Genomic DNA, 60,948 nt, shown 5'->3' with positions numbered 1-60,948 from the left:
CCGTCCAACTGGATTTATTCAACAAATAGCTGTGAAGTTCCTGCTCTGGGTCACACAACTTGCCTGAAGAGCTAGAAACAGAACAGAGTCCTCTGGAGGTTTTTGAGCAGACAGAAGACAGAATCAAAGGAGAAATTTTAGAAAATTAATCCAGTGCCTGTCAACCTAAAATAATCAAAAGGCTCAGGATCTGGTTAAAAGAGTTTTTTCAAGCATGGCATGTGAGAGCCGTCTTCTAGGGATGCATGAACACCGAAGAATGGCAATCAGTACTCCCAGTGCAGGGGGAAAATGAAGATCATTTATATAGACAAAAATAGAGGTGCTGAACAGAATTACGACGTTTTCCATACAAAGGCTAATGTACAGATGTAAGATCTGATTGACTGCTATTGATTACACTCTCATGGAGTTGCTTAACATTCTATTGTAAAAAGGTAGCAGTCACAAGGGCCTCCTTCTCCAATGTCATTTACTCTAGGTTTGAATATAGACAAGGGAGTCTTGGTTACCATGCAACATGTCAACACCCAAGTCAGGAAGCAACAGTCTTTGCAGGAGAGAAGAAAAACAGCTATATGGCATGACCCAGTTTCCAAGGCTTGATTTTTCACTTTGGCGTAATAAATTTAGAAAGCCCTGACATTTCATTTTCTCTTTTTGTTTGTTTTGTTGTTGTTGTTGTTTTAGATGGAGTCTCACTCTGTCGCCCAGGCTGGAGTGCAGTGGTGTGATCTCGGCTCACTACAACCTCCGCCTCCCGGGTTCAAGCGATTCTCCTGCCTCAGCCTCCGGCATAGTTGGGATTACAGGCACATGCCACCATGCTCGGCTAATTTTGTATTTTTAGTAGAGACGAGGTGTCACCATGTTGGTCAGGCTGGTCTCGAACTCCTGGCCTCAGGTGATCCACCCGCCTCGGCCTCCCAAAGTGCTAGGATTACACGCGCCCGGCCCCATTTTCTTTTTACATGCCCAGTGTGCACCCTGGAGTGGGAACACTCCATCTCCATTTTGTATGCTCTCTAGCATGTAATACAGTGCCTTGTACATAATATTTACTCAATAAATAGAACACAAAAGAGCGAAGGGCTGGTGGTGTGTTCAGAACAAACCTGGCACAGAAGAGGGCAGGAGGAGGCTCTTACAAGAATCCAGGCAGGATGTGATGGAACCCAAAACCAGCCACCAGCAGTGCTGATGTAAAGGAAGGCACAGAGGACATAAATGCTGCAAAAGGACTCTACAAGACAGGGCGAATTACTGTATATGGGATCAAAGGAGAAAGTGAAACCAAAAGTGGCCCCAAGGTCATCCCCAAGTTCCTAGGACAATTGTGTGCTTCAAGGGAGCTGAGAAGTCAAAGGAAAGAGCTGGCTAGAGCGGGAGAAGCTGCATTCAAGTTTGGAGAGGATGAGTGTGAAATATAGCTACCTGGGACTGGCCACTATCGGGGTCAGAGGCAAAGGCCTGGGGCCAGGGCAGAGCAGCCTGGGACACTGAGAAACCCTCCTCCTCAGATGCTAAAACGCATTACACCTGGCAGGCAGGTAAAACAGGTAAGCTTAGCCCAGGGGCTCATACTTGAATAGGAACAGTGATTCTAACTGGGAGAGTCTGTGTATCACCCCCAAGCCCCAGCGGAGAGGTGATGTTTGGAATCTCTAAAACAGATGGCAGGGAAGCTATTTTAGTTAGAGGAAGTGTCATTTGAAAACAAGCATAACCTGTATTCGAAATGAGCTGTCTTTTAGTCATGATACGAGTTTGGTATTTACATTTTTGAAAGTTAAAACATTACGTGAGAAGGCAAGGTATCTTTATATTCATTAAGTGGGAAGTCATGGTTATGAAACACTGAATTAGGTAGACAAAAGATAAATTAAAAATGGTTCACCAAGCTGAGCTCATGAAGATTATAAGTGGCCGTGAGAACAGATGAAATTGATTTGGTTCTTGGTCAGGAAGACAAAGAGAAGATGCTGGGGGGAAGGAGGGGAGAGTGGGGCACACACCATCAGCCTTAGGTATCACATATCATCATCTACAAAACAACTATCCAAATAAAAAATGCTCCTGTTCAGGAAAGTCCAGAAATTCACTTCAATCTTCTTGGCTTCCCAGTGTAGACAGTGGTGGGAGCAGCAGTGGGCCCTTCCCCAGAGCTCTCTCGGTGACTGCAGTGTCCACCCCAGCAGCCTGTAGCTGTTTACCCTTTCTCCTTTCCACTTCGATGGAATTTGTGAGAAACGGCATTTGGTGTCAAACAATACATAAGTGCATGGGCCTCATGAGCTGCAACTGGTGTTACCACGCGAAGGCTGGGAAGAAATATCACACATCAGCCCACAGGCAGTGCAGAATTGGCGAACTGAAGAGGGACCGGCTAAGCACTAGGTGCCTCAGAACCAGATGTGGCCCCCAGCCAAAGGAGCAGAAGCCTCGGGAGAAGGAAAATAAGAGACACCTGGTTGCAATTATTGTGGCCAAAGCAAAGCCTATTGTGCCACATTCAGGACTATATCGATCCACTCGGTGAGAGTATGTGAGGCAGAGAGGCCAGGGACAGGCACAGAATGTCCAGGCGGGGAATCACTTGCAAGAAAAGATGTCTGGGGTTTGGTACCAGAGGGAGCCCTAAGCTCTCAGGCTAGGATAACGAATGTGAGTAAAACCCCGGGGTCCAGATGTCCTGACCGTGCTGGTTACCCACCTGCCAGCCTCTAGCCTTCATTTTCTATGTACCTGAGTGGCACCTCCTGCCACACCTAGCCATGGGACCTCATAGGTAGAGCTTGTTAAGGGTGCGACCTGGCCCAGAAAGGTGGGGACAGGTCGGATCTCCACAACCCCATCACACTGAGGGTCAGGGAGGTCACGGCCACTTCTTAAAACATGACTCTTGTAGGTTCCTCACTAGAAGAGCCCACAGGAGCCCACCAAACAGTCTCGTCCTCTGACGGCCCAATGAATGCTTTTTTTGGATTCAGTTAGGCTACTTGGAGTGAGAAACAGGCCTAATGACAACAGAAGATGGCTTTTATTACTGCGTGTACATGAACAAGGAGTATGGCCAAACTTCCCAGCCACCAATGTAGAAATCTAGGGCCCCGATGCTCAGAATGGGTTCTGCTACTACCTCTTCAGCTCCTTTTTCTCTCTGAGAGGAAGAGACTGTACCTACTGGTTCCTAGGGAGCCCCAATAAACCAACATCCACTGAACACCTTCTAGATGCCAGGAACATTAGATGCATTACCCCTCAACCACAGTGAGAGGGAAGTACAACTATCCTACTTCCACAAACAAGGAATAGGTCTCAAGAGAATGCAGTGACCTGGCCAACTTCACTCAGCAAGGTGGGTTCAAATCCCACTTCAGAGTCGCCAAGGTGGGATTTGAACCCAAGTTTCCCTGACCCTAGAGAAGATCCACCTCCCCCACACTATGCCACCATGAAGAAGGACCAGTTGTTCATTGCTCTTTGCACCAGGGCACATGGACAAGCTGAGACCCAAGAGTTTCATTCTTCTGGACACACTTGGTGCTTGCCATAAACTGACTAGCATGGCGTGGGAGGCAGCAGCCTCTCCAGGCTACTCCTCCACCTGCTTATAACCGCGTCTGGCTGTGAACCACCTTGGCCAGTGCCAGAGCCACATCCAAGAGGAAGGCAGGGACTTGGAGTGCTCTGATGGCAGCAGCAGCCCTCACTGCCAGCACCTCCAAGACAGCAGCAGAATAGACAGCAGAAACATCAGTGGCAGCATCTCTCTAGAGAAAACTAAAGCCTAGAAGTGACCCAGGACCAAGATCCCAGTCTCCAGTGCCCAATCTGGGCCTCTGCATTTGGGAGAGTGGGAGAGAATTCCATGGCTCTGTGAAAGGGGCCAACTGGAGTGAGCGGAAAAACTTGGCAACTTGGCTCAGGCAATTCTCAACATGACCTTCCTTTGACGAGATTAGAATGCTAAATGATGTGATTTTGCTCTTGGACAAAATACCAAGAGGCTGAAGATGCCAAAAGCATGGTAGGGACATGTTAGCTCTGAGCTGTTCTGAAAGAATTCAAACTTGGCAACTGGCATCACTTCCTTCCACCAGTCTATAGGGATCCCTGGGAAAGGTGAATACACATCCAATGTCAGGAGAGGACCTTCATCCAGAGGCCCCAGACCACCCCAGGGAGCTCCTGGAAGCAAGATGTCAGAGCCAGTGAGGACACAGGACCTGACGACAAGTACTCTCCAACATCTCACATACAACTAACACCGGGGGGACAGCATTTGGTGCAGGAAGGAGGTTTATTGACCATTTAATGCAGGGAACCCAGTTACATTTTAGGAGATTCTGAAACACTGGAATAGAATCAAAAGAACTAAGAAGAGACACCGGGAAAAATAATCGCTTTCATGGAAGATAATTACAACAATTTAGCAACAACAAAAAATACAGCTTAGAGGCATAGGCAGGGAGCCACTCCTTGGAAGTGTCTGCTACCGGTTGATTTAGGGAAAATGCCTCAGTGAGTCTGGTCTTGAAGGAAGACTGAGCAAGGTGAGGGCACTCCTGACCCCAGTGCAACCAGCCTCAATCTCCTAACTTGGGCCTTCAGAATCATCTCCCCATGCTAGCTCCATGGCCAGAGGGAGACCCACCGGTGACAGGGCCACAGCTTGGACAAGAAGTACAGGAGGCAGGCGTGGAGCAGGGATTGCAGGGGAGTCTGCAGGGAGAGAAAGAAGAGTTACATTAAAAAGACATCTCAGTGATTGATGGACAAGGGTAAGATGAGGGCGAAGGCCGGGCCTGCCACCAACACAGACCAGAGAATCTATACCAACAGTTCTCTCATCTGTGTCTTTCCACATCCAGGAGTCCTTGGGGAAGACTTGGCTTAGGGACTTGGCTATCATTTAGAGAACATTTTCTCAATAATCCAGTCTGCACAGACCAGAAGTTAATGAGTCACTGAGCAAGAGAGCACAGGAAGGCTTGTTTGTTAAGATGATATCTTCTGCAAGCACTTCCATTACCTCTGAGGAATTGCCTGACAGTCATGTGTGTGGCTTAGGAATTGCCCAGATCACACGTACTTGCAGTCTTCGCTCTCCAGAAGGTTCCGGTACGTGGCAATCTCATTCTCCAACCGGGCCTTCACGTCCAGCAGCACCTGGTACTCCTGGTTCTGCCGCTCCAGGTCGGCCCTGATCTCGGACAACTGCTCCTCCACATTGCTGATGAGGCTCTGCATCTGGGCCAGCTCCGTGCCAAAGCGGTCCTCAGCTTCACACAGGGAGTTCTGCAGACAGTCCTTCTGTAGTGGGAAATAATGGGGTAAGAGATCCAGGTGCCCCAAAACTCAGCAGTGAAAATCATGACCAAACTCATCACACATAGGGCAAAATCCAAAATGTCATAGGACATTCTCAGAGCTCTGGAGAAATCACTGTCAACATGACCAAGACTTCTCTCTCATACACACGAATCTAACTTAAGGAACTGTCGTGTTCATCCCTGTATCCCCAGTGCTTGACAAAAAGCAGGCACCTCGTAAAATCTTGTGGCATGAGTGCCTGAACTTCCGCACTGTGTTGTAAAGGAAGTGGACTTGATTTTCTGAAGAAACCATTTCCCTGGGTCACACTGAACTTGGCAGCAAGACGTCTCCATCGGGTATAGAGGACCCCAGATCTTGACTTAATGTTGAAGGAACTGATCTGTGAGACTTTAAGAGATGCTACTACTAGGACATGGCACGGGGCACTTGCAGTGCAGTGAGGGTGAAGAACACATACCAAGGTGTGCTGGGCTTGGCGCTCCACCTCCAGGGCATTCACTGTGCATCTCAGCTCCAGGATCTCCGACTGGCAGCACTGCAGCTCCTCAGAGCAGGACATGGCCTGCAGGCTGATGCCTTCAGACTGGAGCACAGAGAAACACGGTCACCTCCCTGCCCAGATAGAGGCCAGATACTCCCTGGCTCTGTACCCCCCTGCTCACCTGGGCTTGGAACCACTGTTCCACGTCCTGGCGGTTGGTCTCCAACATGGCCTCGTACTGAGCCCGCATCTCCCCCAGCACCCTGTTCAGGTCAATGGTGGGCTCAATGTCCAGCTCGATCCGAAGCTTCTCCCCCAGCTGACTCCTCAGAATCTTTACTTCCTGCAGAAATGAGGAAGGGACAGACAGCCTGCATGAGGAAACGGCCTTTGATGGAGCAGACAGCACCAGGACCCCATCCCTGGCAAGCAGTAGGAGGGGAGTCCCACACACAAGCAAATGGGAAAGTCTTGCCCAGAGTGCATTCGGGAGAGCCCACCTGGACACCTTCCTCATGCCCAAGGCAAGTCTGCACTTTCCACAGAGGCCCTCTGGACCCTCAGACCCACCTCAGTCCTGCATCCTGATGCCAGCTGAACCCAGGCAATGCTCCGAGAGCCCTGGGGCCAAGGAGCTCCCCTGTCTGCCCAGCACCCTCCCCAGGAGTCTGAGCAGCCAGGGCCACACCTGCTCGTGGTTGCTCTTGAGGGAGAGCTGCTCCTCCTTCAGGGACTCCTGCTGGGCCTCCAGGTCGGCCTTGGCCAGGGTCGCGTCATCCAGGAGCTTCTGCGTCCCACACTTGTCCGCCTCCACCAGCTGGCGCAGGGAGTGCTCACTCTCCAGCCTTCCGTCACAGGAGGTACAAGGTCAAAAAGAATGCTCCCAATAGCCCCTCTCGGCTGCCCTGGCTTCCTACCTCCCACACCACCTTGGATCCTCATTTGTTCACGTGGGCAATATACACTATGCTCAACCCTGCAGCTACACAGTTTGTAGTCAGGATATTATGCCCATTGACCAGATGGAAGACTGAGGCTCAGAAACAAAACATGAGTTGTTCAGAATTCCATGCCCAGTTAATAGTAAATGCATGGACTCATCCTAAGTGTTCTGACTTCAAATGCATCATTTATTCTGCCATAATAGAAGTCATTTGGCCAGGGAAAAGAATGGCTAAAAATAAGCCTCTGGACCTTCAGTTTGCTGCTTTTCCTCTTGGGTTCATTATTTCTCATTGTTTTCCTGCTTTTCTCCTTCATTCAAGCACAACTCTAGCTACCAAGGAGCTTCAATGACAATTCCTCCAGCTGATGGATTTGGCCAAGAGTCAGTGAGTCTGGCAACAACCTATGCATTGACAGTTTATTTTTGTGATGACTCAATTTTACTTCTGATTGAAAAGCAAAATCCTCTTATCTTCTAGATATGGGAGAAAATGACATAGGTTCTAACCAATCTAGACTATAGCCCTTCTTTTTCTTTTAGTGCTTATATTCTCTTTCCTCCTATATAATGACCATTTCTAGCAATAGGCTAATTTAAGGTGTGGAGAGAAATATTCTTCTAGTCAAAAACCGTTTTTGAACACCTACAATATAGGCTGAGTAATGGGGCGGACCCTTGGAAATACAGCAGGAGAGAAGTCACACTGAGCCTCCTCAGCCTGACTTACTTGATCCTAAAGTCATCAGCAGCCAGCTTGGCATTGTCAATTTGTACAATCAGCCTGGCATTCTCGGCCTTGCTGCACAGGATCTGAGGAAAACGGAAAGATGGTTCACACACAAAGCACCACACTCTAAGCTCCCACTCCACGCGTGGTATTTACGCTCATGTCCAAGAAAAACCAAGAACCCAAAGCTCTCTGGACCTTATGCAGATTCCTCCTGCGAAGGCTTCTGCCTTCTCAGACCCAGCATGCCCAGGTGATCCCGCACCTCACCTTCTGTTGGAGCTCCTCAATGGTACGGAAGTAGGACTGGTAGTCGGGGCACACGGTGGACTCATGGCACTTGCTCCTCTCGAGGAGTGTGGCCTCCAGCTCCGCGTTCTCCTGCTCCAGCTGGCGCACCTTCTCCAGGTAGTTGGCCAGGCGGTCATTCAGGAACTGCATGGTCTCCTTCTCATGGCCATTCAGGGTGTTTTTGCCATAGGCCCCACAGATTCCGATGTTGCCAGGAATGTGACAGGTCCCTGGCAAGGGACAAGCCGTGTGACAGGTCGGCGGCAGACAGAGGCTGGGGCGGCCCAGGGGAGTTGACCCCACACGGACTCTGTTGGCATGTGCCACGTTGGCCAAGAGGCACATGGAGGCAGCATTGGCCTCTGCCCCGGGCTGGCACCCAACATCGATAGGAGAGACAGAGGCATTTCTTGCTCCAGGAGCCATGGTGCAACCCAGAGGGCATGAGGAGCTGCTGTAGAAGGAGGTCATGGTGTAGGGCTGAGGCTGCACAGGAGCTTCAGATCAGCTGGGAAGGCTAAGCCACTGAGACTGAAGCTTCCTCTCCTCCCAACCCTTTTATACCCCATCCTGAGTGGGTGTTGGCTCCAGTGCTTTGACCTCCTGCCTTGATTATCTACCTGCTGTGGTGCCATCATCCTGTTACTCAGCTGCTGAGTTTACCATGAAAAGTTCCTCAGCTCATTAAAGCAATGTTGACAAATCTGAGATGCCTCTTGGCTCTTTGATATCAGGTTGGCTGTTGGTGGGAAGTCAAAGATTCATTGTTTCTGCTCAACAAACACCAGCAGTTGAATCAGGCCCCAGATGCTCTCTCTGGACTATGGTCTCTGTGGATGTGGTCACAATGAAGGCTCAAATCTTTCCATCAGTAATTTGTGTAGCAGGAGACACAGAGGATCAATGGGACCCAGTGGCTCTTTCACTTGGGCAAGACTCAATCAGCCCTTCCTTTGTTTTTTTTTTTATTTTATTTTATTTTATTTTATTTATTTTTTTTTATTATACTTTAGGTTTTAGGGAACAAACCTGCACATTGTGCAGCCCTTCCTTTGAAGAGAAAATATCAGTTAATAAAACCAATGCATCTACTGATATTTGACGATTGAGAGGCACCTTTTTATCTTTCTTCTTTCACATTGCATACTCCCTTGAGAAGCAATAAAACATCCAGAAGCACTGGCGCTAATTAAGTTTTGGTTGACTAGTCAGAATCATCTATTCATTCATTTGTTCATTCATTCATTGGTTCAGCGTGTTTCCTGAATATCCCCCGTAACTCAGGCAGTGTGCTGGTTCCCGGACAGGCAATGTTTCCTGTTCATCAGGAGTAAACAATGCCTCTGAAATCTCTGGGTGTTCTACACAAACTTGAATGAGAACCATAGATCAACAAGAGTTAGTGAAAGACAGGGGATCTATAGTTCTGGCCAAGGAAGTATCTAGAAAGAAACTACTAACAAAGAAAAATCTTATTTGATCCGGGAAAGGGAGATTGGGCACAGAGCTCAAGCAGTATTCAAACGAAAGTTCCAGAACTAACATTGATTGAGTACTTAGGTGTGCTAGGCATTCTACTGTGTTCTTTCCTATCTAACCCTTACCACCTATGAGGTGGTTACTCATTGCCTCAATGTACAGATGAGAAAACTAGAGTGAAGTACATTTGTACATTTTCGATTGACAGTTAGTGAACCGGCAAAGGCTCGATTCAGCCTCATGTCTGCTAGGCCCCTTCTCTTTTCACTTCACCATGGCGCCCTGTGAGAACAACTCTGTCATTGCCCCGCCAGTGCTGGGCCTAAGGGGAGGGCAAGAAGGGGCTTAGTTACTGGACAAGAAAGTGTGGTGAAAAGAAAATTACTGAAGGTCTTTGTGTTCCAGCAAAGGAAAAGATTTAAGTACTACGGCAGTGAGGACAAGAAAATGCACATTAAAAAGTTAAACTAGGCCAGGCGCGGTGGCTCACGCCTGTAATCCCTAGACTTTGGGAGGCCAAGGCGGGCAGATCACCTGAGGTCAGGAGTTTGAGATCAGCATGACCAACATGGAGAAACCCGGTCTCTACTAAAAATACAAAATTAGCCGGGCATGGTGGTACATGCCTGTAATCCCAGCTACTCGGGAGGCTGAGGCAGGAGAATTGCTTGAACCCGGGAGGCAGAGGTTTCTGTGAGCCAAGATTGTGCCATTCATTGCACTCCAGCCTGAGCAACAATAGTGAAACTTTGTCTCAAAAAAGAAAAAAAAAAGTTACACTAGTTTGTAACATATGCATCATTTAAGACAGGGTGCGTTCTGAGAAATGGATCGTTAGGAGATTTCTTCATTGTGGAAACATTATAGGGTGAACTCACACAAACCTAGATGGTAGAGCCTACTACACACCTAGACTGTATAGTACAGCCTATAGCGCCTGGCTACAAACCAGTACAGAATGTTGCTGTACTGAGTATCATAGGCAACTATTATTAACACGATAGTATTTGTGTATCTAAACATAGAAAAGGTAATACACTGCACTACAGCATTATAACCACTTCCACATCACTAGAGAATAGGAATTTTCAGCATCATTATAATGTTGTGGGACCACCACCCGTATATGTGGTCTGTCGTTGACAGAAACATTCTGGCTGTATATCCCAAATCCCAGAGATTTCCAGTAGAGCTGGAGAACAAGTCAACCAATGGGGGTGTGGCCAGGAGTCATCCCTCCCAAGTGGTAGAGGGAAACCAGAAGGACCATGGGACAAGCTCTAAAAGAGTATAAATAACCTCTTTAAAAAAAAAAAAAAAAAAAAAAACCCAGTTAGTGGGAAAGTAAATGGCTGATACTAGTAGCAAAACCTTAAGTCTTTGAAATTGACATACTGGAAATGAGCCATCATTAAGATTTTAAATGAAAAAAATAGGATTTAGACATAAAATGGGAAGCAAAATACAGTAAACAGAAATAGTGTAGCCAAATATGCATCAAATATGCATTCCCTTCAGCTACACTTTTTTCCCCTGAAATACAAGTTTTAGAAAATCTTAGAAGACGAATGGGCGCAGGTCTTAATGCTGGGAAGCAAAAACTTTGGGGTTGAATTTATTTGAATGGATTACAAATTGCATTGTTACACAGCTAAAAAAAACTTTATCTATGAAAAATGATAATAGCCTTACACTGAGTACAAATAATACTTAAAAGCATGTGAAGATGTGAGCATCTGTGATGTTACTTATTAAAAAAAAGTTTAGGTTTTTTTTCCGTAAGTTCTTGGGGTACAGGTGGTATTTTTTCCATAAGTGGTGGGGTTTTTTTCCATAAGTATTGGGGTGCAGGTGGGTTACATGAGTAAGTTCTTTGGAGGTGATTTGTGAGATTTTGGTGTGCCCATCAGCCAAGCAGTATACACTGCATCCTATTTGTAGTCTATTAACCCTCACCCGCTCCCTTCCCCCCAAGTCCCCAAAGTCCATTGTATCATTCTTATGCCTTTGCATCCTCATAGCTTAGCTCCCACATATCACTGAGAATATATGATGTTTGGTTTTCCATTCTTGAGTTACTTCACTTAGAATAATAGTTTCCAATCTCATCCAGGTCACTGCAAATGCCACTAATTCATCCTTTTTATGGCTGAGTAGTATTTCATCATATATGTGTACCACAGTTTCTTTCTTTTTTTTTTTTTTTTTTTTTTTTGAGGTAGAGCTTCACTCTTGTAACCCAGGCTGGAGTGCAGTGGCACCATCTCGGCTCACTGCAACCTCCACCTCTGAGGTTCAAGAGATTCTCCTGCTTCAGCTTCCCGAGTAGCTGGGATTACAGGTGCCGCCACCATGCCCGGCTAATTTTTGTATTTTTAGTACAGAAGGGGTTTCACCATGTTGGCCAGGCTGGTCTTGAACTCCTGACCTCAGGTGATCCACCCGCCTTGGCCTCCCAAAGTGCTGGGATTACAGGTGTGAGCCACTGTGTCCGGCCCACAGTTTCTTTATCCACTCACTGATGGATGGGCATTTGGGTTGGTTCTGCGGTTTTGCAATTGTGAATTGTGCTGCTACAAATGCGTGTGTGCAAGTAACTTTTTCGCATAATGACTTCTTTTCCTCTGAGTAGGTACCCAGTAGTGGGATTGCTGGATCAAATGATAGTTCTACCCTTAGTTCTTTAAGGAATCTCCACACTGCTTTCCATAGTGGCTGTACTAGTTTACATTCCCACCAGCAGTGTAGAAGTGTCCCCTGATCACCACATCCATGCCAACATCTATTGTTTTCTGATTTTTTGATTATGGCCATTCTTGCAGGAGTAAGGTCGTATCGCATTGTGATCTTGATTTGCATTTCCCTGATCATTAGTGATGTTGAGCATTTTTTTTAAAGTTTATATACGTATCTCTTGAAATATTGAAAGGAAACTAGTACTTTATATTCTTTATCATACCATGTGTTGTAATTGTTGAATATGTTCCTGTTTATTTCTCTGTGCTGTTGTGTATCCTTAAGAAGTGTTTCAAAAAAAAAAACATATCTGAATGTATAAAATAAGAGTAAATGCCCTACAGGGTGTGATGCCGCATTACGTATAAAACTGTGTGCATATATTTTTAAAGAGCATAAATACATCTTTGCTCTGAGAAAAAGTTGAACAAGCATCCCCATGAAAACCACAAGGGAGTCAGGGGATGATGGTGTTGATGAAACCTGGGCTCTTGGAATTCTCTCAAGGAGAAATAAGGGGTCTGGAATTCTTCCCAAGAGGAAAACCCACTCTGGGTCAGCAGTGGCTCCAGCGGCCCTGAGGTCAGCCATGACTCATTCTTTACTAGGGCAATCGTTAGAGGGCCTCTCCCTGCCAGGCCATCCCTCAGAGGCCTCTGGGTGCAATCTGCATTTTCCATCTTCAAAGACCCCTTTGTTCCTATCTTCCGCCTCAACACATAGCATCACTATAATCCAGAGAATTGAAGCATTAAAATTGCTCCCTTTAATTTGCTAAATAGGAACCCTCTCTTGACCCTATCCTCTGACAGCATTTTATCCCATTGGCTAAAATCATGGTTCCTTCTGTCTCAGAACATATGACACTTCTTAATTCTTAAGCATCACATCTGAAGCTTTGCATCCTTTGCATCCTGACATGCCTCTCCAAAGCTTGATTTGTGTCTCTGGCTTGGGCTCTGCATGGTCCATTTTGCATAATGACATAGACACTGCCTAGTCCTTTGTAAAGCAGAGGGCTCTTCTGATTTTCTTTGGTCTCAAAGGAACGGGCAGTAGGTGGAAGGCATGAGGCAGGAGTCTGGGATGTACTCAGCTGTGTAGGTGGGAAGGAGCCCATCCTTGACATCACAGATGATCAGATGAGCCTCCTCTTGCTCTTTTTTTTTTTTTTGAGACAGAGTCTCGCCCTATCACCCAGGCTGCAGTGCAATGCAATGGCACGATCTCGGCTCACTACAACATCCACCTCCTGGGTTCAAACGATTCTGCTGCCTCAGCCTTCTTAGTAGCTGGGATTACAGGCACCCACCACCACACCCAGCTAATTTTTGTATTTTTAGTAGAGAGGGGGTTTCACCATGTTGGCCAGGCTAGTCTCGAACTCCTGACCTCGTGATCCACCCACCTCAGCCTCCCAAAGTGCTGGGATTACAAGCGTGAGCCACCGTGCCCGGCCCTCTTGCTCCTTTTTAAAAAGAGTTCCCGGCCCCTGAAAACAAGCATGTATGCCACGTTGCGTGAAGGGAAGTATCAGAGATGAAGAGAGAAGAGAGGTAGTCCTGCAGCCTGCCTTCCTTCACAGGGGCCTCCTCTTCTTTCTTCAGGAGTGAAAGATTTTGAACTGTAATCTGTCTTCAGGCAGAGGGGAAACACTGGGTTCAGAAGAGCATCACTTGGTGCCACGGTGCAGACGCATCTCTGAGTTTGACCGTTCTGACGCATCTCTGAGTGAGAGAGAAGCAGAGGCACTGGGTGGCCCACAGGGTGTGAGTCTAATCTGCAACTACCTGCTCCAGCTGCAGAGGAAAAATTCTGAAGACACCTAAGGAAACAGGGGCTGCCCACATACCACATCCTGATGTGAATTATGCCGGGAAAACATCTGCAAACCACGACCAGCGGTATGTCCTGATACCACTGTGCCTGCAAGGCTCTCAGACTTGCTGGGTGAAAACAGAGTCTGAGGAAGGATACCCCGAAACACCTTTATCATTTCAAAAGTCCACCTCAGTAGGCTTTGAAAAAAAAAAAAGTCACCATTTTCTTTTCTATTAAATAGGATTTTAAAATCTAGTTACTTGGGAAACTTTGGTTTAATTTTAAGTATTTTTTTAAATTATTATTCTGCTTTATTCTTTTTTTTTTTTTTTTTTTTAGATGGAGTTTTGCTCTTGTTGCCCTGCTGGAGAGCAGTGGTCTGATCTTAGCTCACTGCAACCTCCGCCTCCTGGATTCAAGAGATTCTCCTGCCTCCGCCTCCTGAATAGCTGGGATTACAGGCATATGCCACCACACCCGGCTAATTTTTTGTATTTTTAGCAGAGATGGAGTTTCACTATGTTAGCCAGGCTGGTCTCCAACTCCTGACCTCAGTTAATCCACCCACCTTGGCCTCCCAAAGTGCTGGGATTACAGGAGTGAGCCACAGCGCCCTGCCTAGTTTGCTTTATTCTTATCCCAGGTCTTAAGGTCATCAGAGACTAAATACTGAAAAAGTGATCTTCATTTCCCCTCCCCTTTGTTCCCTGATCCTAGAGTTTCTTTATATACATGCTAAGGCAGGACATTTCCCCTTATTTACCTCATACCAAGACCTATTACAAAATCCTTTAATGCAGCATAGCAGAGGTTTAAGACAATGAATTTTGGATCCAGCCTGCCTGGGTTCAGATTCTGGTTCTATCATTTATTAGCTGTGTGAACTTGGGCTGGTGACTTGATCTCTCTGTGCCTCAAATTCTGCTTATGCACAATGGAGTGACAGTAGCACCTAGCTAATGGATTTAAGTTTTAAAAAAATCATACCTGTAAATCACATAAAATAGTGTCTAGCACAGAGTACATGGTAAGCACTAAATAAGTGTTGTGTTTTTTAATGGATTTTACTGGTGTGTTTACATGCTTACACCATTCATAATTCAAAAATGCTTATTAAATTACTTATTTTTTACTTATTTAAGTTAGCAAAGATTAGAAGTTGAGTCTTACTAAAAAGCTTTTGCACAGCAAAAGAAACAACAGAGTAAAAATACAACCTACTGAGTGGGAGAAAGAGTTGTAAATCATATATCTGATAAAGGGTTAGCCTCCAAAATATATAAAGAAGTCCTACAACTCAACTGTAAAAAATAAAAAAAAAATTTTTTAATTTAAAAACGGGCTAAGGACTTCCATAGACATTTCTCTAAAGTAGACATACAAATGGCCATCAGGTATATGAAAAAATGCTCAAAGTCACTAGCCATAAGGGAAATGCAAATCAAAGCCATGAGACATCACTTCACACCACTCAGGATGGCTACTATCAAAAAAAAAAAAAGGCAACAAGTATTGGTGAGGATATAGAGGAGTTGGAACCATTGCACACTGTTGGGAAAATGCAAAATGACGCAGCCGCTATGGAAAACAGTATGAAGATTCCTCAAAGAATTAAAACTAGAATTACCATATGATCCAACAATCCCACTTCTGGGTATTTATCCAAAAGAATTGAAATCGGGATCTCAAAGAGATGTTAACACTCCTGTGGTCATTGCAGCAGGAGTCACAACAGCCAGAATGTGGAAACAACCTAAATGTCCGTTGACAGATAAATAGAAAAAGAAATTGGTATGTGCAAACACTGGAATTCCATTCAGCCTTTAAAAAGGAGGAAATTCTGCAATATGCAATGTGAATAAACCTCGAAGATGTTATGCTAAATGAAATAAGCCAATCACAGAAAGACAAATACTGCATGATTCTGCTTATATGAGGTATCTAAAATAGTCAGATTCAACCCTGAAGACAGTATGCTAAATGAAATAAGCCCATCACAGAAAGACAAATACTGCATAATTCTGCTTATACAAGGTATTTAAAATAGGCAAATTCATAGAATCAAAGAGTGGAATGGTGGTTTCCAGAGGCTGTGGGAAAAGGGGAAATGGAAAGTTACTAATCAATGAACATAAAGTTCCAGTCAAGCAAGATGAGTAAGGCCTGGAGATCCACCGTACTGCATTATACCCAGAGTCCACAGTAATTTATTGTACACCTAAAGTTTTATTAAGAGGGTAGCTCTCATGTTAGGTGTTCTTTCTATGATAAAGTAAAATAAAACAAAATAGATTAATGTCATGATTGTAGCAAAATATAGAAAACATGCACTTTCATACACTGTTGAGGGGGAGAATAAGTTGTGCAACCTCCTTACAAAATAGTTCAGCAGTATCTGTTAAAATTACAAATGCTTTTTTTTCTTTTTGAGACGGAATCTCACTCTATTGTCAGGCTAGGGTGCAGTGGTATGATCTCGGCTCACTGCAACCTCCACCTCCCGGGTTCAAGCAATTCTCCTGTCTCAGCCTCCTGAGTAGCTAGGACTGCAGGCACATGCTACCACGCTCAGCTAATTTTTGTGTTTTTTGTAGAGACGGGGTTTCACCATGTTGGCCTGGATGGTCTCGATCTCCTGACCTCATGATCCACCCGCCTTGGCCTCCCAAAGTGCTGGGATAACAGGCGTGAACCACCGTGCCCACTCATACACTATTGACCAATAATTTCCGCCTATAGGAATTTATCCTATAGACATACTTACCTAGACAGAAGTATAAGGATAAAAAGTATAAGAGTACCCTATAGAAATCCTTGGGGTGTTAGGCCAGGAACCATCTCTACTGTTTTGTGCCTCCTTCAGCCTATGGATTTCCCCTCAATGTCCCCTCAGTCCATTCCTCTGTGTCCTTCAGGGGACCATTTCCTATGGGTGTTAAGCTGTGGATGATCATGGGGCAAAGGTGCAGTTAATAGAAAGGAGAAAAGCACAATCCTGGAACTTGAAGAGTGAATGATTTAGGAATTAGGGAGAATATTAAATTCTGAATAAGCCATTGTAGAACTATTTATTTGGCCCACTTCATGAATTATGCGCAGTAAAATAGGGAAATACTGACAACCCTGTTTCATTTTCTTCATTAAAAATACAATAGTATTGTGGCTGGGCCTGATGGCTCACACTTGTAATGCCAGCAGTTTGGGAGGCTGAGGCAGGCAGATCACCTGTCAGGTGTTCAAGACCAGCCTGGCCAACATGTAGCAGTAGTAGTAGTAGTAGTAGCAAAACCCCATCTCTACTAAAATACAGAAGTTAGCTCAGCATGGTGGCACATGCCTGTAGTCCCAGCTACTCCGAAGGTTGATGCAGGAGAATTGCTGGAACTCGGGAGGTGGAGGTTACAGTGAGCCAAGGTAGCGTTGCTGCACTCCAACCTGGGCAACAGAGAAATACTCCATCTCAAAAAAAAAAAAATACAGTAGTATTGAATACTCTGATTTTGAAAGGTTCTGAAGGTCAAGTCTACCCGAGAGTTTATATTTCTCAGCTCAAGAGATGCCTTCAAGGGGAAGCTTTCTCCAGCTTCACTGAGCATTCAATCAATTCCTCTTCTCTCTACTCACATTGACCTTTAGTTTACCTTGATGTAACCTTCTTCATTCTGTTGTTAGTGTTCTTGGAAGTCCCTTGGAAGCAGGAATTTTGTCTTACTGCTTGTCTTGTTCATCTCTGTAATTCCCAGTACATCACCTGACATAACAAAGCACTCAATCAATAAAAACAGAAGTGGCTAAATGAGCTCAGCGCTAGAGGAAATCATACTCAGTATTATCCTTCACAGTAGCCGGTACATGGTGATACTCAGTAACTGTGTGCTGAGGGAATGCCTGCATGCGTACATGAATAGACATAGTATAAAGCCAAACCATAGCATGTTGCACCAATGATACAAAGTCCCTGACTTCTAAACTCCGTGGTGCTAAATCAAGTCAGAATTAAGGCAAGACTTGTTTTCATTTAAAAATTTATTTATATGAAAAGTCCTACAGAACATTCAAAGGCAGATCACATTTAACTTTGCATTTAACCTATGTCCTTTTATGAAAAGAAGAGAATTATATAAATTGGCTGTCTGGCCGCCTTAAAGCCCACAACTGCTTCATCCCACCACTCGCGCTGGCAATCCCTGGAAAGAGAAGGGCCAGCTCATTTGGTTTTACATCACTGGGAAGAGCTCTTCTCTGCTAATGACACACTGTGCCTTTGATAGCCGGTGTTTAACCCTTCTCAGACACTGATATTGACCCTTGAAATGCTCAACACAGACAAAGCCCTTAGCAACAGTTGGGTAGCAATGAGCTCAGGGTAGGGTAGCTGGTTCAGGAAACTGACTTTTATAACTGTCCTTCTATAAGTCTTGTGCTAAACAAACCCACATCTGTCTCCTTTCCAAATCACACTGTGTCGGTGACCCTGAGAAACACGGGCATCCAAGGCTCACATTGCAGGATCTCCCTTTAAAAGGCAGCTCAGAGCCACTTGAAGGAACACAGGTGAGATACTCAGGTGATGTGATACAGTAAGAGTTGATTTGCAGCCAGAGCAATCTAGGTCCAAGTCCTGGCTCAAACACTTGCTAAATGCATATCTTCGGTCAAGTTATTTAACCTCTGTGAACTTCATCTCTTAGAAGCGGTTATGATGTCTGCCCTACAAGAGTGCTGTAGTGCGGCACTCTGTTTTCAGAGGGAGGAGATGGCCTTTAACACCAGGCGGGAGGAAACCACTGCTCTATAAAACTCCATTTGAAAACTATGCAGTTACTTTCAAATGTTTATTTTAACAATCAAAGAGAGAGACCGCAAAAGCAGTCTCCAGGTGATGTAGATGCTGCTTTTCGTAGTAAGGCAAGAAACCTTTATACTAGAATTGCGGTCAAATTCCTCACTAAAGTGTGAGAGGAGCAAAAAAAAATAAAATAAAAATAAATCTACCAAGGTACAGTCAGGAGGCTGAGGCTGGCCTGAAGCAGGAGACTCTTCCCTAAAAAGCAGCGTCTCCAAGGGGCACATCAACACAACAGGTCCCACGTTCATTTGCTTCTCTTCTCAGAAAAAGTCACCCCTGTAGAAGGAGCTTTTTAGCTCAGATCATGAAGGAGAGAAAAAAAAAAGCCAGTTTCCTGAAAGATTCCTGTTATTGCTTCGTAACATAGGCTAGTCAATTAGCTTCAGACAAAATGGCATGGTAGCACGACAGGGTCTTCCAGAAAGACACGCCTTACCACCAGGCCCACATTTAGTATGGCAAGCTGAAGCCCCCAAATGCAACCAGACAGTTCCTTCCCTAGGAAAGGAGGGTGGCTTGAACCATGCCTTTACTCTGACATCAGCGGTCCATATCACTCCTCCATTTCCCCGGTTGCTTTTTCTCCGATGAAGCTACAAGATGTGATGAGGAGTGAGGCTAAACTTTGAGCTGTTTTTCCAATGAAAAATAGCTGGTAATCACATTCAGAAATCAGGACCACAAATGGGCCTAATCTGCATTCCCCTCAAGTCTCCAAATTGAAGTTCTGCAGGGATCATAATGGCCCTTGGAATTACTGAGTGCCTCACAAGACTGAGGTGTGTTCTCCCATCACTTTAACCCTGGTGAACCCAAAGGGGAAAAATGGAAACAAGACCACCCACGAAAGTGGGTCCTCTCTCCTTAGATGGACTCAATAGAAAGGAGTTGCTTAGAAGGTTCTGCCCCTCAAAGCAAAGTTTTCTCATTCTTTGGCCTAATGCAAATACTCAAATACAGTTTGCTCTGGGAAGCAAGTTGTTATGTGCACCATTTTGTTTCTGATTAAATTTAGATGCTAGAGGAAATTTATTTACCTGCCCATAAGAAGAAGCCTGAGGTCATGGGTGGCCCTTAAACCTGGCCATGTGGGTCAGTCCCTGCACTCCTTAAACATTATACAATCAATACTGGCTCTGGGTGAGGTTTCTTTGTGTGCTTTCTCTTTTTCAGGGTATTTTTATTTCTGTTATCTTAGAATCCATGACAGATCTGGGATATAAGTATGAACAATAACATTATCCCTATTTTAGCTCAGGAAAAAAAATGCTGAGGCTTAGGCATGTGAAGTGATGATTCGAAAACCCCACAACGAGTGAGAGATAAAGTCAGGACGAGACGTGTTCATTCTTTCAACAGATATTTATTAAGCATCTATTATGTACCAAGCAGTGGGCTAGGCTCTGGGGATGCAGCAATGAACAATTGCTAATCTTGGGTAAGCATTTTGATTGGGAAAACAATAGATACAGAGGCAAGTTCAGCTGTTGGAGGTGCTAATGAGCAGGACAGAGTGCCAGGGTTGTGAGTCCTTTAGGCTGGTGGCCAAGCAGGAGCTCTCAGAGGAAGGAACATTTCCGCTGACCTGAACATTTATAAGGAGGGGGAAGAGCACCCCAGAGAGAAGGAAGAGCAGGGACAGGTCTCCAGGCATGTCCAAGGAACAGAAAGGCCAGTGTGGCTGAATCGTGGTAAGGAAGGTAGAGAGTATGAAGAGAAGAGGTGGAAGCACATCATACTTAGCAAATCTCTACCCATTAAATCAATAGGTTTCAATACTTCAGGAGAAAGTACTAGAAAAAAATGAAGTCATTGTTCAGATTTTAGACTGGGAGAATTAGACAGGGACAGGGGTTATAGCCAGACAAGTCTTGAGAGTCAGAATTTATAGAGAAAAAAAGAGAAATTTCTTAATCTGAAAGTTCCTTTCACATAGCAAGAAGCTATGGAAGCCATACGTAAGAGGCTGTGTTGCCACAGAAAAGGCAAGCCTGGTCCTTTGTCAAAGCTAGAAACCCTGAAGTAGAGAAAACTCAGAATTTGATACAAGGAAAGTTTCCACTTAATCAGCTTCCAAGGTAGGGAGGCAGGAGCATAGGAGAAGGGAATTAGAAAAGACAGGGTCAGGTACAATTCTGGTTCTATTTCCCTCTCCCTGGGGCCATAATCCAGGCTGCCAGTGTTAGAAACAACCCAAGAAATGTGGGAAATCTCAGACAGTGAAGTCTGTTCTTCACTTCCTTTGTCATAAACTACAAAAACTTCAAGTTAGAGTTGGTCTTCTTGAAGTGCAAGTGCAATTTTAAATCATGCTGTGTTCCTACTCCAAAATGCTTTTCAACCTTATGCCTCTCCAATCCAGATATTCTGAGCCGCCATGGGTGGCTGCAGTCCAGCCACTGAGGGCATAGAGCTCACCTGGGAAAACCAAGAGCAGGAAAGGAAGGATTTCCATCAAGATTCCACTGTCCCTGGTATCTCACAGCCTTTGGACAGGCCTATACATACAGAAAGTTAGAAGCCAGATTTTCTAAAGGTATAACAAGCATCTCTCTTTGGGTATCCCTCGCCTTAGCCAGCCCCCGCGGGTCCACCGGAATTCAGAATCGGCTTCCGGTGGTGCTGACTCCACAGGTGGGCCCACAGGTGGTGCAGAGGCCACAGCTTGGGCGAGGAGCACAGGGGGCAGTCGCACAGGAGGGAGGCGTGGAGCACGGATTGCAGGGGAGTCTGCAGAGAGACAACAAGGTGAGGGAAGTGAGAGGCAAGAAATGAATGGGGTCTCAGTGCCATGTGGGGACATGAGGAAGGGGTCCCCACTGCAAAACAACAGAACATGGACCCAGCTGGACCCTGTGACCATTAGCACCTAGTGAGCACCTCCAGGGTTAGACTAGACAAGTGGTTTCTAAAATGCCTTCCATGATTAAAGTTATCCTATAGAATAAAAATTCCTAGGAAGAATTTAAGAAAAGAAAAGCAAGTCCAAAAATCTGCTGGATCTATAGACATATCTCCTGTTTGAGCAGCGACCCTGTGTCTACTCTCATCAGTCCATGGCTACCCCAAGCAGCCCCCGTGGAGACCTGGTAAATGTCCTCTAAGTGAATGGTCATTCCCTTCACTCTGTCAACCACATGGAGTGTACAGGACAGGGCAATGACTCACTGAAAAGGAGCGCACAGAGAGCCTCATTCTACGTAGAGACAGCCCTTCTGCTGCCCTGAGGACCTCATCAGAATTGAGTAAATAATTTGGCCAGGAATTGCCCAGATCACACGTACTTGCAATCCTCGCTCTCCAGAAGGTTCCGGTACGTGGCAATCTCATTCTCCAGCCGGGTCTTCACATCCAGCAGCACCTGGTATTCCTGGTTCTGCCGTTCCAGGTCGGCCCGGATCTCGGACAGCTGCTCCTCCACGTTGCTGATGAGGCTCTGCATCTGGGCCAGCTCCGTGCCAAAGCGGTCCTCGGCTTCACACAGGGAGTTCTGCAGACAGTCCTTCTGTAGTGGGAAATAAGGGGATAAAATATGCAAGGCCGCCAGGGAAACTGCTACATGCCCCAAATTTTGATGGTGATAACAGGTGGGAGAAACCTGGGTAGTGAGACCTCCAAAATAAAATGCTACTTGGCCATGGCACGGGGCATTTGCAGTGCAGTGAGGGTGAAGGACACGTACCAAGGTGTGCTGGGCTTGGCGCTCCACCTCCAGGGCATTCACTGTGCATCTCAGCTCCAGGATCTCCGACTGGCAGCACTGCAGCTCCTCAGAGCAGGACATGTCCTGCAGGCTGATGCCTTCAGACTGGAGCACAGAGAGACACGGTCACCTCCCTGCCCAGATAGAGGCCAAGTACCCCCTTATTCTGTAACCCCCTGCTCACCTGGGCTTGGAACCACTGTTCCACGTCCTGGCGGTTGGTCTCCAACATGGCCTCGTACTGAGCCCGCATCTCCCCCAGCACCCTGTTCAGGTCAATGGTGGGCTCAATGTCCAGCTCGATCCGGAGCTTCTCCCCCAGCTGACTCCTCAGGATCTTTACTTCCTGCAGAAGGGAGGAAGGGACAGACAGCCTGCGTGAGGAGAAAGCCTTTGATGGAGCAGACAGCACCAGGACCCCATCCCTGGCAAGCAGTAGGAGGGGAGTCCCACACACAAGCAAATGGGAAAGTCTTGCCCAGAGTGCATTCGGGAGAGCCCACCTGGACACCTTTCTCATGCCCAAGGCATGTCTGCACTTTCCACAGAGGCCCTGTGGACCCTCAGACCCACCTCAGCCTTGCATCCTGATGCCAGCTGAACCCAGGCAATGCTCTGAGAGCCCTGGGGCCAGGGAGCTCCCCTGTCTGCCCAGCGCCCTCCCCAGGAGTTTGAGCCAGGGCCACACCTGCTCGTGGTTGCTCTTGAGGGAGAGCTGCTCCTCCTTCAGGGACTCCTGCTGGGCCTCCAGGTCGGCCTTGGCCAGGGTCGCGTCATCCAGGAGCTTCTGCGTCCCACACTTGTCCGCCTCCACCAGCTGGCGCAGGGAGCGCTCACTCTCCAGCCTTCCGTCACAGGAGGTACAAGGTCAAAAAGAATGCTCCCAAGAGCTCCTCTTGGCTGCCCTGGCTTCCTACCTCCCACACCACCTTGGATCCTCATTTATTCACTCTGTTTAGCCCTCTGGCCTCGAAGGTGAATTAGACACAGCCCCTCTTCTCAAAGAGCTCGTGGTCTAATGAAGCAATCACAACACTACATTGTACAATATACATTTTTGCCATTGTATTCTGTGGCAACTGTAGTTCAGGAAGATCAACTGACTTGCCTAAGATCATGCATCTTGGGATCCAGTCCAACCGCTCATGCCATTGCAGGGGCTGTCAGTTACCAAAGATAAGCAATAGCCAGGTGCCTGATCGTGATCTGCGGCTCCTTATCCCTTGCTTTCAGTTGTCTTCCCCTCTCTCATTTTTGCATAGGTACCTTATACCTGGTACCTTAGGGCTCCATAATTAAATCTGGACAAAGACTCATCTGTAAGTAACTCCTCTGACTTACATATGAAACCCAATGGCTGTCTTGCTCAGTTCATCCTTGAAATCACCTCATTTTGCTCCTGGTTAATGAACTCAGGCTGCCTTATCCTCCATTTTAGGGAAATAAATGAAGGAGGACAAACATATATGCTTGGATTAATGAGGAGTTTTCCCTTCCATCTTCCATCAGCTTTGATTGTAATGAAAATTTTACTGTGGAGAATCTAGCAAGGAAGAAAGGACAATGATTCCCTCACTCAACAAGTATTTGGGCATCGGGATGGAGGATGGGGAAGGAGTCACCCTGGCCCTCCTCCACCTGACTTACTTGATCCTAAAGTCATCGGCAGCCAGCTTGGCATTGTCAATTTGTACAATCAGCCTGGCATTCTCGGCCTTGCTGCACAGGATCTGAGGAGAACAGGAAGACGGTTCACACACAAAGCATCATGCCCTAGGCTTCCTCTCCACGTGTGGTGTCTATGCTCATGTCCAAGAGAAACCAAGAACCCAAAGCTCTCGGAGCCTTACATGGATTCCTCCTGTCATGCCTTCTGCCATCTCAGACCCAGCACACCCAAGTGATCCCACACATCACCTTCTGTTGGAGCTCCTCAATGGTGCGGAAGTAGGACTGGTAGTCGGGGCACACGGTGGACTCATGGCACTTGCTCCTCTCGAGGAGTGTGGCCTCCAGCTCCGCGTTCTCCTGCTCCAGCTGGCGCACCTTCTCCAGGTAGTTGGCCAGGCGGTCATTCAGGAACTGCATGGTCTCCTTCTCGTGGCCATTCAGGGTGTTTTCGCCATAGGCCCCACAGATTCCTATGTTGCCAGGAATGTGGCAGGTCCCTGGCAAGGGACAAGCAGTGTGGCAGGTAGGGGGCAGACAGAGGCTAGGGCGGCCCAGGGGAGTGGACCCCACACGGACTCGGTTGGCGTGTGCCACATTGGCCAAAAGGCACATGGGGGCAATGTTGGCCTCTGCCCTAGGCTGGCACCCAACGTCAATGGGAGAGACAGAGACATTTCTTGCTCCAGGAGCCATGGTGTATCCCAGAGGGCATGAGGAACTGCTGTAGGAAGAGGTCATGGTGTTGTGCTGAGGCTGCACAGGAGCTTCAGATCAGCTGGGAAGGCTAAGCCACTGAGACTGAAGCCTCCTCTCCTCCCAGCTCTTTTATACCACATCCTGGGTGGGTGTTGGCTCCAATGCTTTGACCTCCTGCCTTGATTATCTACCTGTTGTGGTGCCATCATCCTGTTACTCAGCTGCTGAGTTTACCATGAAAAGTTTCTCAGCTCATTAAAGGAATGTTGACGAATCTGAGATGCCTCTTGGCTCTTTGAAATCAGGTTGGCTGTTGGTGGGAGGTCAGAAGCTTTTTATTATTTTTCAAAGAAGCAAAGTTATAGCCATCACATGCTTAGACCTTGACTGGGTTTGGCCTCTTTATGGATATGTCCACTCTGGAGACACAAACTTTCCTGTTGGTCAGTGGTGTAGCAGGAGGACTAACCCCTGTGATGACAATGGTTCTCACTTGGGTTAAGACTCAACCAGCCTTCCCTATCCAGGGAAGAAACTGAGTCTTCGTACTGGTGGATGTTATGGCCTTGGGTTATCAAGAAGTCCTACATTTCTTCTTTCTTTAGTTGGTTGCCTTTCAGACTCACTTTGAGGAGCAACAAGACTTAGACGAATCCATTCACTCAAAACACATCCCCTGGCTCCGTCCCATATGCCAGGCACCTTGCTGACACTTGACACATAGTTGGTTAAGCACAGAACAGTTCCCGCCATTGGGGAACAACTGTAACTTGGGTAGAGGTGATGTTTCAAACAAGGTATCCGAGAAGCTCATGAAAATGAGGATGACTCCAAAAACCATGGCTTATCTTTGCCAAGAAAGGCAAGCTCAAGAAGCCAGAAACAAACAAAAAGAAATGAGCAATAATCTTACTGAACCTCAAATAAGAACTTCGTCATGAAAGTCAAAGGACATTGAGTGATCAGAGCTTCTGTGGGCTCTCTTCATGCCTTGCTTCCTTTATTCTAAAGTCAGTCATGAGCCTTCATCCTATGAACTAGGGGATTGAGCAATGATACCTTTTAATCTTTACTTCCAACCTGGGAGGTGGGTACTCTTAATTTTACAAAATAAATAAATAAGCCATTGAGGACATTTTTCTAAGATCAACCTCACTATAAAGTATAAAGCCTATTCTCAACATCAGTTTCTTTCAACTCCAGAAACTGTTTCTTCACCTTGACCACCACCAAATCCTCCACCCCAAGGATAACTACTGTGTCATTTCTAGAACTAAGAAGGATTCAAAGGCCTAGAAACCAGGCAAGAAGTTGAAATTAAGATGTAAAACAAAAATCTGACGTTGTGTATTTTTCCCTTTGTATCTCAGAAAATACAGATGTGGAGGTTTTAATACAATAAAACAGTTTCTCCAAGGGCTAAATCAGAAGATGCCAGGGGAAAGCCCTCTCCCTAAAATGGTTACATTACACATTCCACATTCAGATAGTTCTTGGTGCTAGGGATCCAAGACACATGAATGCTGAGATCCCAAAAGTTTTCTCCCAAAATTTGTGACAGTAGATACATAGACCCCTGAGACTAAAAAAGACCTAATGTGGAACAATCCAAAGTGATTATAACTAGAAGTTTGGGAAAATGAGTTTTTGCCAGTCCCCTGAGCATTGAACAAAAGCTAAACATACAACTCTATAGGGATCAGACTTGCACATGTGAAACACAGGCTATTGGAGCTCTATCAAGAAGAAATACAGAATCTGAGAATTCAGTCCAGATTGGGTTTCTCAGGAAAGTCAGTAGTGGTGAGCACTGACCTAAGGGTTATTCAGAGCTCACCAATCAATAACCCTTTACAGACAACATCACTGGGAGACATCACCAGGGCAGGCTGTCCCATCCTCCAGAGGCCACTGGGTGCAATCTGCATATGTTACATCTTCAAACACCCTTTTGTTACTCTCCTCCACCTCATCACATAGCAACAAGCTTCTCTATAAATCAGAGAGCCAGGCTTTTAAAGTCATTTCCTTTGATTTGCTAAGTAGCACCCATCTTTTAGCTTTATCCTCTGTCCAGATTCATTCCATGGGCTAAAAGCCATGATTTCGTCCATTCACAATACATGACTCATCACTGCTGAAGCCTTGTGTGTCCAGATGACACCCCTCTCTGCTAACTGGCTTGGGTCCTGGCTTGGGCTTCTACCTTGTACTGTTTTGCATAATGACACTGATGTTGCATGGCCCTTTGTAAAATCTCTTTGTTCCCCTGATTTGTATTTTCTCAAAGGAGGTGAAGGAGCGGGTGGGGATCCTAAGACTCTCTTCCTTCCCAACCCTTTAAAAAGAGTCCCTGTGGCCCCTGGTGACTGAATACGAGGCCAGGTTCAGTAACAAGAAGTGATGAATACAGAGTGTGAGGGATGGGAGCCTGCCGCTCTCCTTCATTCACCTGTGCGCACAACATTGTCTGTGTGGATTCTGACTTTAGACATGCCGATCTCTGAAGGCATGAAGTCTACTGCAAATGGAGGTGAGGAGCTGTGGTCTTGGAATGCCATTTTCACTAATTTTGATACATAGGGGCATATCTCAACCAGTGGGAGAGAAAGGTGTGGAGCTGTAGGCTAGCACCTGGAGATTGTGCCTAACTCAAAGCTTATCTTTTCTGTGTCATGGCTCCTACTGCTGGAAGATGCAGGGAAGCATCTAGGGAGTTGTGCCCTGTGTGGCAACGTCACCCATCACACCTTGCAGTGAATGCAAAGATTTATGACAAGTACTATATGCAGAGCTAGTGCTGCCACATCTCCAGAGTGTCAGAAAATGGTGTCCCAAACAAACCCAGATCAGGAAACCATGAAGACTCTTGAGAGAAGAGGCTGAGCATATAAATGTGTTATTCTAGGTATCCAACTCTGAGGCTTTGATGAATGGAAAAGGTACCCTTCTGTTCAAATTAAATATGATTTTATCTATATATGAATGTATGCTCATTTGTGATTAAGAAATACAAACTAAAGAGATATTGTTTTCTTATCAGGTTTTGCTAAGTTGGATAATAGCACACAGTGTTGGCATGAGTGTGGGAAACAAGTGCTATCCTCTCCTGTGGATGACAATCACGAGCTTCCACCTCTGCACATAGGCACAGAAACCGGGGCCCATGCATTGGGACCTGTGAGCCTCACACTTGCCTCTGATGGCATCATTTGCTGCTCCAGGCTTCACTGCAATCGACCCACTTGGAGAGTAGCTCAGGAGGCTCACCCTGCCCTGGTAAGCAATAGTGAGGGAAGATACTCCAGAAGATGAATTAGAAAGAGTTGGAAAATCTTTGAGAAGCAAGACCCTAAGAAGGGAAGAAAATATAGAATTCTGTTTCAACCAGAGTAAAAACAGATCTTTGGCATAGGTCAAAGATCCTCGTGGTGGAAAATATTGAAAACACTGCTTTCTGTTGCTCATTACAAACCTGTGATTATGAAACATCCTGAGTCTGAAACAGCTCAGTGGCCGTTCTCTGTCACAGATAGATTGAGCTGTGTGGGCTCACTCATGCTCTCTGCAAAGTCTTCTCTGGCTTCCCAGGTAGGCCGCTCTCCCTCTGCTGACACACTCTTCTCACCCTGGGAAACTGTGGCTGTATCAGAGGTGGTAGCTCCCCACCATGGACGTGGGATCTCCAGGACGTCAGGGAGTTTGTCTCATTGCTTTTTCCTCTTTCATCTCCACATCCCCAGACCCCGGCATAGAGCCCGGCTACAGAGTAGGTTCTGAGTCCACGTGTGTTTAATTATGTAATCAGGCAATGAGAAACATAGTAGGACCAAGCACAGATATTTGTATGCTGAACCAATGAAATAAAATCATAGATTCTTCAGCAATGTGGATAAATACACAACCAGAGATATGCCAGCAAATTAGCTCTCTGGGGGGAAAACCCCTCCAGTTTGTAGTGTAGGCCAATTTCTGTGGTGTAAATACTCCCACAATAGCCAACTTCAAGCAAACAATATGATGTCACTGAATGTGGAGTTGGAAAGAGATGTGAAAAATCAGCTCTTGTGAGTTAGTAAGAGTTAGCTCCAGCATACCACTTGATCCCACTTTCTAAAACAAAAATCATGACAGTACATTTCTTACACAGTAATTTTTTATATAAATCCAACAGAGAAACCAAAAGTAGATCACATTTGATGACACAGGCAAGAGACCTGCCCCTGGAAAAGAGGAAGGCAGTATGGCCATGGTGCCACCCACAACCGCTTCACCATCTCACCAGTCACTGAGATGCTGTGGTTTCCCCCCAGAGACCCACGGTCCCAGCTGCAAACTCAGGCAGCCTCTGGAAAGGGCAGAACCAGCTAGCTTGATTGCACATCACTGGGAACAACCCTTCTCTGCAATGCAGGATGCTTCTCTCAAGTCACCCTTGAGAGAAATGGGTAACTATGTGAGATGATGAATATGTTAATTTGTTTCACTATAATAACCATTTTGCTATATATATGTATCCCATAACATCATGCTGTATAGTTTATTTTTTATTTTTATCTTTACTTTTTTTTTTAGAGACAGAGTCTCACTCTAGACTCCAAGCTGGAGTGCAGTGGCGTGATCTCGGCTCACTGCAACCTCCACCTCCCAAGTTCAAGCAATTCTTCTGCCTCAGCCTCCCGAGTAACTGGGATTACAGCCATGCACTACCACGCCCAGCTAATTTTTGTATTTTTAGTAGAGATGGGGTTTCACCATGTTGACTAGGCTGGTCTTGAACTCCTGACCTCAGATGATCCACCCACCTCAGCCTCCCAAAGTGCTGGGATTATAGGCGTGAGCCACCACACCCAGCCTCTTGCTGTCTACTCTAAATATACACGATAAAATTTTTTTCTAAAGCATCACACGGGATATTCACCATTGAAATAACCTGAAAAAGTAGTCACACTCTCAATAAGCAACTTCATTTAATTCATTGCCCAGGAACCAGAAGATGCAGTTTCCTAAACATTAAAGAAAGAAAGTGGCCCCACTGAGCAAACTCCTTGAAAATCAAAACACAAGTCAAAGTTGTGAGAAGCTGCAGAGCCACAAGGTCCCCGCCTCTTCTCGAAGGTAAGCCATTTACAAGGTGGGCCTCAGCCGCAGGTGAGTCTCTTTCCCTTGCCTCCCTCTCATCTGCAATGACAGGAGGGTTCCAACCCACCCTGTGCACAGAATCTGCTGCTGCCCTGGCAGCCTCTGGTGGGTATGTAGGGTGAGCTCAAGAAAGTGTTGCTATGTGGGGCTTGGGGGTGCAGGTCATGTGAGCACTCTTGCACTTGACCTCCGGGTGTGGTATATGGATTACATGGCCTCTTGCAGCAGATGCACGTGGAGACAGTTCATCCACAGACCCAGCTATGGTTTATGTCCCTCTCCCCTTACTAACTCTCTGACTGGGGGCAAACTAATTATTCTCTGAGCCCCATATCCTTGTCTGCAATAACAGCATCAGCAATGCCAACCTCACATAGTAAGGACAGTTGTGAAACATACATCAGTCCCTCATCGGTCTACCTGGAGATACTGCAACACTGATAGTCTTCAATGAAGACCCTACTTGACATCACACCTACTTGCAACCTTTGTTCCCCAGAAGGTTCCTGTACGTGGTGATCTTGCCCTCCAGTTGGGCCCTGATATCCAGCTGCTCCTGGTACTCATGGCTCTGCCACTCTAGGTCAGCCTAACTTTTGGACAGCTGCTCTTCTACGATGCTGATGAGGCTCTGCAGCTGGGCCAGCTCCGTGCCGTAGTGGTCCTCAGCTTCACACAGGGAGTGCTACAGACAGTCCTTCTATAATACCAAGGAAAGGGAGAAGCAAGCTAAAATTCATGGATCTCTGCCCTCAGCCTCTTAAGATCATGACATCCCAAGACAGTGCCAGGACCAGAGAGCAATCTAACTCCCTTTAGCTGTCTTTAGCCAGAAGAACCAATGCTGTGTTACTCCTCTTCACAGTAGACCTTTAAGATCAGAGCCCCCTCACCTGAGTTAATGTTGATTCACTCACCATCCACATCTACAAGAAAGTGCCTCCAAAGGAGATGAAACCAAGGTTTAAGCTGAGTCCCTGGTTGGTATCTAAGTGAGGCCTGTACTGACCCAAAGGAACTGCTCCTGGGCAGTGGGAACCAAGCTGGGGCTCCCACACATGCAGAGGGACTCACTAGCGTGTACTGAGCCTGAAGCTCCACCTCCAGGGTGTTCACCGAGCATCTCAGCTCCAGGATCTCCAAATGACAGCACTGCAGTTCCTAAAGCAGGACATGGCCTGCAGGCTGATGCCTTCAGACTGGAGCACAAAGAGACACAATTACCTCCCTGCCCAGGTGGACGCCGGGTCCTCCCTACTCTGCAGCCTCCCTTCGTCTGGGCTTGGAACCACTGCTCCACATCCTGGCAGCTGGTCTCCACCATGGCCTCATACTGGCCCCACATTTCCTCTGACTGCTCAGGTCCGCAGTGGACTCAGTCTCCAACTCAATCCGGAGCTTGTCCCCTGCACTCCTCAGAGTGCAGGCTTCCTATGGACACAAAAAGAGCAGACTCTGCATTCATTCAGCCCTCCACCAAATGTCCTGCCCACCTGAAGCACAGCATGGTGACTGCTCAGGCACAGCACCCCAGGGGAGCAGCAGAGCCACCCCAGCAGCCCTCTTGTCAGCATCTCTCCATGTCTGAAATGATCTAATAATTATCTCTAGTTTTACTTTACCACAAAGAGTGACACCCGTACAGAGTTGCCTCTGTTTCAATCATTATCTGGGGGAAAAAAAAAAAAAACTTTTTTGAGATATGGCAGCACAAAAGAAAGAAAAGAACATCAGCCAGGCACAGTGGCTGACCCCTGTAATCCCAGAACTTTGGAAGGCCGAGGCAGGTGGATCACCTGAGGTCAGGAGTTCAAGACCAGCCTGGCCAACATAAGTGAAGCCCTGTCTCTACTAAAAATACAAAAAAAATTAGCTGGGCATGGTGGCAGGTGCCTGTAATCCCAGCTAGTTCAGAAGGCTGAGGGAGGAGAATTGTTTGAACCTGGGAGGCGAAGGTTGCAGTGAGCCGAGATGGCACCATTGCACTGCAGCCTGGGTGACAAGAGTGAAACTCTGTCAAAAAAAAAAGAGAGAGAGAGAGAGATAAAAGAAAGAAAGAAAGAAAGAAAGAAAGAAAGAAAGAAAGAAAGAAAGAAAGAAAGAAAGAAAGAAAGAAGAGAAAGAAAGAAAGAAGAAAGAAAGACGGGAGGGAGGGAGGGAGGCAGGAAGGAAGGAAGAAAAGAAAAGAAAAAAAGGAAAGGAAAGGAAAAGAAAAGAAAAGAAAGAGAAAGAAAAGCACATCAAAGAGACATGAGTTCTAATCCTGGCTCTGCCAATTGGCAGTGTGACTTGGGGCAGTCACTTCCTTTCTCTGAACTTCCACGTCCTCATCTGTAAAATGGCCCCTTCGTGAGTCCAAAAGCCCCTGATGTCTAATCCCTCTCTGAGTCCTTGAATCTATCATCTGAATCATTTCCCACAGATAGCAAGAGACAGGGCTCTAGAATATTTTGTCCACATCTTTTCTGTATCTATTGCAGTTTCTTCTCTCTGAGCCTCAGTTTCTTCATCCCTAAAATGAGAGAGTTGGACTGCAGATCCCTGTGTGGTCTTTGCCAGCCCTGCTTTTCCAAGATTTTGGGACCGTGGGTCTTTAATCCAGGGCAGGGGAAAGGTCAGCCAAAGGGGAGAAGACTCTGCCTGGTGGGGAGCAGTGCCCAGGTGCAAACCCAAGGAATGGATCTGTTGCTCTTCCTGGTCAACCCCCTGAAATTTGCCTCAGCCATTTCTTAGTTGCTTCACCTGCTCACGGTTCTTTTTCAAACACAGAAACTCCTCCCTTAGGGACTCTTACTGCACCTCCAGCTCTCCCTGGCGCAGACCCACATCACCCAGGAGCCTGTGCAGGCTGTTTATGTTGGTCTCCACTCATTGGCCAGGACCAGTCGACTCTGACACCTGTCTAAACAGTGGCAGATAAGCATCCAAGCCAGTGGCCTGTCTCTCAGCATGCCTCTCCATTTGTTCTTCTCAGGTCAGAGGCACTTGTACATCAGCTTTGATTGGGGGGGATTTTTCTATACCAAATAAAATATGAAAATACTTATTGATCTTTCACTATCCACCAGATACTTTAGTGCACAATGAAAGACAGCAATCTGACAGAGCAGGAGCATCGCCATCTTGGACAAACACCACCATTTTAAGTTTCCCTTGATTTAAAAAAAAAAAATAGCCTAAATCCAGCCCCAAAATATCAGTCTAATGGCTAATGTCAGCATAACCAGAAATATTCCAACCCTAAGATAACCCCCTCCAACCAGAAACATGCCAACCCCAAGATAGCCTCCCCTCTAACCAAAGACATTCCAACCCCACAATAAATTTTCCCTCACATAGAAACATTCCAAACCTACGATAAGCTCCCCGCTTCCTAAACCCTTAAATATCCTTAGTCTGTAAGAGAGAATGCTCCTAACTGAAATTGGCCAGAAGCCCCTCTCAGGTTTATTCTCCAAAATAAACCTGTCTTTGACTGTTGAGCCACTTTTCATGTTTCTTTCCTCTTTCTTTAACTCTTACACAATTAATACCACATGTTTAGGTGGCATGTGGTTTGGGTCTCAATGCCATGCTATGCCAGGTGTACCTTTGAGCAAGTTTCTTTCTCTGAGCCTCAACATCCTCATCTGTAAAATGGGGGTAACAATTCTTAGCTCACGAGGTTGTTGTGAAGATGGAATAAACTACATTCAGCACTTTGGTGCAGTCTGAAACATCGTGAACACTCACGAATGCCACTGTGACTGTTGAGACCCAACCCTGTCCTGCAGGAGCTGACTTAATTCTTGATTAGGGCTTGATCTTAATCAAACACATCTTAAATTACCCCTAAAACTCTTTGGGACTGTATCTTTTTATTAATACTTCTTAGGTCAGTGGAAACATTTCCTTGGAGGGATTCTTTTCAAAGGCTGCCCCTCCTTTGCTTCCTCCACAGAGACCAGTACCTGACACCAAAGAGATAGACAGACAGAGTGCCAGGGAACAGCAGTTCCCAGCTCCTGTCAGACTCTCTCAGTCCTCAAGTCGTCACAGCTATTTTCACATTGTCCACCTGGACAGCCAACCAAGCATTCCCTGCCCTCCTGGGTAAGATCTGAGAATGAGAAACACCACGCTTCACAAGGATGCTCTCCATGGAATTCTCCCCAGGCCCTAAAACGAATGAAAAAAAAAATGTGATCTGAGCCACATGGGGACGTTTCCATCTTTCCTTATGGTGGATTTTTAAGCATGAAGTATCCAAGGGTTTGCTCCCATCTGTAACGAAACTGGCTGAGCTCTGGGATACAGATGGTGTTTCACTTCTCACTCCACTGTGGGCTCCATTGGTCAGGTCTGGGCAGCAGTGAGGGGATTGAAGGGAGAGCCCCTTGGACTGAAACCCAGCTCTGCACAGCCAAGACATGCTTCTGGTTCACTCACCCTCCCTTTTTCTCCTCATCCACTTCCTCAAAGGCACCGACACAGTGGTTAAGTGGACCTGTGTCACAGCTTGGCAGTTTACCAGCTCTGAGACTTTAGGCATAGTTTCTAACCCCTTGAAGCTTAAAATCTTCCCATCTGTAAAATGGAAAACGCGATTCTATCTGCTTCATCAAATCCTTATAAGGATTAAATGCAACCAAGCATATATGTTTAGCAAAGCTTCTGACATCTAGTGAGCTCTTAATAAAGGTGCGCTATTCTTTTTAGATAAAATAGAAATAATAATACCCACCTTAGAGGATTGTTGAAATGGTTCAAAGAAAAAAGGTATGTGAAAATTCCCAGTTCAGGTTTGACATTTAGTAGAATCAAGGATGATTTCAGAAATATTATAACCACTGTTGGCAGCAATCTAAAAGCAGATGTGGAAATGGCCACAGAGACAGACTGCTACATCCCAGCTGAATATCAGCACTTAATGGAAAATACTAAATAAATGTGATTAATTTTTTAAAAATGAAGTTAGGTTGTTCATCCTTTCCACCATCTTGTACAGAACAGGAACCCCAAAACAAATAGAAAGATGAAAATGCCACAAGAGATGTTCAGATATGGGGCTGTGGGTTATTCCATGGAAGCCAAAACCCATCCCAGGGGGACTAGCTTCTAGAGAGGATTCCAGGAGGTGGGGAATATCACCTGGGTTTTGAAGCCCAGCTAGAATTTGGCCATGCAAAGATGAGAAAGAAAGCATTACACATGTGAACAAACATTTTGTGAGTGACAATGCAGTTTGACAGAAGCATAGGGCAAGTGACAAAGCAGTTTGATAGAAACACAGGATGTTTGCAGAAGATTAGAGAGAGGTAAGCTACAAAGAAAAAGTGAGGCTGAGAACATGGCAGCCTTGAATGCCAGGCTAAAGAGCTGAGGCTTCATCTTGTAGGCAGTGTCTGCTCCCCGGCACCCAGCACAGCAATCACTCATTGCTGGTGCTCAATAGCTAGTGAGTGAATGGTGGCATGTCCTTAAATAAGGCAGGATCTGGATTGTGAAGAAATAAATCCATATCCCACTCACAGGCCTCTCATTGCAGTCATCAGCAATGATGCTTGTTGAATGGAACTGGTTGTGGAACCAAGTGGTTGGGCCCTTGGCATCACAGTTTATTTCTGGCACCTTCAATCCATCTTTATGAACATTCATGGAATGTCATCCCCCCAGGCAACCCCTACAATTCTCCCATTACCAATCCTCAGCCCTCTCTTTCCATGCCACTGATGCCAGAGCTCAAGGTCTCATCTTACTTTTTGTTGAAGCTCCTTAATGGTCTCAAAGTGTGAGCAGTAATTGGAGCGTATGTCAGGGCACTGCCGTTTGCTCCGCTGATGGCTCTCAGCAGCACCCCTACTTCTCATTCTCCTGCTCCAGCTGCTGCAACTTCTGCAAGCAGTTGGCCAGGCACTCACTTAAGAACGGCATGATCCCCTTCCCACTGCTGCTGAGGATGTCTTCACTGAACCAGCCACAGGTGCCCATGCTGGCAGGGATGTTCCTGGTCCCTGGCAGAGGACAGGCAGAGTGACTGCTGGCAGGGCCAGGCTGGACTGACTATGAGCCACGGGTTCTAAGGAGATGGCTACTAGGTTGGTGACTCTCTTACAGGTGGGCCCCAGTCTTAGTGCTGGGATCTACAGACATTGGGTACAGAGTTTCTAGAGTGGCTGCTGGCCACAGCCTGTCTGGAGAAAGGAGGCTTCAAATGGCTCTTGCCAAAGCTTGAGGAGCAGGGATTTCTGCTTTAACTAGAAGCCATGGTCCTAGAAAGTGGAGTTGCAGATTGGTGACAAGGACCAAGTGCTCAGGTGTGAGTATTTCCTTGCCCAGAGCTGTTATTCACCTGCCAAAGGAGCAGATGTGATACACAAGCTTTCCCCCAATGAATCCTCATTTTTTCTGCCATCAGAACAACCCATCAGCATTTATTCAGTCCTCAGAAGTAGCTCCCCACTTTATGAAAGAAAGGGCTGACTTTGGACTTCTTGTTACTGCCTTCTGTTGTGAAAAGAAATGTTAAATGTTTTCTCTTTAGAGATGCCCCATTGAAAAGTTAGACTTTGTTTCCTGAGTGACTACCTGGCCTCTCTCTAGGAATGGCATTGGCTCTAAGATGAATCGTCCTCTCCACTGACCTTCAATACCCAAAAAAGTAAAATTATCTTTTAAAAGCCTCAGAAATCCCTAAAGAGCAATAGAGCAAAGACTGCTAAGTTATTAGAACTAAAGAAAACTTCCAAGTACTAATTCAACCTTTCATGCTTCAGAGACCAGAGAAGGACTGTGAGCTCCCCAGGGATGCCAAGCAAGTCAGATACAGAGCCAGGACTGGTCCCAGGGCCCCTAGCACAGTCTGTTTCCTCTGCACCAAGATGGACAAGCTTTATCTGTTCAAAAGACTGCTACATCCCAGCTGAATATCAGCACTTGATGGAAAATACTAAATAAATGTGATTAATTTTTTAAAAATGAAGTTAGGTTGTTCATCCTTTCCACCATCTTGTACAGAACAGGAACCCCAAAACAAATAGAAAGATGTAAATGCCACAAGAGATGTTCAGATATGGGGCTGTGGGTTATTCCATGGAAGCCAAAACCCATCCCAGGGGGATTAGCTTCTAGAGAGGATTCCAGGAGGTGGGGAATATCACCTGGGTTTTGAAGCCCAGCTAGAATTTGGCTTTGCAAGTTGTATACTCTCTTTGCACTGCAACTACTTAGCTCTGCCATTGTAGCACAAAGCAGACATAGACAACAGGGAAATGAATGGGTGTGGCTATGCTCCAATAAAACTTGATTTACCAAAACAGGTAGCAGCTGGGTTTGACCTGTGAACTGTGGTTGCCATCCCTGCTCCACACAACACAGTGAATGAGGCTTAAAAACTGGATCCCTTAAGCCTGTGGGAGACCTTCAGTCTGCTCTTGAGCCAGAGGGCTGGGCAGAGGGAGGGCACCTGGGAATGGATGGTGAACTCCAGGACTGGACACCGAGCCTCAGACACCAGGGCCTCCACTCTACCAGGGCATTTACGCCAAGATTGGAAGTTCATCCAATGCTCTTAGAGCAAAGCAAAGCTACCCATATGTTGTTGTTGCTGCTGCTGCTGTTGTTGTTTCTGAAACTTGGGCTTCAGAATGGCTCCAGAATATGACTTAGCTGCCATTTTAATTGGGGAAAGTCAGAAGAGAAAAGAAATTCGTTGCCAAAGCCTGTTTTCTTTACTCAACATTCATCAGGCACCTACAATATGCCAGGCATCATGACAGGCATTTTTATATGTATTATATCCCAACAACTCTGCGAAAAAGGTAGAATTACTCCCATTTCTAAAGGAGGGAAGACTGAGATGCATAGAGATTAAGAGTTCTGCCAAAATCACACAGCACATTAGCAGCAGAACTGGGGGTCTAGCCCAGTTTTTCTGAAGCCAAAGGCACTGATCTCCATTAATCCAAGATGCTCATTGGTGACTTTGTTTACATATTATGATTAAGGGACACTGCTATTTAAATATAAATTTGTCTCGATCATTTGGGCAAAAAGACATCAAATGATCTTAGGAACTTTCTGTTTAGCCGAATTGATATCATTGCACTCAAGTGTTATATTTTATGAAATACAGGCCGGGTGCAGTGGCTGACGCCTGTAATCCCAGCAGTTTGGAAGGCCAAGGTGGGTGAATCATCTGAGGTCAAGAGTTCGAGACCAGCCTGGCCAACATGGTGAAACCCCATTTCTACTAAAAATACAAAAATTATCCAGGCGTGGTGGCATGTGCCTGTGGTCCTAGCTACTCAGGAGGCTGAGGCACAAGAATCACTTGAACCCAGGAGGCAGAGGTTGCAGTGAGCCAAGATCATGCCACTGCACTCCAGCCTGGGCTACAAGGCGAGACTCTCTCTCTAAAAAAAAAAAAAAAAAAATTATGAAATACAAAAAGAATATTGTTTTATTATCAATGATTTTCCTGGTTATAGCCTGGAAGAGGCATATTCTTTTTTTGATCACACTCTAAAAGGTTTCCTAATATAGTGGTGAGGAAAGATTCATTCAGTGCAATTCAGAGTCCACACACAGCCCCAACTCCCAGATGCCAAACCCAACTCCTGGATCTTTCAGGAAGCTGTCGCCCTCTGGCCAGTCTTCCTTGAATGGCAGTTCTGCCCATGGGCCCTCACTCTCACCCCCAGAAGAGGGTGCTTTGCACTAGGGCAGTGAGCAGCAGGGGTGAGGCCCAGACTCTTGAATAGCCTTGGGGAAAGTGGCGTCTTTAAAAAGCATACCCTTTTCTTTTCCAGTCCCACTCAGAGCGGATCCCTGATACCTGTGAGGGTTTCTCCAAAACATCAAATATGACAGAGGTTTTATGACTTGACCAGGGTCCTGCCTACATTTCCCTATAAACTCTTCGCCTATAAAGAGTTAATTAGATGCAAATGCTTTGATATGAGGAGAGAGTTCCTCTGAGAATCTCCATGCGTGGTACACTGAGTCCAGTTCCCAGGAGATCCCGGTGCTGGTGGGGGATAAATATCTCCCAAAGTCTATGCCCACGGCTTTTTCATCCATCAAATAAGAGACAGGCTAGGCAGGAGGGCAGCTCATGACACCTCTGGCTTGAAGTACCATCCGGACACAGACGATGATGAGCCTCACTTCCAGCAGAGGGGGGTATTCCTGGCCGTGGGCTGTGGGGCTTGGTTTCATATAAAAAGCTTTAACAGGCATCTTGGGAGTCAGACAGGTCTTGGCAAGTGGGAGGGACACACAGGTGTGGGAATGGGGACCGAGTTGGACTGAAACAATATGCACTGGGGAAACGGAGACTCTGGAAGTCCCCGGGGGTCCAGGGTCCAGGACTTCTGGCCCACAACTCCTGTGCAATCTTTCCTGCTGACGCTCTGGGCCGCAGCTCAAGGTCTTTGCTCTTACTGAGCCCAGTGCTCAAAGAAGGAGGAGATGCTGAGTTTGGTAGTTGCTAGCGATGCTTTTTAAGAGAACTATATTCCCAGGAAGAAGTTTCAGCTTCTCAGAGAAATGTCTCCCTTCTTTGGGAAATGAAAGAAAAGGAAAGGGGAAATTTGTATTAGCCTGAAATAATAATAAACCTAGGGTGCTTGGAGAAAGCATAAAGTGCTTGGAGAGACCTACAAGGCTTGGCGTCAAAACCCTTGGCTTCAATTCCCACCTGTTGGTTGTGTCTGTGAGCACATCTGTCCACCTCCCTGGGTCTGAGATGACTCTTCTGTAAAACTGGGAAAGCTGAGCCAGATCATCTGGAAGCCTCCTTCTAGTTCTGACAGTCTAAGACAGCTCTGTCCAGTAGAACTTTCTGCAGTGTTGGAAATAGTCCACGTCTGTGTTGTCTTATTTACTACCACTTAGCCACGTATGACGAGTGCAACTCAGGTGAATGTTTCAGTATATGCAGCCACATGTTGTTATGGGCTACCATATTGGACAGAACAGGTCTAGGATTACAGAACCAAAGGTTTGGTCTGGTCAGCATGTTGTTTATCAAGCTGAGCACATTCCAGAAAAGTTTTGCACCAGGGTTGAAATCAAAGATTGCTGGTTTGCACACAGTTATGAGAAAATCCAATTAACCAGAAGCCCCTCTCTCTTGGCATTTCAGCTCCTTGAAATTTTACCCACCCATCAACCAGGAACCACAGCTTGCTGAGCAGTATGTTCATGTCCCTGCTGTCAGGCTAATGACCTTGTCTGCCAGGGATGCCTGCAGGATCATGTCTGGAGAGTAGCCTGCAGGCAGCTTCAGGATCCAATCCATTTTTCATCATTTCTTGGCAAGGCCAGAGGGAGGATACTTAATAGAAACATCATCTCAGCTCATTAAGGAAGAACTGTGTGTTTGGAGGGTGAGGTTCAGAAAGGTGTTCAAGATTCCTGTCCCCAACTCTCTCCTCTTTACCTGCCATGGCCAATCCATTGCCAAGTCAGGTCCATCACAGTGTCTCTTAGATTGATTCCTAATTTTTCCATGATCCCTGACATTGTCTTACCTGAGATCCTGCTAGCTTCTTCCACAGCCTATCCCCTCCTCTTAGCTATCCTGTCTGTGTTACTCGGTGAGACTTTCTAAGATGCCACTCAAGTCATGTCATCTTTGGGCTCAAATCCTGCAGCAGCCCTCCCACTGCCTTCAGGATACAGTCCAGAGTCTAGGCTCTTTGTGGGGTACCCAAGGCCTCCCTACTGTCTGATGCCTTTCTACCATTTGAGCTTCATCCCCATCAGCCTTTCACAGGAACTCACTGCTCCAGCCAGCAAGACCCCTCGAGGCCTTCCAAGCATGACCCCCTGCTCTCCTGAAGATCCACACACACTTACTTGCCTATCTGGCGCCTTGTAGACCTTCTATTCAACCTCCAAGACCTATTTCAAATGCCACCAGCTGCAAGAAGCCTTTCAGATCCTCTCAGCTTAAGACTCTCTCCCAATCTTGACTAGTGTTTACTCTTTCTGGGTAGGAATTTGGCAGTTAGAATGGTTAAAATAACACTGCTGTGCAGCTAGACTTGGGTTTAAGTCTTTGTCCTTGCATGTAACCTTCAACAACTAACTTTACCACTCTATGCCTCCATTTCCATGTCTAAAATGGATACCGTGTGTGCCTTACAAGGTGGTCATGAAAACTGCGTAAGTTAATTTATGTAATATGCTCCACACAGTACTCAGTGCATTATAAGTCCTCAAGAATTAGTAACCATTGCCATTATTACTACTATTACTGTTACTATTATATGGCCCTTATGAAGAAAGGAGTGGCATCTTATGCACATGGGTCTTAGCTCCTCCTGTAATTACAAGTGTTTGAATGGTGGTGATCACTTGCATTTTTAATACCCCCTGCACCCAGCTGTAGTTTGCAAATAGTGAGGACTGTGAATGTGAATTGGCTGAGCATCTCTAGAGCCCGAAGGCCTCGATTTCAGTCTTGGGTCTGCCACTAACAAGCTGTGTGACTTTGGGCAAGTTTCCTAACTTCTCTGGGCCTCAGTTTTTCATTTACAAAATGGATGAAATAATGGTATATTTTTCATGGATTGTTGCAAGGATTAAATGAGGCATTACTAACAATGTGTCTGGGAACTCTTCCCTGGATTAGCCAGCCTCTAATGCAGAACCTGCACCCAGTAGCTGCTCAGTGAAGATATTTTGAAAGAATGAATGATCCCATTGTACCAGCTGTAATGAGATTTAGGGGTGGGTTTATTATGGTATGATTCTCAATTACAGTAATTTGGCCTAGGTTTCTGGCATAATTATCTCCCTCCTCTCTTTATTCTTTTATTACTTGGCTCTAGAGTAATTGATTAGTTTTAACTGGCTTATGGCATGCAGGCCTTTTTAGTGAACACCTCTCAAGCCTCTATGGAAGCAGAAGGAGCATAAAAATAAATACAGAATTTGCCCACGTTCCTCTTAAGCCCAATTGAGTAGGATTGGCCTGTGGATGCAGCAGCGTAAGTGACAAACAGAGACAGACATGTTTGCAAGGCCATTGAATGCAGCTCTATTTGCCAGTTAACTAAGAACACACGCTCTTTGAGGCAGCACAGACAACCAGAAACATCACCAAAGAGAACAGTTCACCCATGGAAAAAAGAGGCAGCTTTGAAGTGATGAGGGCTTAAGCACCCCCTGGAGTATCAGAGCTTGTTGCAGGTGATCCACGGTCCTGCTCAGGGTCTTCCTTGCTGGCCGGGGCTGGCCCTGTTCTTTTGGTGGCCACTGAATACCAGGCTGCCCAGCCCCAGGCCCTCCAGGATCCACCAGCACAAAGGGACTTCAGTAGCGGCCCTGGGGGCAGGGTGAGCAAGGCACACCAACGGTGCGTGGCACACAGATGGTGCGGGGCACACATGGGGAGGGCACACAGGGGGTGCAGGAAGGAGTGGAGCACGGGTTACAGGGCAGTCTGCAGGAGAAAGTCACAGAGGGACAGGATTAGTAGAGAAGGCCCACTCGGCCACAGGTCCTGCCAATTCTCCCCTCGGATGCCTCTCAACCCCATCTACCGTGCTTTCTCTGCCCAGCCTCCCTGGTCCCAACCTCCGCCATCTTTGCCTGAGTCACCTCATGGCCTCCTAACTGATCTCCCCAACCCCACTTGGGCCCCTCCTAACCACTGTCCACTTAGTAGCCAGAGCAATCTTCTACAGTCACAAATCCAATTATGTCCCTCCCCTCCCTAAAACCTTCAGTGGCTTCCATTTGAGCTCAGGATGAAAAGCAGCTTCCTCTGGAAGCCATCATTCTCAGCAAACTAACACAGGAACGGAAAACCAAACACTGCATGTTCTCACTCATAAGTGGGAGTTGAACAATGAGAACACATGGGCACAGGGAGGGGAACATCACATACTGGGGCCTGTCGAGAGGTGAGGGGAGTGGGGAGGGAGAACATTAAAACAAATATCTAATGCATGCGGGCTTAAAACCTAGATGACGGGTTGATAGGCCACAAACCACCATGGCACATGTACACCTATGTAACAAACCTGCACGTTCTGCACGTGTATCCCAGAAGTTAAAGTAAAATAAAATAAAATAAACAAAAGCAGCTTCCTTAATAGCACCTGCATGATCCTGCTCCCACCTCTTGCCCCAGCCTCACCTGATGGCTCCATTGCTCTGGGAGCTGCAGGTACTCTGATCTTCTTCCAGCTCCTGCAGGGACTGTACTGCTCAGGCCACAGGGCTTGTGCCCTGTGCCGTACATCTCTGGAACCCTCTTCCCTCTCCACTCACCTACATTTCTTCTCTTGTTTAAGAGCTCAACTGTCACGTCCTCCTTGAAGCCTCCCCCACCTCTCTGAGACAAAGCCCCCATGGTACATGTATCTCCTTTCATCGTGAGTAGTTATCATTCTATTATGGTCTGTCTCCCCAGCCAAGCAGTGAGGCCAGCAGCCACGGACCCATGCCCACCCTGCATACCTCACGTAGAGTAGGCACCTAATAAGAATATTTGGATCAGACAAAATAATAAATGAATGAAGAATTAATACATGGTGAAAGGAAAGAGGATGATCTCAGAGAGTGACAGGCATGCGCTCAAAACCAGGAACAACACACTGGATGCTGGATGGAAACCCAGTGCCTCAGAGAACCAACGGGAGGCCTGAGGATCATGTGTAACCCGAAATGTGTTCCATTTGCCTGGCACTATATATTCTCTTTAATTTGTTTTTTTTATGTCTTTAATCTATTTTTATTTAATTTTGGTACTTGGAATGTGATAAAGATTCAACTCTACTTGTTTAAATGTGGACTCGTTTGAAAATACTTAAGAATCAGGAGAATTTAACATTTTTAAAAATCCAGATTCTCAGCTTCCCTGGAACTATTGAAAGATCAGCAATACTGGACCTGCTTCTCATACAGTAGAAGTGGCCCTGAGGGCATGCCACTGCCTGGATTGGACAAGGCAAGAGCTTTCTGCTTTTCCACCACCTCCATATGACCCACGTCATTCATGCACGTTAATGGCCTGGTCCTTGCAAATGTTTGACACAACACTTGCCCTGAAGTTGTAGATTCTGAATGATGGAGAAGCAAGGCCAAATGCGGAATAAGAAATAGCTACAACAGTCGTCAGCCCACCGGGTGTCCATGGCCCAGAGGTAACCCTGCATTCAGACAGCCACCAAGTCCTGCTGATTCTACCTGCACAGTGTCTAGAGCTGATGCCTCTGCTGCCCTAACTCAGGCCCTCCCCATTGCTTACCTAGGCTGTGGTCAGGGCCTCCTGGACAGTTTCCCTGCCTGGTTCCCCTCCCTCTACTCAGTTCTTCCTGCTGCCATCAGGGCCATCTTCCTGAAGAACAGCTTTGAGCTTCAGAGACATTTACTGAGCATCTACTATGTGCCACGTACAGGGAATAAAAAGGTATTATAATGTCTCTGCATTCTAGATGTTTACCATCTAGTGGAGAAGACACCCAGTAAATTCTCTCATTTCCTCCTCAAAACAATAGCAAGGCCTTCCACTTGCCTATAAATTAAAGCCCTCCCTTCCCAGCATGACCCGTGTCGTTCTCCATAAACGGGCCCCGGCTGATCTTTCCTGTCCTGCTCCCCACCAGCGCTCAATTACACAAGGCTACCTATTGTCCTGCTGACATGCCAAAATCTCCGTTCTGAGAGGAATAGAGCTATGAGGTGAGGCTGGGGTAAGAGGTGGGAGCAGGATTGTGTAGGTACTATTAACAAAGCTGCTTTTCATCCTAAGCTCCGGACAGGCCATGACCTCCAGTCACCTGTCCGCCTATCTCCCTAAACATATGGAAATGACAGGAGGGCAAATGCCCTGTCTTCCTCTATCTTGGTGTTCTCCATAGCACCTGCCCCATGGTGGGCACTTAGAAGGAGCTTGCCAGCTTGGAATGAGACAGAGTGGTCTCCGAGGGGCTTGGTTCAGGATGGCAGCATGAACACCACTGCCTGACTTCCTTCAGAGCATACCAGCTTCTTAATGTCTCCATATCAGGACAGGGTTCTAAGCTGATGGTCCCTCAAGGGTAGATCCAGTTGCTTCCTATAACCTCCCAGAATCCCTGCCCACGTCTCTCTAAGCCTCAGCTGGGCCTGCGTACTTGCAGTCCTCGCTCTCCAGCAGGCTCCGGTACGTGTTGATCTCGCCCTCCAGCCGGGCCCGGACGTCCAGCAGCACCTGGTACTCCTGGTTCTGCCGCTCCAGGTCAGCCCGGATCTCGGCCAGCTGGGCCTCAACATTGGTGATCATGCACTGCATCTGGGCCAGCTGGGAGCTGTAGCGGGCCTCACTCTCCGTCAGCGTGTTTTCCAGGGAGTCCCTCTAAGGCAAAGGAAGAGATAACCATGAGAAGGGGAGCTGTTTACCATGGCCTGCTTCAGAAAGAACCAAGAAGAGCCAAATCTCCCTTTGATGCTGGAAATGAGCCCTCCCTACATCAGTCACTTTAGAAACGGAAGCCCAGAAAGGTCAAATGACTTGTTCAAGGGTAAACAGCTGGTACATTATGGAACCACAGTTTCTATTTGTAAATCTGATCCTAAATCCCTCCTTCCTTCGGCAACCTTTGTCTGGCTTCAGGCTTTGGATCTGAGATTTCCCAAGTACCTCCCTGCTGGCATCATTTAGAACAGTGGTTTTCAAACCTGGCCACAAATTAGCACCACATGGGAGCCATCAAAAAAATACCCATGACCGGCCAGGTGCAGTGGCTCATGCCTGTAATCCCAGCACTTTGGGAGGCCAAGGTGGGTGGATCACCTCAGGTCAGTAGTTCGAGACCAGCCTGGCCAATATGGTGAAACCCCATCTCTACTAAAAATACAAACATTAGCAGGGCATGGCAGTGCATGCCTGTAATCTCAGCTACTTGGGAGGCTGAGGCAGGAGAATCACTTGAACCCAGCAGGGGCAGAGGTTGCAGTGAGCTGAGATCATGCCACTGCACTCCAGCCTGGGCAACAGAGTGAGACTCCATCTCAAAAAAAAAAAAAAATACCCATAATCAGGCCCCATCTCCAGAGACTCTGGTTCATTTGGTCCAGAGAAGAACCTGGGCATCAGGATGGGTGATATTGAGATCCATAGGTTTGGAAGGGCAGGCTAAGCACAGAACAAGCCTTCTTGTGGAGTTGAGTTTGACAGTGTCCACCTAACCCATGTCTGATTTGAAACATCCCTCTTATCTCTGAGCTGGATCTCCGGAGAAACCTCCCTCCAGGAAAAGTCAACACGATGAGCATCCATGGTGGCTGAAATCTGGGCCTCCTCTTCCTCTTTCCTGGGAACCTGCTCAGTACCGCCTAGGATCCAGAGGGAGGGGTGCCCACCCAGCAGCTCTCACCAGGCTGTGCTGGGCCTGTAGCTCAATCTCCAGCGTGTTGACTGTGCGTCTCAGGTCAATTATGTCTGACTGGTAGTTCTGAAGCTGCTCAGAGCTTGTAGCCACCTGCTGGTTAAGCTCCTCCATCTGCAGTGCGGGGAAGGAGAAGGCTGGAGTCCCTTCCTAGGGACATGGAGGAGGCCACCCCCACCATAAGAGGCCCACCTGCGTATTGAACCATTCTTCCACGTCCCTGCGGTTGGCCTCCACCAAGGTCTCGTACTGACACCGCATCTCCTCCAGTACCCTGGTCAGGTCCACCGGGGGTGCAGCGTCCACCTCGATGTTAAGGCGGTCCCCAAGCTGGCATCGAAGGGAACTGACCTCCTGAAAAGGCACAAGAGCTCCAGGCAAGTGTGAGAATCATAGGATCCTGGCTCACTTCCCCAGGGAGACATGAAAAGATGCAACAAAAGTTGCTAAAGATTGAAACATTAGATGGCCCCCAAGGACTGCAGTCCACTCAGCAGCATCCCAGTGCTCTTCAAACTCCAGCTGAATACCTCTGTGATGGGAACCTCACTGCAACACAACACTTCCTATCACTTTGGCAGAAGCCAAGAGCAGCGCCCAGGTTTGTTTGATGCATTTGGGCTAAAATGGGAAACCAGTCCCCCTAGTATTCCCAGTCACCCTCCCCGCCTGTGTTCATCCTGGGAGGAGGGTAGCAGGAGCCTGGCTTGACTAGTTAAAGGCCTGAGTTAGGGCAGCTGCCTCCCAGGCTTGGCTGCCAAAGAGGGAAAGTTGTCACTGAGGCTGCCAGGGTGTGCGATAACTTCTCATTAGTGGCTTCTTGGTGCTGTTCCCAGTTCTCTGATTTGAGTGAGATGAGTCAGGAGCCCGAGGGTGCTTGGTGAGTACGGGGTGACTGATTGTTACTTTACACTTCAGCCTGAGGAAACCCAGCCAAGATTCAGAGGCACTTGTTCATTCAAATCCCAAGTCAAGAGGTTGAGAGTCAACCAGGGAGGAGGGAAAAAACACCATGGCTCAGGTGGGCTTGGCAGCACACAGGTGCCCAAAGCAGAGGGCTTCCCCTCTGAGAAACTTCAGGAGATAAGGAAAAATCAGAGAGTAAAGGGTTTGCCTATGGCTTCAGCTTGAGCATTTTATATGCAAACAGAAGAGAGGACAAAATAAGGATGGGGGCAAAAAGAGGAGACCACTGCAGCTCTACTCCCTCTCAGAAGAGATGGGACTGCTTCTGAGAGTTGAGCCGGGCAGAGATGGACAGGCCATTCAACGTGAGATCTGGAACATAACTCACCCCGGCACCACTGCACCACTCTACCTCTGCTGTGTGGCTCTCGAGAGAAAACAAATGCAGTCGCCACTAGTGAGCACTTGGCAGCCACACTAGCCCAGGAAATGCAGAAGGGAAGGGGGCTACACTTCTGAGCGTTGACCAAGTGGCAGGTGTTTCATACCCGTGCCTTGGAGATTTCCATGATCCATATCCTATCCATTAAATCCTCACAATAACCCTGCGTGATCGTGTTGTCCCCGTTATACAGATGAGGAGGCTCAGAAAGATTCCATAAATTGGGCAAAGTCACTGAAACAACATGTGGCAGGCTTGGGAATTTTAGCCCATGCCTATCCAACCCCATGCCCCACGTTCTTCCCCCTCTGCTTCCCGGGGCCACTTCAGCGGGACTTCCAGCCTCACCTCCTCATGGTTCTTTTTGAGGCACATCAGCTCCTCCTTCAGGGACTCCACCTGGGCCTCCAGGTCAGCCTTGCACAGAGTGAGATCATCCAGGATCCTGCGCAGGCCATTGATGTCAGCCTCCACCAGCTGCCGCATGGCCAGCTCCGCCTCGTACCTGCACAAGGACAGGGTCAGCAACCGAGGGTGAAACAGAATGCAGAACTCAGGGAAGGCCTTAAACTGCCGGCACTTTCCAACCCTCCGTGAAACTAAAGGAAAGTTGCCCCAGAGCCTATGAGGACAGGACCTTCCCAGCTCCAGCCCCCCGGCTGAACTCACTTGGCCCTGAAGTCATCGGCAGCCAGTTTGGCATTATCGATGTTCACGACCATCCTGGCATTCTCTGCCTTGGTACACAGAATCTGCAGGCCAAGGCACATGGAGAGGGTTAGTTCAGGATGAGAAGAAGCAAGAAGAACGCAAATGAAGAAAAGACAGCAGCAAAGGTAGGATTTAGCAGCCCTGCAGCCATCCCTGCAGAAGGTCCTCTTTCCTGGAACTCTGGGAGATATTTAGTGAATTGCTAGTCCTTGGAGAACTTGAGATGTATTTTTTAAGAACCTGGAGCTTTGTAAATTCAAATTCCCCATTTTGGATGTGCCAAGCAATGTGGAGGGAAAGAATCTCATGTCTGAAGTCACTCATGTGACAGTTAGAAGGGTCTTTGACATTTACTGAAAACTCACTGTGGCCCAGGAAACTCGGTGTGTTCCAAGCACTTGACCTGCATCATCTCATCAAATCCTTTTGACAACCCCATTAGATAACGACCATTATTATTCCTGTTTTACAGATGAGAAAACTGAGGCCTGGGGAAGGGATGGGACCTCCCAAAGTCATGCAATGAGGCAATGGTAGAACTGAGACTAGATCCCAGATCTCTCCACCTGAAAGCCTCAGGTTGAGTGCTCAAATTATAAAATAACCCTATGCCCTAGGGAAGTCTCTTTGTCCTGAACATAGCTTAATAAGCTAACGAGATTCCAATCTGGAATGCCAGCTAGTCCAGATCCCTTCCCAGAGAGCCTGTTCACCTCACCGCTGCCCTCACCTTCTGCTGGAGCTCCTCAATGGTCCTGAAATGAGACTGGTAGTCAGGAGTCATGGTGAGCACCTGGGAGTGAGAGGCCTCTTGGATCCTGCTCTCCAGCTCCGCATTCTCCTGCTCCAGCTGCCGCACCCTTGTCAGGTAGCTGGCCAGGCGGTCATTCAGGAACTGCATGGTTTCCTTCTCATTGCCATTGAAGGCCCCTTCTCTGTACCAGCTGCCAGGGCCCATGGAGCCGGAGATGCCACTGGCTGTCCGGCGGGAACTGGATAGATAGGTTTTGGAGAGGCAGCTGGCTGGCTGGAAGGTGGTGGGCATGCAGACAGAAGGCAGGCATGCCATGGGCTGGCAGACATAGCCCAGGCACAGCTCAGGCCGGCAGTTCACGCTGCTGGAACAGACCGAGGCAGGCCGGGGGCAGCTCTTGAGAGAGGCTTGCAAGTTGTTGGTGACACAGCAGGAGGATGTCATGTTGGAGAGGCCTTTTCTCCTCAGCCACAGCTGCCTGGATGTCTACAGACCCCATGCCGCCCGGGCCATTTTATGCCCTTGCAGTGAGGGGGCTCACGATAGAAATTCATCATTGGGTGGTGTTGATGTTTACACCCAGCCCCAGAGGAAGCTGCTAATTAATTTGTAATTTGGTTTCCAATAAGGAGTTCCTTTCCTCATAAAAGAGGCCAAACTTATCATTTGGCTAAAGCAGGAGTCTGGGTTCCTGTCATTGATCACCATGAGAGAGCTTCAGGACACATCTTCAAAGGGTCAGCCGCATACCTGGGCCCTCATTACTAGGGCTGGCCCTCCAGGAGACTGCCACAACCCAGCCTGTGCCTCCACTGGCTTTGCCCACTGCACCCCCGCCTGCTGTAGCCCTGAGAAGCCTGCAGGTCTGTGCAACAGTGGCTGCCTCTTTTAATGAAAGCATTCCCCATGGGAAGAGGCTTGGCTATTTAACAAGGAAATGTGTGGGTGGTAGAAACTGCTCCGATATTGGCAGTGGCATAAATCCAGCAGAAAGGAACAGGAACCTCAGAGGCTTCCTAACAGACATCATCTTCCTGCCAAGGGGAAGAAAATAATATCAGTGGGGAGAGAACGAACTCAAGACATAGGCAGCATCACTTCTCAGCCTTTTGGCTAAGATCAAGTGTGGTATCTGTTCTTATCATTTTAATATCTGATACGTCCTGCATCCGAGGACAACATATTAAATGGATTTTGGGAGCAGGGAGATGGAATAAGAGCTTGCTCTGTTCACTCTACATGTTGACCTGGTATTGCAGTACCTCCAGGAATGCTGCACCCCTTCAAAAGGCAAAAAAAAAAAAAGACCCAAACGGAAACCTAAGAATCAGGTACATCTTTCCAGTTGGACTCTTCCTCTTGGAAAAGTCCATATCATGAATATCTCCAGGTGGCAGCTGCTCTATCTTGACCCCCTCTGGACCATCCATTCAATTATCACTGCACCATATACACAATTGTCAAGTGCTCAATAATTGTTGAACAGACAGATAGAATAGTTGGAACAGGTTCTACTTTTACTTTCTGTTGTGGCAGATGGGGAAGGCTCACTTCAGGATCTCAGACTGTGGAAGCAGTGTGAATCCACTCCCTTGGGAAAGGTCGTTCTATAGCCCTGGAATGAGCTAAGCCAGGAGATGGGGAGCATATGTGCCCAACTATAGAAGCCCTGGGCATTCACTTAAGAAGGCAACGTGCTAGAGCACTGGTTTTCAGTCCTGGCTGCAAAAGCTGTGAACTTCACATTTAGTATGTGTCTGCTATATAGCCACTTTTTTATTCAGTAATCTTCTTGATATAATTTTGGGGTATAAGTACTTGCCTTATGTTTCACATATTCCCAGAAATGTCAGTACAAAAACGGGAAAGGGAAAATGCCACCCAGCTCACTCATTGCATAAGAAAAGGAGAGCATAGATATGCTGCCTCTGACTTGCCATGTGGCATTGGGAAAGTAATTTTGTCTCTCCAGACCTCAGTTTCCTCATGCCAATTGAGAGGGTCAGATTGAATACTCACAATCTGATTCACTGCAACAACTATAAATTCCACTACCTTGTCTGGATCACCTATTTAAAGAAGATTATAGCATCACATGGAAGGAGGTGTGATGGCAATACCAACTACAAGGGATGAGACTCATCAGGCCACCCTTCATAATCATAGCCGGCACTTGTGGAATGTATACGAATACCAGGTATGGTGCTGAGTGCTTGGCATTAATTTGCCCATTTAATCCTCTCACCCAAAAACTATAATTATTATAATAAGGTGTTATCAGTTGTTCTCAAAGTATACTTCCTAGACCAGCAGCATCAACCTGACTCAGGAACATGTTAGAAATGCAAGTTTTCACCCTAGAAGAAAGCCTAGGCAATACCATTCAGGACATAGGCATGGGCAAAGACTTCATGACTAAAACACCAAAAGCAATTGCAACAAAAGCCAAAGTTGACAAATGGGATCTAATTCAACTAAAGAGCTTCTGCACAGCAAAAGAAACTATTATCAGAGTCAGCAGGCAACCTACAGAATTGGAGACAATTTTTGCAATCTACCCATCTGACAAAGGTCTAATATCCAGAATCTACAAGGAGCTTAAACAAATTTACAAGAAAATAACAAAGAACCCCATCAAAAAGTGGGCAAAGGATATGAACAGGCACTTCTCAAAAGAAGACATTTATGTGGCCAGGAAACATGTGAAAAAAAAGCTCATCATCACTGGTCATTAGAGAAATGCAAATCAAAACCACAATGAAATACCATCTCATGCCAGTTAGAATGGTGATCATTAACAAGTCTGGTAACAACAGATGCTGGCAAGGCTGTGAAGAAATAGGAAAGCTTTTACACTGTTAGTGGGAGTGTAAATTAGTTCAACCATTGTGGAAGACAGCATGGTGATTCCTCAATGATCTAAAACCAGAAATACCATTTGACCCAGCAATCCCATATACCCAAAGGATTATAAATCTTTCTACTATAAAGACACATGCACACGTATGTTTATTGCAGCACTATTTACAATAGCAAAGACTTGGAACCAACCCAAATGCCCATCAATGATAGACTGGATAAAGAAAATGTGGCACATATACACCATGAAATACTATGCAGTCATAAAAAAGAATAAGTTCGTGTCCTTTGCAGGGACATGGATGAAGCTGGAAACCATCATTCTTAGCAAACTAACACAGGAACAGAAAACCAAACACCACATGTTCTCACTCATAAGTGGGAGTTGAACAATGAGAACACATGGACACAGGGAGGGGAACATCACACACCAGGGCCTGTCGGGGGATGAGGGGCAAGGGGAGGGAGAGCATTAGGACAAATACCTAATGCATGCGGGGCTTAAAACCTAGATGATGGGTTGATAGGTGCAGCAAACCACCATGGCACATGTATACCTATGCAACAAACCTGCACGTTCTGCAAATGCATCCCAGAACTTAAAGTAAAATTAAAAAAAAAAAAAGAAATGCAGTTTTTCAGGCTCATCCCAGACTGGCTGAATCAGAAACTCTGAAGCTGGGGCTGGGATGCAGCAACCTGTGTTTAGCATGTCCTCCAGGTGGTTTGGAGACCCACTGGGATAGAGGAAGATACAGGCATACCTCAGAGATAGTGCAGGTTCAGTTCTAGACCACCACAATAAAGCAAATGTCACCTAAAGTGAGTCATACAAACTTTTTGGTTTTTCTATGCATGTAAACGTTATATTTACATTATACTATAGTCTATTAAGTGTACAATAGCATTATGTCTAAAAACAATGTATATAACTTAATTTTAAAAATGCTTTATTGCTAAAAATGCTAAGGATCATCTGAGCCTTCAGCAAGTTGTGATCTTGTTGCTGGTGGAATGTCTTGCCTCAATGTTGATGGCTGAGGACTGATCAGGGTGATGACTGCCGAAAGTTAGCGTGGCTGTGGCAATTTCTGAAAATGAGACATCAGTGAAGTTTGCTGCATCAATTGACTCTTCCTTTCACGAAAGATTTCCCTTAGCATGTGATGCTGTTTGACAGCATTTTCACAGTAGAACTTCTTTCAAAACTGGGGTCAGTCCTCTCAAACCCTGCCACTGCCTTATTAACTAAATTGATGTAGTATTCCAAATCCTTTGTTGCCATTTCAGTGACGTTCACAGCATCTTCACCAGGAGTAGTTTCCATCTCAAGAAACCACTTTCTTTGTTCATGAATAAGAAGCAACTCCTCATCCGTTCGTTTTGCCGTAAGATGGCAACAATTCAGTCACATCTTCAGGCTCCAATTCTAATTTTAATTCTCTTGCTATTTCCAACACATCTATAGTTACTTCCTCTGCTGAAGTCTTGAGCCCCTCAACATCATACATGAGGGTTGGAATCAACTTCTTCCAAACTCCTGTTGATGTCAATATTTTGACCTCCTCTCTTGAGTCACAAATATTGACATATAGAATAGTGAATCCTCTTCAGAAGGTTTTCAATTTACTTTGCCCAGATCCATCAGAGGAATCACTCTCTATGGCAGCTATAGCCTTATGAAATATATTTCTTAGGTAATAAGACTTGAAAGTCAAAATTAGTTTTTGACCCACGGGCTGTGGAATGGATGTCGTGTTGGCAAGCACGAAAACATTAATCTCCTTGGACAGCCCCATCAGGGCTCTTGGGTGATCAGATGCATTGTCAATGAGCAGAAATATTTTGAAAGAAACCTTTTATTCTAAGCAGTAGGTCTCAACAGTGGGCTTAAAATATTCAGTAAACCATGTTATAAACAGATGCACTGTCGTCCAGGCTTTGTCGTTCCATTTGTAGTGCACAGGCAGAATAGATTTAGCATCATTCTTAAGTGCCCTAGGATATTCAGAATGGTAAATGAGCATTGACTTCCCGCTTGAAGTCATCAGCTGCATTAGCTCCTAGCAAGAGAGTCAGCCCATCCTTTGAAGGCTTTGAAGGCATACTCCTCCTGTCTAGCTATGAAAGATGCCTCCTCCCTAAACTTCATCATTTCTAGCTTTTTATTTAAAGGGAGAGACCTGCAACTTTTCCTTTCACTTGAACTCTTAGAAGCCACGGTAGGGTAATTAATTGGCCTAATTTCAATATTGCTGTGTCTCAGAAAATAGGTAGACCCAAAATAGGGGGAGAGATGGGGGAATGGCCAGTTGGTGGAGCCATCGGAATGCACTCAACGTTTATCAATTAAGTTCCCCATCTTATCTGGTTATGGTTTGGGGCTTCCCAGAACAATTACAACAGTAACATCAAAGATTACTGATCACAGATCACCATAACACATACAATAATGAAAAAGTTTGGCCAGCCGTGGTGGCTCACACCTGTAATCCCAGCACTTTGGGAGGCTGAGGCAGGAGGATCACTTGAGGTCAGGAGTTCGAGACCAGCCTGGCCAACATGACGAAACCCCATCTCTACTAAAATTACAAAAATTAGCCAGGCACAGAGTGCCTGTAATCCTAGCTACTTGGGAGGCTGAGGCACGAGAATCGCTTGAACTCAGTAGACAGAGGTTGCAGTGAGCCGAGATCACGCCACTGCACTCCAGCCTGGGCAGACAGAGCAAGACTCTGTCTCAAAAAAAAAGAAAAAAGAAAAAGAAAAAATTTGTATTGTGAGAATTACCAAAATGTGACACAGAGACACATAAGCACATGCTGTTGGAAAAATTAGCACCAACAGACTTGCTCTAGGCTGAATTGGCACAAAACTTTAATTTGTAAAAAAAAAGAAAAAAAGAAAAAACCACGATATCTGGGAAGTACAATAAATTGAAACTCAACAAATCAAAGTGTGCCTGCATATAGTTTAACAGCTGTCACAATTCATCTTGCAGGAAAAAAAAATGTCTTTGCTTGGGAAACTACATTAAGAAGATCTTGGGTTAAAAGGTAGGACCCTAATGCCTTGATTTGGCTGGTAAGACATCAGAGGGAGAAAGGAGAGAAGGATTTGAAGTTCACAGGACAATCCTGGAAGGAAGGAATGAAGAGAAGAGAGACAGAAACCAGGAGCAGGGGCTCCAGGATGATGCTGAGAGGCTGTCGCTGTGAGGTGCGGTCCCAAATGCCAGCATGAGCAGAGTTTTCTGTTGCGAAGGAAAGACCAGGTTTCATATAAGAGCAGATTGAGGCCGGGTGCGGTGGCTCCCACCTATAATCCCAGCACTTTGGGATACCAAGGTGGGTGGATCACGAGGTCAGGAGATCGAGACCATCCTGGCTAACACAGTGAAACCCTGTCTCTACTAAAAACACAAAAAAATTAGCTGGGCGTGGTGGCGAGCGCCTGTAGTCCCAGCTAATAGGGAGGCTGAGGCAGGAGAAAGCCGTGAACCCGGGAGGAAGAGCTTGCAGTGAGCCGAGATCGCGCCACCACACTCCAGCCTGAGCCAAAGAGTGAGACTCCATCTCAAAAAAAAAAAAAAAGAAAGAAAAAAAGAGCAGATTGATAAAGGTAGTAGCAACAGCATCCAAAGTCACAGAAGACCACAGTTCCAGGCAACATGCCAGATCTGGGGTATGTCGTGGAGATGGAGAAGTAGGATCTGGGAAATGTAGCCACAGAGAAAGTGGGGCACTGTCAGTTCTCAGGCCCAGGTCTGGCTGATACGAAGACTTTCCACTGTACCCCAACCTCTCTGGGGCCAGAGCAAACTATCAGGAAAATAAGTTTAGGAAGAGAAGAGAAAGGGATGCAAAGAATCCAGGAGGAAGGGCCTGTTTCAACAAAAGCAGATAGGATGTGTGTCACAGCCTGGGCCAGCACTGTCTCTCTCCATTCATTCCCCCGCAGAAAACCAGAGGCTCCTTCTTTGGAAAGAAAAAAACTCCAGAGAAAAGACTTACAGAAACTGAACTGAGGTGGTTGTACCATGCAAAAAGCCAGTTTGCCAACCTGCCCATCCACATAGCAACTTCTATCAGCTTTTTAGTGTCTCATCATGAAATATAAACAAAAGGATGACCAGATACTTGAAGGAAGCTTCCAATATTAAAGACAAAGTAAAACAAGCAAACAAACAAAACAGTAAAAAAGGAGATTGAAGAAAACAGAAATAATGCAGAATCCAAAACTATATATATATTTTTTTTTAATAACCTCAGAGTGGGAGAGATGTATATACATATAGCAATTATAGCCATGAAACAAGAACTAAATGTTATAAAACAGGAGCAAACAGAGAAGAAAAAAATGACTTTTTGGGGAAAGAAATATAACAAATTTAAAATGTAGTTCAAAAATTTGAAATCGAAAGAGAGAGAAATGGCAGAACTGAGAAAGTCAAAAGCATAATAGGGACCAGACCTGGTGGTGCTAGGGTCTATGTCAGAGCTGCTCTGAGCCCCCTACACTCCCAACTGTGTTGCCAAAAGTTCCTCTACCTGACAAATGACCTCTCAACCCTGGCTTCATGTTCGAATCACCCAGAGAGCTTTCAAAAATCCCAATACCGAGTCATATCCCACACCAACTAAAGCAGAATTTTGGGGGGTCAGAGCAGGCATCGGTATTTTTTAAAGCCCTCCAGGTCATTCCAACGTACAGGCAAGGCTGAGAACTTGCTGTTGAATGGAAACAGCGTTATAATTAAAAATCACAAGCAAATGAAGTAAATAATAATTAGAGGTAGGATTACACATGATTTAGTTAGCTACATCTTGGAGGAAGCTAGGATGGGTTTGGAAAGGATTTGTGCCATAGAGAACGCCATAAAGAAGAGCGTGACCTACACACAGCAGAGTTAACGGAGCCCATGTGCTCCAGACAGCATCCACGTGCTGCTGGCCATGAGGCTCCCCGCTGACTTTGCTCAGAGTTGGAATTAGATAATGAAGCATGTAACTGTATATTCACTTTAGCTGGCCTGGTTTACCAGGAAGGAAACATCAGAAATGAAACCCTGGCCAGGGAAATGTGGATGCCCGGCCTCATAGCAATCCAGTCGTCCAGCTGGAAGGGAGAGTTGGTAGTGATGACCCATCTTCAAATGCCCTGCATATGCTGGGCAAAGCAGTGTCAGTCTCACTTCACAGCATAAGTGTCATGTTCTCTATTTAACTGAGGCTCAGAAAGGGACAATGACCTGCTAAAGCTCCCACATGTAGTTAGTGGTGGGTGGGGATTTGAATCCAGGTCCATCTGACTCCACATTCGGAGCCCACGTTTATTGCACTAATGTCAAGGTCCCCTTCAGCCAGTCTCCTGACACCACTGAGATAGAAAAGAAAAAAGTGACAAGTGAGCATCCTTCCAGTCCCATCTCAAGGCCCCCGTCCTACACAGACCAGTCCTCCCCTGGCAGCTAACACACATCCGGCACAGGGGCGTGCTTTGTAAGGGTTTGTTGAATGAAGTGAATGATCCTGAGGCGACCACCCCTTTCCGGTGCCTAAGCCTCACCAAAATTAGCCAAGGGGTTCCAAAAAGACCAACACGGAGGTGATGCCAGATACCAGGAGCAAGGTGGGGCTGGGAGCAACCAAAGGCGCAGGCCTTCTTTGCAGGGGGCTAGAAAGGAGAGGATTCTGTGTTCAAATCAGAGTGAACTACAGCAGATGTCCTTAAGGAACAAGGGTCTCCGGCTTGCCTTAGTCAGCGTCTTCCAGCCACCTGCTCTCCCCCTTGGACATGGCTACAGCTCTCTTAACATCACTGAAGCTCCTTAGCAGGTGCTCTCAGCATCTTACGAGGAGCACATGCCAGCTGGGAATGCACATCCTCGTTTTTTGCTCAGAAACTTTGGTCTTAGCCCTTCTCCCTTTCCCACTGGGATTAAGGGAACTTGCTATTTGCCTTGCCTGTTTGGGGAGGACATTCTGGACATAGATGAGAGCCTTTGGGTCAAGCTGCTGGGAACTCTCACACCCATCTGGGGAGGGCTCGTTGTACACCTCGCCAGATGCCAAGAGCACAGGAGGACACACACGAGCCTCCTAAGGACAAGAGCCTTAGCGTTCGGGATAGAAGCCCTGAAGGCGAGCGCACTCTCCGTCTCCTGCTTGTGACGGGTTGTCGGTTGTTAAGGGGGTTGCTGAACTTGGAGGGCTGCATGAAAGGGCTGCAATGGAAGGGGGCTTATGTAAATGTACCCCTGAAAGTACCCTGGGAGGGAGACACCCTATCGTCGGTCTTACAAGGACCACAGACAAGAGGCTGATAAAGTGGCCTAAAACCCTCCCTGTTATGCTGATCTCAGTTTCCATCTCAGTTTTGTCCCTCCCACTCTGGGATCCCCAAGTGACCACGTATACTAAGAGGGATTCCAGAGCGGTCTGGAAACACCTGGCACCACACTGGAATCTTGGAGAAAGGTCTTCACTGGGGAAGCCAAGCAAAAGCTCTCACTGTAGGCCTCAACCCACCCCAAACGGGGGCATAGTGACCCTGTCATCCAAAGGGTCATACTTGGTCACACATCTCCCATTCGTCTGCCCAACAGTCACCCCCTGGACACAGCAGAGACACAAGCCAACAACACCAGAATGGTGCAAGTTAGGCATAAGGGCCTGAGCAAACGCACTTTATTGTTCTGCCAACAAAAGCCCTCTACTGCATTTCAGAATCCACCAGAACAGCGCCCAGAAGGAAAACCTGACCCAGGAGGCAGCCTGAGAACAGAGACCCTGGCACCCACTGAAATGATGAGGAGTTGAGACCTTTGGGGGCAGCCAGCCTTTGTGACAGGCTCTGAGAAACTTTAAGGCATATATTTGCAATGAGCCTTTTCAGTCAGACCCTGGGCCTGGGCTCTGGGTGAAGAGAGGGGATTGGGCTACAAGGGTTAAGGTTGGGTAGAGACCAAGTTCAAGCCCTGGAGAAAATAGCCATGGCCTTCTGGGTCACCCGCTCTCAGAACCGGCCCCCTGGGCAGGGCACACAAATGGGGCGGGGGCTGCAGTTTGTGCGGGCTGCACTAGGACCGCAGGAGGCCGCAGGAAGACAGGGAAGGCATGACTTGGAGGGTGAGTAGTCAGGTGCACATGGGTTACAGGGGAGCCTAGAAAAAAGAAAACAGTCAGATTACTATGATTTTCCAGTTGCTGTTTGCAGTAACTCAAAGTAGATCCTAGACTATGCAAACTAGGAAGCACCTTAAAAATTACCTTGATCCTGCCCCCTTGTTTTACCAAAAGGGAAACAGGCCCTGAGAGGAAAGGGGGCTTGCTGGAGTCACGTGATGAGTTTGCAGGAAGACCAGAACTAAGTGACCAGGACTCCAGACTCCGAATGCCAGGCTCTTTCTAGGCACCATGCTGTCTTCCCAGAACTTGGTAGATTGCAGTGAGAAGACAAGAGCACATGCAGTGATACTCACTTGCTGTCCTCACTCTCCAGCAGGCCCCGGTACGTGTTGATCTCACACTCCAGCCGGGCCCGGACGTCCAGCAGCACCTGGTACTCCTGGTTCTGCCGCTCCAGGTCAGCCCGGATCTCGGCCAGCTGGGCCTCCACGTTGGTGATCATGCACTGCATCTGGGCCAGCTGCGAGCTGTAGCGGGCCTCCGTCTCTGCCAGGGTGGATTCCAAAGCATCTCTCTGTGAGGGCAAGAGTTGTGTAGGGAGGAAAAAGGCTAGAGGTCAGAGAAGGAGCACGGAAGATTCATCTGGGTCTCAGTGAGGCCTCAGAATCCAAGAACAGAAGCTCGGAGAATCAGGGTTTGAGCTAGGATGAACCACAATCAGACGTCTCACTTGAGATGAGCTAATTAGCCCCTGTGGCTTCTTTGATCTAGAAAGTATCTCCCTGTTAGTGTCATCTCTGAGTAACTGATAATTACTCAGAAGATGAATTTGCTTACACAAATATAGGACCTACTGCCGGACATGTCAGTTGCTACAGGTCTCTTGTCTTTTACCACTGGCGGATTTGTGACTGGGGCTTGTCCCTCATTCCCTCTTTTCTGCATAGAGAGCCCCTGGTGCTCAAGAACATGAACCCCTGGAGTCTGCCTGTGTGGTCAAAGCATGGACGCTGGGGAGCTCGTGTGCTCCTTGGCTTGGTCCAGAGGCAGCTCCACCCTGCCTTGGGGCTCACCGTGCTGTGCTGGGCCTGCAGCTCAATCTCCAGGGCGCTGACCGTGCGTCTCAGCTCGATGATCTCTGCCTGGCAGGACTGCAACTGCTCTGAGCTGGACACCACCTGCTGGTTCAGCTCCTCAGTCTGAAACATACACACCAGGACCTGGTCAGCCACACCAGGAACTTGGCTTCAGAGAGCTACAGAGGCCAGTTAGAGTCATGAGCCAAGAAAGACCTTCCCGATTCCCCAGTCCCACTCATTTATTTTATACTGAAGGGCAATGTTGCTCAGAGGACAGCAAACTGCCCAAGTGGGTCTGTTTTGACCTTGTCAGCAAGGTCAATTGAAGTGGGTCTATTTTGACCTTGTCAGCAAGGTCAATTGAAGTGGGTCTGTCTTGACCTTGTCAGCAAGGTCAAAACAGAGATGGGACTCAAAGTTAGATTTCTTGATTCAGAGCCCCAGGGTCACTTCCATGAGAGCCACCACATACCCCTGTTGCACTGACTGTTTCCAGGTACCTACTTGGGTGTCAAACCAGTCTTCAGCATCCCGGCGGTTATTCTCCACCAGGGTTTCATACTGGCACCTCATCTCATCCAGAACTCGGTTCAGGTCAACAGGTGGGGCAGCATCCACCTCAACATTGAGCCGGTCACCAAGCTGGCAGCGCAGTGAGTTCACTTCCTATGGCACAGACCAGAGTGAGTACTAATTCCCAGAGGGCTGCCTCCAAGATTCGCCTCCTCCTAATGTTCACCTCCTCCCCATGCTCACCTCCTCCTCATGCTCACCTCCTCCCCATGCTCACCTCCTCCCCATGCTCACCTCCTCTGCAT

The 60,948-nt window shown here is 46.8% G+C and overlaps 4 protein-coding genes and 1 non-coding gene across 5 annotated transcripts in view; 1 reads left to right on the top strand and 4 right to left on the bottom strand.

Moving 5' to 3' along the window:
- Positions 1 to 4,285: 4,285 nt before the first annotated feature.
- On the bottom strand, positions 4,286 to 8,318 carry KRT37 (keratin 37). Its single transcript, XM_003279422.4, has 7 exons — positions 7,765 to 8,318; positions 7,495 to 7,577; positions 6,510 to 6,666; positions 6,003 to 6,164; positions 5,798 to 5,923; positions 5,096 to 5,316; positions 4,286 to 4,725 (listed from the first exon to the last, which is right to left on the bottom strand). The coding sequence occupies exons 1-7, from the start codon at positions 8,254 to 8,256 to the stop codon at positions 4,617 to 4,619; spliced, it is 1,350 nt and encodes a 449-aa protein (XP_003279470.1). The 5' UTR covers positions 8,257 to 8,318; the 3' UTR covers positions 4,286 to 4,616.
- Positions 8,319 to 20,228: 11,910 nt separating this feature from the next.
- On the bottom strand, positions 20,229 to 25,207 carry KRT38 (keratin 38). The gene is made up of 7 exons (XM_003279423.4): positions 24,291 to 25,207; positions 24,021 to 24,103; positions 23,062 to 23,218; positions 22,558 to 22,719; positions 22,353 to 22,478; positions 21,955 to 22,175; positions 20,229 to 21,400 (listed from the first exon to the last, which is right to left on the bottom strand). Exons 1-7 carry the CDS (start codon positions 24,780 to 24,782, stop codon positions 21,271 to 21,273), a joined length of 1,371 nt encoding a protein of 456 aa, XP_003279471.1. The 5' UTR covers positions 24,783 to 25,207; the 3' UTR covers positions 20,229 to 21,270.
- A 16,381-nt stretch (positions 25,208 to 41,588) lies between these two features.
- KRT32 (keratin 32) lies at positions 41,589 to 49,567 on the bottom strand. The gene is made up of 7 exons (XM_003279424.2): positions 49,039 to 49,567; positions 48,267 to 48,349; positions 47,946 to 48,102; positions 46,442 to 46,603; positions 46,238 to 46,363; positions 44,996 to 45,216; positions 41,589 to 42,315 (listed from the first exon to the last, which is right to left on the bottom strand). The coding sequence occupies exons 1-7, from the start codon at positions 49,504 to 49,506 to the stop codon at positions 42,186 to 42,188; spliced, it is 1,347 nt and encodes a 448-aa protein (XP_003279472.1). The 5' UTR covers positions 49,507 to 49,567; the 3' UTR covers positions 41,589 to 42,185.
- Positions 49,568 to 50,155: 588 nt separating this feature from the next.
- Positions 50,156 to 50,346, top strand: LOC115833612. Its single transcript, XR_004029003.1, has one exon. It is a non-coding gene; the product is annotated as a U2 spliceosomal RNA (small nuclear RNA).
- Positions 50,347 to 58,572: 8,226 nt separating this feature from the next.
- Positions 58,573 to 60,948, bottom strand: part of KRT35 (keratin 35) — a 4,346-nt gene continuing 1,970 nt past the window's right edge. Inside the window, exons 4-8 of the mRNA XM_003279425.1 lie at positions 60,635 to 60,796; positions 60,125 to 60,250; positions 59,405 to 59,625; positions 58,933 to 59,086; positions 58,573 to 58,825 (exon numbers count right to left, since the gene is read on the bottom strand). Of these exons, the coding sequence (XP_003279473.1) occupies positions 58,939 to 59,086; positions 59,405 to 59,625; positions 60,125 to 60,250; positions 60,635 to 60,796 (657 nt within the window). The 3' untranslated portion in view covers positions 58,573 to 58,825; positions 58,933 to 58,938. The remainder of the gene's footprint in view (positions 58,826 to 58,932; positions 59,087 to 59,404; positions 59,626 to 60,124; positions 60,251 to 60,634; positions 60,797 to 60,948) is intronic.

Source organism: Nomascus leucogenys, unplaced genomic scaffold (assembly GCF_006542625.1).
Source record: "Nomascus leucogenys isolate Asia unplaced genomic scaffold, Asia_NLE_v1 Super-Scaffold_285, whole genome shotgun sequence".
Taxonomy (NCBI): Eukaryota; Metazoa; Chordata; class Mammalia; order Primates; family Hylobatidae; genus Nomascus; species Nomascus leucogenys.
Note: the sequence above shows the minus strand (reverse complement) of the source record. Positions and strands in the feature narration are given on the sequence as shown.

Excerpts from the sequence above, each read along its gene's own strand:
- KRT38 (XM_003279423.4), bottom strand. The coding sequence starts at position 24,782 with ATGACCTCTTCCTACAGCAGTTCCTCATGCCCTCTGGGATACACCATG. Across the intron at positions 23,219-24,020 it reads GCCGATGACTTTAGGATCAA|GCTGGAGAGTGAGCGCTCCC; the intron begins GTAAGTCAGGTG and ends CTGTGACGGAAG. Across the intron at positions 22,479-22,557 it reads AACAGTGGTTCCAAGCCCAG|TCTGAAGGCATCAGCCTGCA; the intron begins GTGAGCAGGGGG and ends TCTGTGCTCCAG.
- KRT37 (XM_003279422.4), bottom strand. The coding sequence starts at position 8,256 with ATGACCTCCTTCTACAGCAGCTCCTCATGCCCTCTGGGTTGCACCATG. Across the intron at positions 7,578-7,764 it reads TTGAGGAGCTCCAACAGAAG|ATCCTGTGCAGCAAGGCCGA; the intron begins GTGAGGTGCGGG and ends CGTTTTCCTCAG. Across the intron at positions 6,165-6,509 it reads TCAAGAGCAACCACGAGCAG|GAAGTAAAGATTCTGAGGAG; the intron begins GTGTGGCCCTGG and ends TCATTTCTGCAG.
- KRT32 (XM_003279424.2), bottom strand. The coding sequence starts at position 49,506 with ATGACATCCTCCTGCTGTGTCACCAACAACTTGCAAGCCTCTCTCAAG. Across the intron at positions 48,103-48,266 it reads GCCGATGACTTCAGGGCCAA|GTACGAGGCGGAGCTGGCCA; the intron begins GTGAGTTCAGCC and ends GTCCTTGTGCAG. Across the intron at positions 45,217-46,237 it reads TACAGGCCCAGCACAGCCTG|AGGGACTCCCTGGAAAACAC; the intron begins GTGAGAGCTGCT and ends CCTTTGCCTTAG.